At 43.3% G+C, this 71,091-nt stretch overlaps 1 protein-coding gene and 4 pseudogenes across 1 annotated transcript; all 5 read right to left on the bottom strand.

Moving 5' to 3' along the window:
- LOC118239826 overlaps window positions 1–30,693 on the bottom strand; it is a 32,754-nt pseudogene extending 2,061 nt beyond the window's left edge.
- Window positions 30,694–33,097: 2,404 nt separating this feature from the next.
- On the bottom strand, window positions 33,098–34,411 carry LOC100761192 (annotated as a pseudogene).
- Window positions 34,412–41,236: 6,825 nt separating this feature from the next.
- On the bottom strand, window positions 41,237–54,145 carry LOC113838705 (annotated as a pseudogene).
- A 2,850-nt stretch (window positions 54,146–56,995) lies between these two features.
- Window positions 56,996–58,451, bottom strand: LOC100762063 (tripartite motif-containing protein 6-like). Its single transcript, XM_035453913.1, is given in 3 exon segments — window positions 56,996–57,389; window positions 57,729–58,382; window positions 58,384–58,451. Coding segments are annotated over 3 exon segments (1,116 nt in total).
- A 6,750-nt stretch (window positions 58,452–65,201) lies between these two features.
- Window positions 65,202–70,858, bottom strand: LOC100762361 (annotated as a pseudogene).
- Between the last annotated feature and the right edge of the window lie 233 nt (window positions 70,859–71,091).

Raw genomic sequence — 71,091 nt, 5'->3', positions numbered from 1 at the left:
AAGGCAAGGCAAGACAAGGCAAGGCAAGGCATATATTTTCTTTAGATTTGTTTGGGTAGATAGAATCTCATTTAGGCAAAACTCAAGAAATTGCAAAGCATGGATTTTTTTAGATTTGGTTGGGGAGATACAATCTCATTTTGGCAAGGCAAGGCAAGGCATTGCATGTATTATCTTTAGATTTGGTTGGCTAGATACAATCTCATTTAGGCAAGGAAACTCAAGGAATTGCAAAGCATGGATTTTCTTTAGATTTGGTTGGGGAGATACAATCTCATTTTGCAAAGGCAAGGCAAGGCAATGAAAGGAAAGGCAAGACAAGGCAAGAAAAGGCAAGGCATGTATTATATTTAGATTGGGTTGGGTAGATAGAATCTCATTTAGGCAAGGCAAGGCAAGGCAAGGCAAAGCAAGACAAGGCCAAGCAAGGCATGGATTTCCTTTAGATTTAGTTGCTGAGATAGAGTCTCATTTTGGCAAGGCAAGGCAAGTCAATGCAAGGCAAGGCAAGGCAATGCATGGATTGTTTTAGATTTGGTTGCTGAGGTAAAATCTCAATTATGCAAGGCAAGGCAAGACAAGGCAAGGCATGGATAATCTTTAGATTTGGTTGCATGATAGAATCACAATTAGGCAAGGGAAGGCAAGGCAAGACAAAGCAAGGCAAGGCATGGATTTTCTTCAGATTTGGTTGGAGTGATAGAATCTCATTGATGCGAGGCAAGGCACAGCAATTCAAAGCCTGGCAAGGCAAAACATGGATTTTCTTTAGATATGGTTTGGGAGATAGAATCTCATTTAGGTAATGCAAGACAAGGCAAGGCATGTATTTTTTTAGATTTGATTGGGGAGATACAATCTCATTTTGGCAAGGCAAGGCAAGGCAAGGAACAGCAAGGCAAGGCAAGGCATGTATTATCTTTAGATTTGTTTTGGTATATTGAATCGAATTTAGGCAAGGGAACTCTAGGAATTGCAAGGCATGTATTATCTTTAGTTTTGGTTGGGGAGACAGAATCTCATTTAGGCAAGGGTAGTCAAGGAAATTCAAGGCATAGATTTTCTTTTGATTTGGTTGGCAAGATAGAATCTCATTTTGGCAAGGCAAGGCAAAGCATGGATTTTCTTTATTTTTTTAGGTAGACAGAATCTTATTTAGGCAAGGCAAGTCAAGACAAGACAAGGCAAGGCAAGGCAAAGCATGGATTTTCTTCAGACTAGGATGGGTGATAGAGTAACATTTAAGCAAGTCAAGACAAGGCAAGGCATGGACTTTCTACAATTTTGGTTTGGATAATAGAATCTCGTTTAGGCAAGGCAAAGCAAAGCAATTCAAAGCAAAGTAAGGCAAGACATGGATTTTCTTTGGATATGGTTGGGGAAAAAGTCTCATTTAGGTTCGGCAAGGCAAGGTAAGGCATTGGAAGGCATGGATATCCTTTAGATTTATTTGTGGATGTAGAATCTCATTTAGGCAAGGCAAGGCATGGATTTTCTTTAGATTTGCTGAGGGAAATAGAATCTCATTTAGGCGAGGCTAAGCAATGCAATGCAAGGGAAGTCATGGATTTTCTTTAGATTTTGTTGGAGAGATAGAATTTCATTTAGCCAAGGCAAGGCAAGGCAAGTCAAGACAAGGCAAGACAAGGCATATATTTTCTTTCATTTGGTTGTGGACATAGAATCTCATTTAGGCAAGGGAACTCAAGGAATTGCAAAGCATGGATTTTCTTTAGATTTTTGGGGAGATGCAATCTCATTTTGGCAATACAATGCAAGGCAAGGCAAGGAAAGGCAAGTTATGGATTTTCATTAGATATGTTTGTGGAGAAAGAATCTCATTTAGGCTCGGCAAGGCAATACAAGGCAATGCATGGCAAGGCATGGATATCCTTTAGATTTGGTAGTGGACATAAAATCTCATTTAGGCAAGGCAAAGCATGAATTTTCTTTAGATTTGGTTAGAGAATTGAATCTCATTTAGGCAAGGACAAGCAATGCACAGCAAGGCAAGGCATGGATTTTCTTTAGATTTTGTTGGGGAGATAGAATATCACTTTGCCAAGGCAAGGCAAGGCGGGGCAAGACAAGGCAAGGCAAAGCATATATTTTCTTTACATTTGGTTGGGTAGATAGACTCTCATTTAGGTTAGGGAACTCAAGGAATTGCAAAACATGGATTTTCTTTAGATTTGGTTGGGGAGATACAATGTCATTTTGGCAAGGCAACGCAAGGCAAGAAAAGGAAAGGAAAGGCAATTCATGGATTATCTTTAAATTTTGTTGCGTGATACGATCACATTTAGGCAATTTAAGGCAAAGCAAGACATGGCAAGGCATGGATGTCCTTTAGATTTGGTTGGTGAGATAGAATCTCATTTAGGCTAGGCAAGGCAAGACAAAGCAAGGCAAGGTATGGATTATCTTTAGATTTGGATGCGTGAAAGAATCACATTTGGGCAAGGGAAGGCAAGGCAAGGCAAGACAAGGCAAGGCAAAGCATGGATTTTCTTCAGATTTGGTTGGGGAGATAGAATCTCATTTAGGCAAGGCAAGGCTCAGCAATTCAAAGCAAGGCAAGGCAAGACATGGATTTTTCTTTAGATATGTTTGGGGAGATAGAATCTCATTTAGGCAAAGCAAGGAAAGGCAAAGGATGGATTTTCTTTAGATTTTTTTGGGTAGATATTATCTCATTTAGGCAAGGCAAGGAAAGCAAAGCATGGATTTTCTTTAGATTTTGGGGTAGATAGAATCTCATTTAGGCAAGGCAGGGATAGGCAAGGCAATCCAAGGCAAGGCGAGGCATGTATTATCTTTAGATTTGGTTGGGTGATAGAATAACATTTACACGATGCAAGACAAGCTAAGACAAGGCAAGGCGAGGCATGTATTTTCTTCAGATTTGGCTGGGGACATAGAAACTAATTTAGGCAAGGCAAGGAAAGGCCTGGATATTATTTAGATTTAGTTGTGGAGATACAATCTCATTTAGGCAAGGGAAGTCATGGAAATTCAAGGCATAGATTTACTTTAGATTTGTTTGGGAAGATAGATTCTCATTTTGGCAAGGCAAGGCAAGGCATGTATTTTCTTCTGATTTGGTTGGGTGATCGAATAACATTTAGGCAAGGCAACATTAGGCAAGGCAAGGCAAGGCATGGATTTTATTCAATTTTGGTTAGGATGATAGAAACTCTTTTAGGGAAGGCAAGGCAAAGCAATTCAAAGCAAGGCAAGGCAAGACATGGATTTTCATTTGATATGGTTGGGGAGAAAGAATCATTCTCATTTAGGCAAGGCAAGGCAAGGCAAGGCATGGGAAGGCCTGGATATCCTTTAGAATTGGGTATGGACATAGAATCTCATTTAGGTATGGCAAGGCATGGATTTTCTTTAGATTTGGTAAGGGAAATAGAATAACATTTAGGCAAGGCAAGACAAGGCAAGACAAGGCAAGGCAAGGCATGGATTTTCATCATTTTGGTTGGGATGATAGGAAATCATTTAGGCAAGGCAAGGCAAAGCATTTCAAACAAGCCAAGGCAAGACATGGATTTTCTTTAGAAATGGTTGGGGAGAAAGAATGTCATTTAGGCATGGCAAGGCAAGGAAAGGCAAGGCAAGGCAAAGCATGGGCAATCTTTAGATTTGGTTGTGGACATAGAATATCATTTAGGCAAGGCAAGGCATGTATTTTCTTTAGATTTGGTTAGGGAAATAGAATCTCATTTAGACAAGGCTAAGCAATGCATGGCAAGGCAAAGAAAGGCATGGATTTTTTTAGATTTCATTGAGGAGATAGAATATCACTTAGCCAAGGAGAGGCAAGGCAAGTCAAGACAAGGCAAGGAAAGGCATATATTTTCTTTAGATTTGATTGGTAGATAAAATCTCATTTAGGCAAGGGAACTCATGGAATTGCAAATCATGGATTTTCTTGAGATTTGGTTGTAAAGATACAATCTCATTTTGGCAAGGCAAGGCAAGGCAAAGCAAATCTAGGAAAGGCAAAGCAAGGCAAGGCATGTATTATCTTTAGATTTGGATAGGTAGAAAGAATCTCATTTAGGCAAGGAAACTCAAGGAATTGCAAAGCATGGATTTTTCTTTATATTTCGTTGAGGAGATACAATCTCATTTTGGCAAGGCAAGGCAAAGCAAGGAAAGGCAAGTCATGGATTATCTTTAGATTTGGTAGCTGAGATAGAATCTCATTTATGCAAGGGAACTCAAGGAATTGCAAACATGGATTTTCTTTATATTTGGTTGGGGAGATACAATGTCATTTTGGCAAAGCAAGCAAATGAAACAAAAAGGCAAAGCAAGGCAAGGATTATCTTTAGATTTGGTTGCTTGAAATGATCACACTTAGGCAATGCAAGACTAGGCTTGGAAAGGCAAGGCATGGATCATCTTTAGATTTGGTTGCCTCATAGAATCACATTTAGGAAAGGGAAGGCAAGGAAAGACAAGGCAAGGCATGTATTTTCTTTAGATTTGGTTGGGTAGATAGAATCTCATTTAGGCAAGGGAAGTCAAGGCAAGGCAAAGCATGGATTTTCTTTAGATTTTTTTGGGGTAGATAGAATATCATTTAGGCAATGCAGGGATAGGCAAGGCAAGTAGGCAATGCAAGGCATGTATTATCTCTAGATTTGGTTGGGTGATAGAATAACATTTAGGAAAGGCAAGACAAGGCAAGACAAGGCAAGGCAAGGCATGGATTTTCTTCAAATTTGGTGGGGGAGATAGAAACTCTTTTAGGCAAGGCAAGACAAGGCGTGGATGTTATTTAGATTTGTTTGGGGAGATAGAATCTCATTTAGGCAAGGCAATGCAAGTCAAGGCAAGACAAGTCAAGGCAAGGCATGGATTTTCTTTATATTTGGTGGTGGAGATAGAATTTCATTTAGGCAAGGGAACGCAAGGAAATTCAAGGTATGGATTTTCTTTTTATTTTATTTCGGAAGATAGAATCTCATTTTGGCAAGGCAAGGCAAGGCAAAGCAGGGATTTTTTTAGATTTTTTGGGGTAGATAGAATCTCACTTAGGCAAGGCAGGAATAGGCAAGGCAAATAAGGCAAGGCAAGGCATGTATTATCTTTAGATTTTGTAGGGTGTTAGGATAAGATTTAGGCAAGGCAAGGCAAGGCAAGACTAGAGAAGGCAAGGCATGGTTTTTCTTTAGATTCGGTTCAGGAGATAGAATCACATTTTGGCAAGGCAAGGCACAGCAATTCAAACAAGATAAGGCAAGACATGTATTTTCTTTAGATGTGGTTGGGTAGATAGAGTCTCATTTAGGCAAGGGAAGTCAAGGCAAGGCAAAGCATGAAATTTCTTTAGATTTCGTTGGGGACATCTAATTTCATTTTAGGAAGGCAAGGCAAGGCAAAGCATGGATTTTCTTTAGATTTTTTGGGGTAGATAGAATATCATTTAGGCAATGCAGGGATAGGCAAGGCAAGTAGGCAAGCAAGGCATGTATTATCTCCAGATTTGGTTGGGAGATAGAATAACAATTAGGAAAGGCAAACAAGGCAAGGCAAGGCATGGATTTTCTTCAGATTTGTTTGGGGAGATAGAAACTCATTTAAGCAAGGCAAGGCAAGGCCTGGATGTTATTTAGATTTGTTTGGGGAGATAGAAACTGATTTAGGCAAGGAAAGGCAAGACATGGATTTTATTTAGATTTGGTTGGGGAGATAGAATCTCATTTAGGCAAAGCAAGGCAAGACAAGACAAGGCAAGTATGGATAATCTTTAGATTTGGTTGCATGATATGATCACATTTAGGCAAGGGAAGGCAAGCTAAGACAAGGCATGGATTTTCTTCAGATTTGTTTGGGGAGATAGAATCTCCTTTAGGCAAGGCAAGGCACTGCAATTCAAAGCAAGGCAAGGCAAGAAGGGGTTGTCTTTAGAGAACCTTGAGGATATAGAAAATCATTTAGGCAATGCAAGACAAGGCAAGGCATGTACTTTCTTTAGATTTGGTTGGGTTGATAGAATCTCATTTAGGCAAGTCAAGGACAGTCAAGTCAAGTCAAGGACAGTCAAAGCAAGGCATGTATTTCCTTTAGATATGGTTTGGGAGATATAATCTCATTTATGCAAGGCAAGGCAAGGCAAGACAAGTTAAGAAAAGGCAAAGCATGGATTTTCTTTAGATTTCTTTGGGGAGATAAAATCTCATATTGTCAAGGCAAGGCAGGCATGGAATATCTTTAGATTTCATTGGGGAGATAGAATCTCATTTTGTCAAGTCAAGGCAAGGCATGGATTTTCTTTAGATTTGGTTGGGTGATAGAATAAAATTTAGGCAAGGCAAGACAAGGCAAGACAAGGCAAGGCAAGAACTGGATTTTCTTCAATTTTGCATGGGATGATAGAAACTCATTTAGGCAAGGCAAGGCAAAGCAATTCAAAGGAAGGCAAGGCAAGACATGGATTTTCTTTAGATAAATGTTTGGGAGAAAGCATCTCATTTAGGCACGGCAAGGCAAGGCAAGGCAAGACAAGGCATGGTAAGGCATGGATATTCTTTAGATTTGGTTGTGGACATAGAATCTCATTTAGGCAAGGAAAGGCATTGATTTTCTTTAGATTTGGTTAGGGAAATAGAATCTCATTTTGGCAAGTCTAAGCAATGCAAGCCAAGGCAAGGGATGTATTTTCTTTAGATTTGGTTTGGGAGGTAGAATCTCATTTTGGCAAGGTACGGCAAGGCATGGCAAGGCAAGACAAGTCAAGGCATGGCTAGGCATGGATTTTCTTTAGATTTCATTGGCTAGATTGAATCTCATTTTGGAAAGGCAAGGCATGGATTTCTTTAGATTGGTTGGGTGATAGAATTAATTTTAGGCAAGGCAAGACAAGGTAAGAAAAGGCAATACAAGGCAAGGCAAGGCATGGCAAGGCATGCATATCCTTTAGATTTGGTTGTGGACATAGAATCTCATTTAGGCAATGAAAGGCATTTATTTTCTTTAGATTGCGTTCGGGGAAAAAGAATCTCATTTAGGCAAGGCTAAGCAATGAAGGTAATGCAAGGCATGGATTTTCTTTAGATTGCATTAAGGAGATAGAATCTCAATTCGGCAAGGGAACTCAAGGAATGGCAAAGCATGGATTTCCTTTAGAATTGGTTGGTGAGAAACAATCTCATTTTGGCAAAGCAAGGGAAGGCAAGGCAAGGAAAGGCAAGGCAAGGCATGGATTAGCTTTTGATTTGGTTGCATGATATGATCACATTTAGGCAAGAGAAGGCAAGCCAAGACAATGCATGAATATTGTTCAGATTGGTTGGGGGAGATAGAATCTCATTAGGCAAGCAAGGCACAGCAATTGAAAGCAAGGCAAGGAAAGACAGGGATTTTCTTTAGAGAAACTTGGGGAGATAGAATCTCATTTAGGCAATGCAAGACATGGCAAGGCATGTATTTTCTTTAGATTTGGTTGGGTAGATGGAATATCATTTAGGCAAGGGAAGTCAAGGCCAGGAAAATCATGGATTTCCTTTAGATTTGGGTGGGGAGAATTAATCTCATTTAGGCAAGGCAAGGACAGGCAAGGCAAGTCAAAGACATTCAAGGCAAGACATGTATATCCTTTAGGTATGGTTCAGGAGATAGAATCTCATTTATGCAAGGCAAGGCAGGGCAAGGCAAGATAAGGCAAGGAAAGGCAAGGCATGGATTTTCTTTAGATTTCTTTGGGGAGATAGAATCTCATTTTTTCAAGGCAAGGCAAGGCATGGATTTTCTTTAGATTTGGTTGAGTCATAGAATAACATTTAGGCAAGGAAAGACAAGGCAAGTCATGGATTTTCTTCAATTTTGTTTGGGATGACAGAAACTCATTTAGGCAAGGCAAGGCAAAGCAATTCAAAGCAAGGCAAGGCAAGACATGGATTTTCTTTAGATATAGTTGGGGAGAAAGAATCTTATTTAGACATGGCATGGCAAGGCAAGGCAAGACAAGGCAAGGCAATGCATATATTTTCTTTTGATTTGGTTGGGGAGATAGAATATCATTTTGGCAAGGGACAGCAACGCAAGGCAAGGCATGGATTTCCTTTAGATTTTGTTCGGGAGATGGAATATCATTTATGCAAGGCAAGGCAAGGCACAACAAGGCAAGACAAGGCATGAATTTCCTTTAGATTTGGTTCGGGAGATAGAATCTCAGTTAAGCAAGGCAAGACAAGGCAAGGAAAGTCATGGATTTTCTTTAGATTTCATTGGGGAGATAGAATCTCATTTTGTCAAGGCAAGGCAAGGCATGGATTTTCTTTAGATTTTGTTGCATGATAGAATATTTAAACGAGGCAAGACATGGCTAGACAAGGCAAGGCAAGGCCTGGATTTTATTTACATTTGGTTACGGAGATAGAATCTCATTTTGGCAAAGCAAGACAAGGCAAAGCAGGGATTTTCTTCAGATTTTTTTGGCATAGATAGTATCTCATTTAGGCAAACCAGGGATAGGAAAGTCAAATCAAGGCAAGGCAAGGCATGTATTATCTTTAGATTTCGTTGGGTGATAGAATAACATTTAGGCATGGCAAGACAAGGCAAGACAAGGCAAGTCAAGACATGGATTTTCTTCAGATTTGGTTGGGGAGATAGAAACTCATTTAGGCAAGGCAAGGCAAGGCCTGGATTTTATTTAGATTTAGTTGGGGAGATAGAATCACATTTAGTCAAAGCCGGCAAAGGCAAGACAAGACAAAGCTAGGCATGGATTCTCTTTAGATTTGATTGGGGAGATAGAATCTCATTTTGGCAAGGCACAGGAAGGAAAGGCAAGGCATGGATTTTCTTTAGAATTGGTTGGGTAGATAGAATCACATTTAGGCAAGGCATGTCAAGGCAAGACAAGACAAGGCAAGACCTGAACTTTCTTCAATTTTGCTTGGGATGATAGAAACTCATTTAGGCAAGGCAAGCCAAAGGTATTCAAAGAAAGGCAAGGCAAGACATGGATTTTCATTAGACAAATGTTGGGGAGAAAGTATCTCATTTAGGCACTGCAAGGCAAGACAAGACATGACAAGGCATTATAAGGCATGGGTATCCTTTAGATTTGTTGTGGATATAGAATCTCATTTAGGCCAGGAAAGGCATGGATTTTCTTTAGATTTGGTTAGGGAAATAGAATCTAATTTGGCAAGGCTAAGCAATGCAAGGCAAGGCAAGGCATGGATTTTCTTTAGATTTGGTTGGGTAGATAGAATCTCTTTTAGAAAAGGGAACACAAGGAATTGCAAAGCATGAATTTTATTTAGATTTGGTTGGATAGATAGAATCTCATTTAGGCAAGGCATGTCAAGGCAAGGCATGACAAAGCAAGGCAAGGCACAGCAAGGATTTCCTTTAGATTTGGTTGCTGAGATAGAGTCTCATTTAGGCAAGGCAAGGCTAGACAAGGCATGGCAAAGCGTGGATTTCTTTAGATTTTGTTGCTTGATAGAATCACATTTAGGCAAGGGAAGGCATAGCAAGACAAGACAAGGCAAGGCATGGATTTTCTTCAGATTTGGTTGGGGTGATATAATCTCATTTAGGCAAGGCAAGGCACAGAATTCAAAGCAAGGAAAGGCAAGAAATGGATTTTCTTTAGATATGGTTGGGGAGATAAAATCGCATTTTGGCAATGCAAGACAAGGCAAGGAATGTATTTTTTAAGATTTGGTTGGGTAGATAGAATCTCATTTAGGCAAGTGAAGTCAAGGCAAGGAAAAGCATGGATTTTCTTTAGATTTGGTAGGGGAGATAGAATCTCATTTAAGCAAGGCAAGCAAAGGAAAAGCATGGATTTTCTTTAGATTTTTTGGGGAAGATAGAATTTCATTTAGGCAAGGCAGGGATAGGCAAGGCAAGGCAAGGCATGTATTATATCTAGATTTGGTTCGGTGATAGAATAACATTTAGGGAAGGCAAGACAAGGCACGACAAGGCAAGGCATGGATTTTCTTCAGATTTGGATGAGGAGATATAAACTCATTTAGGCAAGGCAAGGCTAGGTCTGGTTTTTATTTAGATTTGGTTGGGGTGATAGAATCTCATTTAGGCAATGCAAGCAGGGCACGACAAGGCAAGGAAAGGCTTGGATTTTGTTTAGATTTGGTTGGGGAGATAGGACCTCAATTAGGCAAGGGAAGACAAGGAAATTCAAGGCAAGGATTTTCTTTAGATTTCATTAGGCAGATGGAATCTCATTTAGGCAAGGCAAGGCAAGGCAAGGCAAGGATTTTCTTTAGATTTTTGGGGGGAGATAGAATCTCATTTAGGCAAACCAGGGATAGGAAAGTCAAATCAACGCAAGGCAAGGCAAGGCATGCATTATCTTTAGATTTGGTTTGATGATAGAATAACATTTAGGCAAGGCAAGACAAGGCAATGCAAGGCATGGATTTTCTTCAGATTTGGTTGGGGAGATAGAAACTCATTTAGGCAAGGCAAGGCAAGGCTTTAATTTTATTTAGATTTGGTTGGGAAGTAGAATCTCGTTTAGACAAGGCAAGGCAAGGAAACACAAGGCAAGGCAAGGCAAGGCATGCATTTTCTTTAGATTAGGTGGGGAGATAGAATCTCATTTAGGCAAGACAAGGCAAGGAAAAGCATGGATTTTCTTTAGATTTTTTTTGGAAGATAGAATTTCATATGGGCAAGGCAGGGATAGGCAAGGCAAGACGAGGCAAGACAAGGCAAGGCAAGGCCTGGATTTTTTCCAGATTTGGTTGGGGTGATAGAAACTCATTTATGCAAGGTAAAGCAAGCAAGATAAGGCAAGGCAAGGCATGGATTTTCTTTATATTTGGTTGGCGAGATAGAATCTCATTTATGCAAGGGAAGTCAGGGAAATTCAAGCCAAGGATTTTCTTAAGATTTCATTGGGAAGATGGAATCTGATTTTGGCAGAGCAAGGCAATGCAAAGCATGTATTTTCTTTAGATTTTTTTGGGTAGATAGAATCTCATTTAGGCAAGGCAGGGATAGGAAGGGCAAATCAAGGCAAGGCAAGGCATGTATTAACTTTTGATTTGTTTGGGTGATAGAATAATAATTAGGCAAGCCAAGACAAGGCAAGGCAAGGCATGGAATTTCTTCAGATTTGGTTGGGGAGATAGAAACTCATTTAGGCAAGGCAATGCATGGCCTGGATTTTCTTCAGATTTGGTTGGGGATATAGAATCTCATTTAGGCAAGGGAAGTCAAGGAAATTCAAGGCATAGATTTTCTTTAGATTTGGTTGGGAAGATAGAATCTCATTTTGGCAAGGCAAGGCAAAGCAAAGCATGGATTTTTTTTAGATTTCTTTGAGGAGATAGAATATCACTTAGCCAAGGTAAGGCAAGGCAAGGCAAGGCAAGGCAAGGCAAGGCAAGGCAAGACATATATGTTTTTTGGATTTGGTTGGGTAGATAGATTCTCATTTAGGAAAGTGAACTCAAGGAACTGAAAAGCATGGATTTTCTTTAGATTTGGTTGGGGAGAACAATCTCTTTTTGGCAAAGCAAGGGAAGGCAAGGCAAGGATAGACAAGGGAAGGCTAAGCATGGATTATCTTTAATTTGGTTGCGTGTTATGATCACATTTAGGCAACGCAAGGCAAGGCAAGGTAAGGCAAGGCATGGATTTTCTTTAGATTTGGTGGGGAAGATACAATCTCATTTTGGCAAGGCAAGGAAGGGCAAGGAAGGAAAGGCAAGGCAAGACAAAGCATGGATTATCTTTAGATTTGGTTGGGTAATATGATCACATTTAGGCAATGAGAAACAAGGCAAGGCTTGGATTTCCTTTAGATTGGTTGCTGAGATAGAATCTCATTTAGGCAAGGCAAGACAAGGCAAAGCAAGGCAAGGCATGGATAATCTTTAGATTTGGTTGCATAATAGAATCACAGTTAGGCAAGGGATGGCAAGGCAAGACAAGGCAAGGCAAGGCATGGATTTCTTAAGATTTGGGAGGGGAGATAGAGTCTCATTTAGGCAAGGCAAGGCACAGCAATTCAAAGCAAGGCAAGGAAAGACATGGATTTTCTTTAGATATGGTAGGGGAGATAGAATCTCATTTAGGAAATGCAAGACAAGGCAAGGCATGTATTTTCTTTAGATTGGTTGGATAGATAGAATCTCATTTAGGTAAGGGAAATCAAAGAATTTCAAGGCATTGGTTTTCTTTTGATTTGGTTGGGGAGATAGAATCTCATTTAGGTAAGGCAAGGCAAGGCAAGACAAGGCAAGGCAAAGCATGGATTTTCTTTAGATTTTTTGGTAGATAGAATCTCATTTAGGCAAGGCAGAGATAGGCAAGGCAAGGCAAGGCAAGGCAAGGCATGTATTATCTTTAGATTTGGTTCGGTGATAGAATAACCTTTAGGCAAGGCAAGGCAAGGCCAGACAATGCAAGGCAAGGCATGGATTTACTTCAGATTTGGTTGGGGAGATAGAAACTCATTTAGGCAAGGCAACGCAAGGTCTGGAGTTTATTTAGATTTGGTTGAGGAGATAGAATCTCATTTAGGCTAGGCAAGGCAAGACAGGGCAAGGCAAGGCTTAGATTTTCTTGAGATTAGGTTGGAGAGATAGAATCTCACTTTGGCAAGGCATGGCAAGGCAAGGCAAGGAATGGATTTTCTTTAGATTTGGTTGGGGAGATAGAATCTGATTTTGGCATGGCAAGGATAGGCAATGCAAGGCAAGGACAGGCAAGGCAAGGCATGTATTTCCTTTAGATTTGTTTCTGCATATAGAATCTCATTTATGCAAGGCAAGGAAAGACAAGGCAAGGCAAGGCAAAGCATGGATTTTCTTTAGATTTCCTTGGGGAGATAGAATCTCATTTTGACAAGGCAAGGCATGGAATTTCTTGAGATTTGGTTTGGTGATAGATTAACATTTAGGCAAGAAAAGACAAGGCAAGGCAAGGATGGATTTTCTTCAATTTTTGTTGGGATGATTGAAACTCATTTAGGCAGGTCAAGGCATGAATTTTCTTTAGATTTGGTTAGGGAAATCGAATCACATTTAGGCAAGGCTAAGCAATGTAATGCAAGGCAAGGCATGGATTTTCTTTACATTTTGTTGTGGAGATAGAATATCACTTAGGCAGGCAAGGAAAGGAAAGGCAAGGAATGTATTATCTTTAGATTTGGTTGGGTAGATTGAATCTCATTTCAGCAAGGAACTCAAATTCAAAGCATGCATTTTCTTTATATTTGGATGGGGAGATACAATCTCATTTTAGCAAGGCAAGGCAAGGCAAGGCAAGGCATGGATTTCCTTTAGTTTTGGTTGGGTAGATAGAATCTCATTTAGGCAAGACAAGGCAAGGCAAGGCAAGGGATGGATTTCCTTTAGATTTAGTTGCTGAGATAGAATCTCATTTTGGCAAGGCAAGGAAAGGCAAGGAATGGATTTCCTTTAGATTTGGTTGCTGAGATAGAATCTCATGTAGGCAAGGCAAGGCAAGGCAAGGCAAGGCAAGTCATGGGTTTCCTTTAGATTGGGTTGGCTGGATAGAATAACATTTAGGCAAGGAAACTCAAGGAAATGCAAAGCATGGATTTTTCTTTAGATTTGGTTGGGGAGATAAAATCTCATTTTGGCCAGGCAAGGCAAGGCAAGGCAAGGCATGAATTTCCTTTAGATTTGGTTGCTGAGATAGAATCTCATTTAGGCAAGGCAAGGCAAGACAAGGCAAGGCAAGCCATGGATTTTCTTGAAATTTGCTTACGTGATAGAATCACATTTAGGCAAGGGTAGGCAATGCAAGACAAGGCAAGCAAAGTATGCATTTTCTTCAGATTTGGTTGGGGAAATAGAATCTCATTTATGCAAGGCAAGGCACAGCAATTCAAAGCAAAGCAAGGAAAGACATGGATTTTCTATAGATATGGTTGGGAAGATAGTTTCTCATTTAGGCAATGCAAGACAAGGCAAGGCATGTATTTTCTTTGGATTTGGTTGGGGAGATAGAATCTCATTTAGGCAAGGGATGTCAAGGAAAATCAAGGTATGGATTTTTTTAGATGTTGGTAGGGAGATAGAATCTCATTTTGGCAAGGCAACAAAAGGCAAGTCAAGGCATGGATATTCTTTAGATTAGTTGGCAAGATAGAATCTCATTTAGGCAAGGCTAGTAAAGGCAAGGCAAGGCCAGCCAAGGCAAGGCAAGGCATGGATTTTCTTTAGATTTGGTTGGTGAGAAACAATCTCATTTAGGCACAGCAAAGCAAGTCAAGGCAAGGCAAGTCATGTCAAAGCATGGATATCCTGTACATTTGCTTGTGGAAATAGAAACTCATTTAGGCAAGGAAAGGCATGGATTTTCTTTAGATTTGGTTAGGGAAATAGATTCTCATTTATGCAAGGCTAAGCAATGGAAGGCAAGGCAAGGCATGGATTTATTGCAGATTTCGTTGGGGAGATGGAATATCAATTAGCCAAGGCAAAGCAAGGCAAGGCAAGACAAGGCAAGGCAAGGCAAGTCATGGATTTTCTTCAGATTTGGTTGGGGAGATATAATATCATTTTGGCAAGGCAAGGGAAGGCAAAGCCAGAAAAGGCAAGGCAAGGCAAGGCATGCATTATATTTAGATTTGGTTGGGTAGACAGAATCTCATTTAGGCAAGGCAAGTCCAGCAATTGAAAGCAAGACAAAGCAAATCATGTATTTTATTTAGATATGGTTGGGAGATAGAATCTCATTTTGTCAAGGCACGGCAAGACAAGGCAAGGCATGGATTTTCTTCAGACTAGGTTGGGTGATAGAATGACAATTAGGCAAGGCAAGACAAGTCAAGAATAGGCAAGGAAATGCATTGCAAGGCATGTATATCCTTTAGAATTGGATGTGGGCATAAAATCTCATTTAGGCTATGCAAGGCATGGACTTTCTTTAGATTTGGATAGGGAAAAAGAATCCCATTTAGACAAGGCAATGCAATGCAAGGCAATGGAAGGCATGGATTTTCTTTAGATTTGTTTGGGGAGAAGAATATCACTTAGCCAAGGCAGGCGAGGCAAGGCAAGACAAGGCAAGGCAAGGCATATATTTTTTAGATTTGTTTGGGCAGATAGAATCTCATTTAGGCAAGGGAACTCAAGGAATTGCAAAGCATGGATTTTCTTTAGATATGGTTGGGTTGATACAATCTCATTTTGGCAAGGCAAGGCAAAGCAAGGAAAGGAAAGGCAAGGCAAGTCATGTATAATGTTTAGATTTGGTTGGGTAGATAGAATCTCATTTTGGCAAGGCTAAGAAATGCAAGGCATGGATTTTCTTCAGATTTTGTTGGGGAGATAGAATCTCATTTAAGCAAGGCAAGGAACAGCATTTCAAAGCAAAGCAAGGCATGACATGGATTTTCTTTAGATATGGTTGGGGAGATAGAATCTCATTTAGGCAATGCAAGACAAGGCATGGCATGTATTTTCTTTAGATTTGGTTTTTTAGATAGAATCTCATTTAGACAAGGGAAGTCAAGGAAATTCAAGGCATCGATTTTCTTTAGATTTGGTTGGGTGTTAGAATAACATTATGGCAAGGAAAGACAAGGCAAGACAAGGCAAGGCAAGGCATGGATTTCCTTTAGGTTTTGTTCAGGAGTTAGAATATCATTTATGCAAGGCAAGGCAAGGCACGGCAAGGCAAGACAAGGCATGGATTTCCTTTAGATTTGGTTTGGGAGATAGAATCTCAGTTATGCAAGGCAAGACAAGGCAAGTAAGGCAACGATTTTCTTTATATTTCATTTGGGAGATAGAATATCACTTAGCCAAGGCAAGGAAATGAAAGACAAGGCAAGGCAAGGCTAGGAATATATTTTCTTTAGATTTGGTTGGGTAGATAGAATCTCATTTAAGCAGTGTAACTATGGAATTCCAAAGCATGGATTTTCGTTTGATTTGGTTGGGGAGATACAATCTCATATGGTAAGGCAAGGCAAGGCAAAGCAAGGAAAGGAAAGGCAAGGCAAGGCATGTATTATCTTTAGATTTGGTTGGGTAGATAGAATCTCATTTAGGCAAGGAAACTCAAGGAATTGCAAAGCATGGATTTTCTTTAGATTTCGTTGGGGAGAAACAATCTCATTTAGGCAAGGCAAGGCAAGGCAAGACATGAGAAGGCAAGGCTTGGATTTTCTTTCGATTTGGTTGGGGAGATAGAATCTAATTTCGGCAAGGCGAGAATAGGAAAGGCAAGGCAAGGACAGTCAAGACAAGGCATGGATTTTCTTTAGATTTGGTTGGGTAGATAGAATCTCATTTATGCAAGGCAAGGCTGGGGATGGATTTTCTTCATTTGATTGGGGAGATAGAATCTCATTTGGGCAAGGCAAGGCACAGCAATTCAAAGTAAGCCAAGGCAAGGCATGTATTTTCTTTAGATTTCGTTGGGGAGATAGAATCTCAATTTGGCAAGGCAAGGAAAGGCAAAGCATGGATTTTCTATAGATTTTTTTAAGTAGATAGAATCTCACTTAGGCAAGGCAGGGATAGGCAAAGCAAGTCAAGACAAGGCAAGGCCTTTATTATCTTTAGATTTGGTTGTGTGATAAAATAACATACAGGCAAGGCAAGACAAGGCAAGGCAAGGAATGGAGTTACTTCAGATTTGGTTGGGGAGATAGAAACTTATTTAGGCAAGGCATGGCAAGGCCTGGATTTTATTTAGAATTGGTTGGGGAGATAGAATCTCATTTTGGCATGGCAAGGACAGTCAAGGCAAGGCATGTATTTCCTTTAGATTGTTTGGGAGATAGAATCTCATTTATGCAAGGCAAGGCAAGGCAAGGCAAGGCAAGGCATGGATTTTCTTTAGATTTGGTTGGGGAGATAGAATCTCATTTTGGCATGGCAAGGACATTCAAGGCAAGGCATGTATTTCCTTTAGATTGTTTTGGGAGATAGAATCTCATTTTGGCAAGGCAAGGCAAGGCGTGGATTTTCTATAGATTTGGTTGGGTGAGAGATTAACATTTAAGCAAGGCAATGAAAGGCAAGTCAAGGCATGGCAAGGCAAGGCAAGCCATGGACTTTCATTAGATTTGGTTGGGGAGAATGAATCTCATTTAGGCAAGGCAATGCAAGGCAAGACAAGAGAAGGCAAGGCATGGATTTTCTTTCGATTTGGTGGGGGAGATAGAATCTCGTTTAGGCAAGGCAAGAATAGGCAAGGCAAGGCAAGGACAGTCAAGACAAGGCATGGATTTTCTTTAGATTTGGTTGGGGAGATATAATCTCATTTTGGCAAGGCAAGGCAAGGCTTAGATTTTCCAAAGGTATGGTTGGGTGGTAAATTAAAATTTTGGCAAGGAAAGACAAGGCAAGACATGGCAAGGCAAGGAATGCATTTTGTTCAATTTTGGTTGGGATGATAGAAACTCATTTAGGCATAGCAAGGCAAAGCAATTCAAAGCAAAACAAGGCTGGACATGGATTTTCTTTAGATATAGTTGGGGAGTAAGAATCTCATTTAGGCAAGACTAGACAAGGCAAGGCATGGCATGGCAAGGCGTGGATTTTCTTTAGATTTCATTGGGAGGATACAATATCACTTAGCCAAGTAAAGGCAAGGCAAGGCAAGGCAAGGCAAGTATATATTTTTTGTAGATTTGGTTGTGTAGATATAAATTTTTTTAGGCAAGGGAACTCAAGGAATTGCAAAGTTTTGATATTATTTAGATTTGGTAGGGGAGATACAATCTCCTTTTGGCAGTGCAAGCCAAGGCACGGCAAGGAAAGGCAAGGAAAGGCAAGGCATGAATTATCTTTAGATTTGGTTGGGTAGATAGAATCTCATTTAGGCAAGGGAACTCAAGGAATTGCAAAGCATGGATTTTCTTTAGATTTGGTTGGGGAAATATAATCTCATTTTGCAAGGCAAGGCACAGCAAGGAAAGGAAAGGCAAGGCAGGGAAAGGCAGTGCAAGGCATGGATTATCTTTAGATTTGGTTGTGTGATAGAATCACATGTAGGCATGGGAAGGCAAGGCAAGACAGGGCAAGGCATGGATTATCTTTAGATTTGGTTGTGTGATAGAATCACATTTAGGCATGGGAAGGCAAGGCAAGACAGGGAAAGGCATGGCATGGATTTTTTTCCCATTTGATTAGGGAGATAGAATCCCATTTAGGCAAGGCAAGGCACAGCAATTCAAAGTAAGAAAAGGCAAGGCATGTATTTTCTTTAGATTTGGTTGGGGAGGTAGAATGTCATTTAGGCAATGCAAGACAAGGCAAGGCATGTATCTTTAGATTAGCTTGTGTAGATGGAATCAATTTGGCAAGGCAAGGAAAGGCAAAGCATGGATTTTCTATAGATTTTTTTTTAAGTATATAGAATCTCATTTATGTAAGGCAGGGATAAGCAAGGCAAGTCAAGCCAAGGCAAGGCTTTTATTATCTTTAGATTTGGTTGTGTGATAAAATAACATTCAGGCAAGGCAAGACAAGGCAAGACAAGGCAAGGCAAGGCATGGAGTTACTTCAGATTTGGTTGGGGAGATAGAAACTCATTCAGGCAAGGCATGGCAAGGCCTGGATTTTATTTAGATTTGGTTGGGGAGATAGAAGTACATTTAGCCAAGGCAAGGACGGCAAGACAAGGCAAGGCAAGGATTGGATTTTCTTTAGATTTGGTTGGGGAGATAGAATCTCATTTTGGCATGGCAAGGACAGTCAAGGCAAGGCATGTATTTCCTTTAGATTGTTTTGGGAGATAGAATCTCATTTATGCAAGGCAAGTCAAGGCAAGACAAGGCAAGGCAAGGCAAGCCATGGATTTTCTATAGATTGGGTTGGGTGATAGATTAACATTTAAGCAAGGCAATGAAAGGCAAGTCAAGGCATGGCAAGGCAAGGCAAGCCATGGATTTTAATTAGTTGGGGAGAATGAATCTCATTTAGACAAGGCAATGGATAAAAGCATGGAATCATGGATTAATGTTAGTGTTAGGGTTAGAGCTAGGGCTTGGGTTAGCGATTGGCTTATGGTTAGGGTTAGGGTTAATGTTAGGGTTAGGGTTAGGACAGAGATTGAGTGTTACTTTCATCTTGGTTAGGGTTAGGGTTAGGGTTAGGATTAGGATTAGGTTCAGTGTTCGGGTTAAGTTTAGGTTTAGTGTAAGGGTTAGCATTAGGGTTAGGGTTGGGTTTAGCCTTAGTTTTAGTGTTAGGCTTAGGGTTAGGGTTAGGTTTAGGCTTAGGCTTAGGGTTAGGCTTATGGTTAGGGTTAGGGTAAGAGTTAAAGTTAGGGTTAGGGTTAGGGTTAGGTTCAGGGTTAGGTTAAGTGTTAGGGTTAGGGGTGTGTTTAGGGTTAGGGTTAGGTTCAGTGTTAGGTTAGGTGTTAGGGTTAGGGTTAGGGATAGGATTAGGGTTAGAGTTAGGGTTTGGCTTATGGTTAAGTGTTAGGGTTAGGGTTAGTGTTAGTGTTAGGTTCAGTGTTAGGTTAAGGGTTAAGGTTAGGCTTATGATTAGGGTTATGGTTAGGGTTAGCGTTAGGTTCAGGGTTAGTTTAAGTGTTAGGGTTAGGTTTAAGGTTAGGCTTAGGTTTTGGTTTAGGGTTAGGGTTAGGGTTATGGTTAGGATTTCTGTTAGGTCTAGGTTAGGGTTTGGGTTAGAGTTAGGGTTAGGTTTACCATTAGGTTCACGGTTAGGTTAAGGGTTTGGGTTAGGGTTAGGATTAGGTTTAGGGTTAGGGTTAGGGTTATGGTTTGGTTTAGGGTTGTGGTTAGGGTTGGGGTTAGGGTTAGGGTTAGGTTCAGGGTTAGCATCAGGGTTAGTATTAGGGTTAGGGTTAGGGTTAGGGTTAGGTTAGGTTAGGTTAGAGTTAGTGTTAAAGTTAGGTTAGGGGTAGGTTCAGGGTTAGGTTAAGGGTTAGGGTTAGGTTTAGGTTAAGGTTTAGGTTTGGGTTTGGTTTAGGGTTAGGTTTAGTGTTAGGGATATGGTTATGGTTAGGGTTAGGGTTTGGTTCAGTGTAAGGTTAAGGGTTACCGTTAAGGATAGGGTTAGGGTTAGGTTTAGGGTTAGGTGAAGGGTTAGGGTTAGGGTTAGGATTAGGGTTAGGTTCATGGATAGGTTCAAGGTTAGGTTAAGGGTTGGGTTTAGGCTTATGGTTAGGTTAGGGTTATGGTTAGGGTTAGGTTTAGGGTTAGGTTCAGGGTTAGGTTAAGTGTTAGGTTTAGGGCTAGGGTTAGGTTTGGGGTTAGGGTTAGGGTTTGGCTTATGGTTAGGGTTAGGGTTAGGGTTAGGGTTAGGGTTAGGATTAGGGTCAGGGTTAAGTTTAGGGTTAGGGTTAGGGTTAGGGTTAGGGTTATTGTTTGGGTTAGGTTTAGTGTTAGGGTTAGGTTTAGGTTCATGGTTACGTTAAGGGTTAGGGTTAGACTTATGGTTGGGGTTAGTGTTAGGTTTAGCGTTCTGGTTAGGGTTAGGGTTAGGTTCGGTGTTAGGTTAAGGGTTTAGGTTAGGGTTCAGGTTAGGGTTAGGGTTAGGGTTTTGCTTATGTTTAGGCTTATGTTTAGGGTTAGGTGAAGGGTTAGGGTTAGGGTTAGAGTTAGGGTTAGGGTTAGTGTTTGGGTTAGTGTTAGGTTAGGGTTATTGTTAGGGTTAGATTTTGTGTTAGGGTTAGGTTTAGGTTTAGGGTTAGGGTTTGGTTTAGGGTTAGTTTAAGGGCTAAGGTTTGGCTTATGGTTAGGAATAGTGTTAGGTTTACGGTTAGGGTTAGGCATGGGGTTAGGGTTAAGTTCAGGGTTATGTTATGTGTTAGGGTTAGGGTTAGGGTTTGGGTTAGCGTTAGGGTTAGTGTTATGGTTCGGTTTAGGTTTAGGATTAGGTTTAGGGTTAGGGTTAGTTTCAGGGTTGGGTTAAGTGTTAGGGTTAGGGTTAGCGTTAGGTTTAGGGTTAGGGTTAGTGTTAGGCTTATGGTTGGTTCAGGGTTAGGTTTAGGGTTCTGGTTAGGGTTAGGTTCAGGTTTAGGTTAAGTGTTAGGGTTAGGGTTAGGGTTAGGCTTATGGTTAGGGTTAGGTTTAGGGTTAGGTTTGGGTTTAGGGTTAGGGTTAGGTTCTGTGTTAGGTTATGGGTTAGGGTTTGGCTTATGATTAGGGTTAGGGTTAGGGTTAGGGTTAGGGTTAGGGTTAGGGTTTGGCTTATGGTTAGGATTAGGTTTAGGGTTAGGTTTGGGTTTAGGGTTAGGGTTAGGTTCTGTGTTAGGTTATGGGTTAGGGTTTGGCTTATGATTAGGGTTAGGGTTAGGGTTAGGGTTAGGGTTAGGGTTTGGCTTATGGTTAGGATTAGGTTTAGGGTTAGGTTTGGGTTTAGGGTTAGGGTTAGGTTCTGTGTTAGGTTATGGGTTAGGGTTTGGCTTATGATTAGGCTTAGGGTTAGGGTTAGGGTTAGGGTTTGGTTAGGGTTAGGTTCAGGGTTAGGTCAAGTGTTAAGGTTAGGGTTAGGGTTGGGGTTAGTTTTAGGGGTGGGGTTAGGGTTAGGGTTAGGGTTAGTGTTCGGTTAGGGTTAGGGTTTTGGTTTGTTTGGTTTATGGTTAGCGTTAGGGTTAGTGTTAGGGTTAGGCTTATGTTTGTGTTTAGGGTTAGGTTTAGGGTTCTGGTTAGGGTTAGGTTTAGGTTCAGGGTTAGGTAAAGCGTTAGGGTTAGAGTTAGGGTTAGCATTTGGGTTTGGCTTTTGGTTAGGGTTAGGTTGAGGGTTAGGTTCAGGGTTATGGTTAGGGTTAGTGTTAGGGTTAGAGTTAGGTTCAGGATTAGCTTAAGTTTTAGGCTTAAGCTTAAGGTTATGTTTAGTGTTAAGGTTAGGTTCAGGGTTAGGTTAAGGTTTAGGGTTAGGGTTAGGGTTGGGTTTAGGGTATGGCTTATGTTCATGATTAGGTTTAGGGTAGGGATAGGTTTAGGTTTAGGTTTAGGGTTAGGGTTAGGTTCAGGGTTAGGTTAAGGGTTAGGTTTAGGCTTATGGTTAGGTATAGTGTTAGGGTTAGGGTTAGGGTTAGGTTAGGGCTAGGGTTGGGTTCAGGATTATGTTAAGTGTTAGGCTTAGTGTTAGGGTTAGGTTTAGGGTTAGGGTTAGGTTAGGGTAAGGGTTAGGATTAGAGTTAGGGTTAGAATTTGGTTTAGGCTTAGGGTTAGGTATAGGTTTAGGTTCAGGGTTTGTGTCAGGATTAGAGTTAGGGTTAAGGTTATAGTTAGGAATAGGGTTAGGGTTAGGTTCAGGGTTAGTGTCAGGGTTAGCGTTAGAGTCAGCGTCAGGGTTAAGGTTAGGTTTAGCATTAGGGTTAGCTTCAGGGTAAGTTTTAGGGTTAGGGTTAGAGTAAGGTTTAGGGTTAGGATTAGGTTAAGGTTAGGTTCAGGGTCAGGTTAAGGGTTAGGGTTAGGGTTATGGTTAGGGTTAGGGTTTGGTTTAGGGTTAGGGTTAGTGTTACGGTTAGGGTTAGGATTAATGTTAGGTTCAGTGTTAGGTTCAGGGTTAGCGTCAGGGTTAGGGTTAGGGTTAGATTTAGGGTTAGGGTTAGGTTCAGCGTTAGGGTTAGGTTCAGGTTAAGTGTTAGGTTTAGGGTTAGGGTTAGGGTTAGGATTAGGGTTAGGGATGGGGTTAGGATTAGAGTTAATGTTAGGGTTAGGTTCAGGCTTAGGGTTTGTGAGCCAGAATACAACAGGGACCTACAGAACAGTTCCAGGACTTCTTACAAAGGTTACCTAGGGCAGTAGAATTACAGGTAACAGATCCAGAATCAAGACAATCAATTATATATACTATAGCTTATGAAAATGCAAACCCTATATGCAAAAGAATACTTTTGCCTTTAAAGATCAGATCAGCTCCGCTAGAAGAATGGGTTTTGTATGCAGCCAACATTGACTATAATGTGCAAGATACTGGAGCTTGGGTAGGAGAAGCCATTTCCAAAGGTTTAAAATGGCAAAGGAAATTCAAAGGTCTAGAATTGAGGATGTAAGGGCTTGGCAAAGAGAAGCACCTTACAGAGGTCAACATAGATACCAAGAGGCTAGAGGTTACTACTACTATGAACCAGAAACTTGGGTAGGAAGAGCCTTCCCCTGGAGACCACGAAGGCTCTAGGAACCTAGATGTTTCAACTGTGGTAAAACTTGACATACTAAGAGAAACTGTAGACAAATGAATTCTAACAATACCTCATATGGAAGCCACTGCCTTCTGGATTGTGTAGAAGATGTGGTAAGGGCAGACCCTGGACCAATGAATGTAGATCGACCAGGGACATACAAGGAAACCCCTTAAGGTCGTGAAACCCCGAGGGGTGGCCTCAAGAAGTCCCCCACATCGAGAAAGGTCAGGTCATTCCCAATAGCAGTGGAAAACAATCTCTCACAGGAACAATAGATAGTTCTTTCCCTATTGTGAAAAATGATACTGTTCTAGATGGTAGTTTGAATAGTGATGAAGAATCGTGTGAATGGACAAAATGAGAAGCTTGCATATTTTGGCAAGCTTCTATTAATGATAAAAGGCCTCAGTTGAAAGTGAAAATTAATAATAAAGTTATTTCTGGCTTAGTGGACACTGGGGCGGATGTAACTATTATTACTCAAAAATCTTGGCCTCAGAAATGGCCTCTTAGAGAGGCAAATGTACAATTTTTAGGAATTGGAACTCTATCTAGAGTTCGACAGACTGTTAACTCAGTGGTCTGCATTGGACCGGAAGGACAGAAAGGGATACTGAAACCATATGTGGCAGATATAGCTATAAATCTCTGGGGTCATGATCTCTTACAGCAATGGAATACTCAGATTAATATTCCTCCAGTGTCAGATAAAAATTATGTACAATCTTTAGATAGTAGAAAAGATCTGGTAAGACACTATGGAAAACGGTTACCAACCATCCATGCTGTACAGAAACTAGGTACAAATGATGGACTTTCAGAGGAGCCAAAGGCCCTGCCATTGAAGTGGCTTACAGATGAACCAGTTTAGGTAGGACAATGGCCTATGACCTCTGAGAAGCTAGAGGCTTTAGAAAAGTTAGTACAGGAACAGCTAGACGATGGACATATAGAGGAATCTACCAGTCCTTGGAATTCTCCTGTATTTGTCATCAAAAAGAAGTCAGGTAAGTGGAGAAAGCAGACAGACCTGAGAGCTATAAATAAGGTAATTCAACCAATGGGCTCTCTGCAACCTGGAATGCCATTACCTTCCTTAATGCCTAAAGGATGGCCTATCATAGTCATTGATCTAAAAGACTGTTTTTTCACAATACCTTTACAGGAAAATGATAGAGAAAAATTTGCATTTACTGTACCAACTCTTAATAATTCACAGCCAGTTAGGAGATATCAGTGGAGGGTTTTGCCACAAGGAATGCTAAATAGCCCTACTTTGTGTCAACACTTTGTACATCAACCTTTGGGAATAATTCATAAGAAATTTTCACAATCTCTTGTTTATCATTACATGGATGACATTCTTTTATCAGATTCTAATAAGGAAACTTTGGAATGTATGTTTGAAATGGTGAAGGAAGTTCTGCCTCGTTGGGGATTACAGATTGCCTCAGAAAAGATACAAAGAGGAGATTCTATTAACTATTTAGGTTACAAGATAGACTTACAAAGAATCAGACCTCAAAAGGTTCAAATTAGGAGAGATCGTTATCAAACTCTTAATTCTCTTCAGAAATTATTAGGGGAAATTTCTCAATTACAGATGATTATTGGTGTAGAAGGACATGACTTAAAGCAGTTAAAATGGCCCTAAAAGGTGATAAGGACCTAAACAGTCCTAGAATATTATCTGCTGAGGCAGAAAAAGAGTTACAATGGGTAGAAAAAAGAATATTGGATGCACATGTAGATCGGATAAACCTTAATTTAGACTGTATTCTGGTTATCTTGCCATCCAGAGAATGCCCTTCTGGAATTCTGATGCAGAGGGAAGACACTATATCGGAATGGATATTTCTGCCACATAAACAGAATAAAAAGTTAAAGACATATATAGAAAAGATTTCTGATTTGATTTTAAAGGGTAAATTAAGACTTCGTCAGCTGACTGGAAAAGATCCAGCAGAAATTATAGTACCTTTAACTAATGAAGAAATTTCTTCCTTATGGAAAGATAATGAATATTAGCAAACAGCTCTGACTGACTTTTTGGGAACAATTAGTAACAACTATCCCAAAACTGACAGAATTAAATTCATAAAAAAGACAGTCTGGATTCTTCCACATATTGTAAGACAAACTCCCATTTCTGGAGTTCTTACCTTCTACACTGATGCCAACAAATCAGGTAAGGCAGGTTATAAAGCAGGTGAGGTAAGTAAAGTAGTTTTCTACGCCCACGGCGGTCACGCCGGTGTAGCAGAAGATGCCACTAAGGTGGGCTAAGGCCGATGGGTTGGGGTCTGCGCTCCCTGGAGATGAGCCCCAGGCGGTTCTCTGGCAATCAGCTGCAATCATGATGCCCGGATGAGTCAACTCGAAGCCGCTGTCCTTGGTACCACTGCAGCCTCTTCTTCCTTGTCTTTTTGTTCTGTGCACTTCTTATATCTTGCCAGCAAACTGCGCTGATGTTAAAGGAGCATCTGAGGACATGCTGAACTCTGCCCCACCGTTTATCAAAGCCTTTGCTGAAGTGGCCAGTTCAGGGAATAGATGGGTGAATCATGAGGGAAAAAGACAACTTTGGAAAGACTTGCCTTTCCTGGAAAAGATTAGCTAGATCTAGAAAGCCCTGGTGTATATTGGATAAAGAAGAGAGAAAAGAAGTATTAGAAAACATGAAGCCAGCATTAAAATACTGGGTGACTTTATGGAAAGAATTTGATAGATTTCATGATATAGAAGAATTTTATGAGGCTTATTTTACAGGAGACTTAGACCCTGGGACCTAAAGATATCTGGGTCCTGAGAATCAGGAAATGGGTAGAGACGTGGTTGATGGTATGAGACAGATTTTAGAGAACTCTTAGATCATGGGCAATGACCGCAATCTGATGCTTAGAATAGATCATCTATAAACAATTATGCTGTTCTTTTTCTTTCTGTTGTATGATCTGATGATGTAGCCCCCTTGCCAAGTTCCCTGATTGCAATAATATATAAGCACTGCTTGAGATGAAGAAAACATTGAATATGTCTGTCTGTCATTTCCTCGCCGATTCCTGATTTCTCCTTGAGCCTTCTCCCTTGTTCTCCCTCGGTCGATGGTCTCCACGAGAGACGGTCCATGGCAGTAGTTCAAAGTCCATATACATCTGTACAGAAGGCAGAATTATATGCAATTCTCATGGTACTTATGGATTTCACAGAACCTCTTAATATAGTTACTGATTCTCAATATGCAGAGAGAGTTGTGTTACACATTGAGACTGCAGAATTTGTTCCTGATAATACAGAATTAACTTCTCTGTTTTTACAATTACAGGAAACTATCAGCAACAGAATTAATCCTATATACCTTACACATATCAGATCCCATACGGGTCTGCCTGGCCCACTAGCACAAGGCAATGATGAGATTGATCGTTTATTAATTGGAAGTGTGCTAGAAGCCTCAGAATTTCATAAGAAACATGTAAATAGCAAAGGTTTGAAAAAGGACTTCTCCATCTCTTGGCAACAAGCCAAGGAGATAGTGAAAAACTGTCCTACTTGTTCCTTTTATAATCAAACTCCATTGCCAGCAGGTTGTAATCCTAAGGGCATTCAGAGAAACGAGGTTTGACAGACTGATGTCTTTCACATTGCAGAGTTTGGAAATTTGAAATGTGTGCATCATACTATAGACACATTCTCAGGGTTCCAATGGGCTACTGCTCTTAACTCTTAAAAAGCTGATTCTATTATTACACACCTTCTAGAGGTGATGGCAGTTATGGGTATACCTGCACAAATAAAAACTGACAATGCTCCAGCATATGTCTCTACAAAATTGGAACAATTTTTCAAATATTATAACATACAGCATGTTACCGGTATACCACACAATCCTGACCTGAACTGACTGATCATTCTTCACACACTAAACAGTTCTCAGTACATCTTAGCGTGCTTGTATGTGCTTGTGATGAAGTCTCCAGAGATTATGTAGTCATTAGGTCAGCCTTCATGATCTATTTAACTGTATGTTACATTTGGGAGGTGGTTAACAATAGGAGGGGCCTGTCCAGAGGAGCAGGGTTCTAAAGGTATGCCCTTGCAGTATCCTGCCCGGGGCTCTTCCTCTGCTCATTTCTGTTTTCTCTGACCACCATCGGGTAAACTGCTCCTCTCTGAGGATATTCTGAACTTTGCTGGGAGTGAGTTTTCCCAGCCTAGGATTTGGAATATGAACAGAGATTAGGTAGCACCTGTCTAAGGATTCCAAGGAAGATAGGATGACAGGCGCTGCCCCAACGGCATCTTTGCCTGAATTGCTTACCCACTGTCTAATTCCTCTCCCCTGTCCTTCATAAGCCTCTATCCCCGTGAGCAGGAAGTGCTGACTTGGATAGTCAGCACCCGGGAGTGGACAATCCCTGCTCTTCAAGCCCTCTGTAGGTCCCCTAGCCTAAGGACGACTGTAGGGCTGTTCATTTGAGCCTTCTCTCATGATCATGTTCTTGGGCTCACTTCCTATCTGCTCATTATTGCAGCATAGTTCTTAGATGATCTCTTGGCAGAGTCCAAGTCTCTGAACTAGCTGCACTTCAGCCTGTTTGTGGCAATGTTATCGCTTTACATACTTGGCCTCAAGTGTTGGTGATGCCCATTCATGGAAGACTTCTTAGGCTTCCAATGATATTTCACCTTCTTGGAAAAGTCTCTAGTCTCCAGAAAAGACATGACCATTTCAATGTAACTCTGGGACTTTGGTTTGGGTCTTGTAGGGATATCTGAGTTTTTGGAAACGTGAGCTGTTCAGGTTGGCCTTCTCTAAATCAAGACTGGTTTCCACCTGACTGGTTTCTCCTTTAAAAAATTCTAAATATCCTTCTGCACTCTCTGCTCTGGGAGACTGTATTTCTCAGGAACTTGGTCAGCTCCCCAGTAGTGTTCTGAGGATGTTGTTCATATGTGAGGTGCATTTTGGGTGTGCCATACTTCTCTCTAATTCAAAAGCAGTCAAGTCCTTAAGATGAAATGGGGGCACTTCTCAAAATTCCTACTTTCCTGGGATCTTCAGCATCACCTCGCTGGGTTTGACTAATATCCTTAGGTAGTGAGAAATTCCTGAGTTAGTCCTGAAAGACCACTTAGATTTTCCCCTTTCTTAGAAAACTGAAATCCATTTCCCTACAGTCTGGATGTGTCTGGGACATTGTAACTGCGAATCTTCAATTTGAATGCCAACATTCTGGTGTTGTAATGATGACACCCACCCCTGTGTCCAGTAATCTTCAAGGACTCAGTTTCAGTCTTTGGTCATTTATAGAAGCCTACCAATATACGTTGTTTCTTCCATGAATTTTTGTTTCATCCCCCAAAGCTATTCTACCATTCACAACAGCATGATGTTTTACAAAAGGGACTGGGTTTCTTAATTGTTCTGGGGAGGGTTGTCATACACTGAGAATGACTGGACCCTATTTGACATGGGGGACTTCAAGAGCCCCCCCCAAGAGTTTCCCAATAGTAAAGGGTTGCCTAATTTGTCTCTTTTTGATCTACATTCACTGGTCCAGTGTTGGCCTTTGCTGCATCTTCTATATAATCCAGAAGGTTGGGACCTTCTATTTGGGTTATTCCCAGAAGAAGCATTATTTGTAGGGGTGCCTTGTCTACAATTTTTCTGATATCCTATTCTACCACAATTAAAACATTTAGTATTTCGATGTCTTTTCATAGCTTTTGACAATCACTTCCCTTACCCAACCTTAGTGTTATAGTCAAAGCACTCAACATTGGGTGTGTGCAGGATCCATTCTTCCATTGGTGCTGATTTGATCTTTAAGGACTCATGCACATTTTCCCATTTAAATTGGCATTTTCAAAAGCTAGAGATTGAATGAGTACTTGTCTAGCTTTTAGATCCGATACCCTACCCCTATTTTTGTACAGCTTTTATCAATCTTTGCAAAAAGTCACTGGGCCTTGTTTAAACTTAGCACATGACCCTTGTTTTCCCAAGTTCTTGAATCTGGCCACTGTGTGAATTGTGTACAGAGAGGGATGTGCATAAAGAAGCAATGTTGTGGTAGGCACTGCCTGAAGGTTGTGGGTGGTTAACTGTTTCAAACCCAAGCACCTCAGGAGTTGGAGGCCTGTGGAGTTTGGGCAGCACCTGGAGGCTGTTGTAGAGAGGCTGCAACAGGAAAATCCCAGACTTACTCAGAGGCTGCTCTGGGAGCAGAAAAGCCAGGGGCAAACAGCTACATTGTGACTTTTGTGCCTGAGTTGGATGCTAGATGTGTTTATCTAATTACCAATGAAAAATCTGGAGTGAGATAACTGGAGTAAGGACCTGTGTATGATCAGAAGTGGCAGAGAAGCCGCCAGTGACCTCCTATCTCTTCTATTCCTGCATCATAAAGGGCTGAGATCTTGTTGGCCCCGCCTTCTTACTTCCTGTCTCTGTGTCAGTTCTCCAACACCTCTATTGGTCAGCTAGTGGGTAGCTCTGCCCTGACTCAGAGCAAACTTTATTGTCAGAATGCAGTCAGAATATCACAAGAGATGTTCACTTGTGTATGTTGGAGGCAGGGGGAAACATGCCCAGCATAAATACTATGGGGTCCAGGCCGTGCTTCAGTCAGACTCCAGAGAGATCAGTGACTTTTTTTAATGAGACAGGATTTCTGTGTAGCTCTAGTTCGTCCTGTACCTTGCTCTATAGACTAGGCTGGCCTCCAATTCGGGTATCTGCCTGGCTCTGTCTCCAAAGAGCTGGGGTTAAAGGTGTGTGTACAGCCTTTCTACTTTTAAGTATATATAATTCTTTATTCGTGGAGAGATGATGGCTGGGTGTATTGAGACCAATAAATGTGGATGGATAAGGAGTCAGAGCAAGTTTGAGCAGATGTTTATTAGGAAAGTGCTCACATTAAAGAGTCAGACTTATACAACCAAGCAGGTCAGGAAACAGAGCTGCACACATGTGGGCCTCATATTTATGGTTTTGCTACATCAGTGACCATGCCCAAGTGTGCATGGTGTGAGTTACCTGTACCAACCTCCAAGTGAGCATGGCCAGCATTTTCCCTACAATTCCCCTTTTAGTCAAAAGACTAAAACTTAACACTGTAAATTATCATTAACAATCCTAAGGGTGAATAACAAGAAGATATTTAATCTACTAATGTCACATCTAAACTATATCTATTTCCAACTAACCATTGTCAACTGAAAGAGATGCCCAAGCTTGAAGACCTCCTTCCAAACCCAACCTTAAACAATAGGAAGCTAGCCCTACCTAGGTGTCAACTGTGGGAAAAGAAGCTTAGTATTCTCCATACTACTTCCTGCTGAATTGGGACAACGACAACCTCGTAGGGTCCTGGGGGAAGAAATGTTAGTGTAATGAATATCCTTGAATGGGTTATATCCAGTCCATGTCTGGTGAGAGATTCTTGACTGAAGGTCCAGGTTGACGTTTTTATCTTGATTGAAGTTCTTGTGATGATTGAAGTCCGTACCCAAGGTCCTGGCTGGAGTGTCGGTTGAAACGAAGCATGTTGGATCCAGCGTACTCAAGGAGGTGTGGCCCATTCTCCTTCCAGAGCATCTAGGGATTGCTGTCAGGCAAGTGTGCATGACTCAAACAAATATTAGCAGAGAAATGTTTGCTTGTATATGTATGCATACCGGGAAAGGCAACCATGGGAAAATAATAATTGAGAGGGTATACACCTTTGGTCACAAGGGAGTTGTTTGCAGGAAGGGGGACCATCTGGCAGATGACAGGCGACCTCTGCAACGGGGACACGGGAGCTGGCTGAGACCTGCAGAGGACGGTCTCGGGGCTTTTAACATGCTTGGATTTAGAGGAGGAAAGCCAAATCCACCTCTAAAGTCAGCATTGGTTTAATTGAATAGGGACTAGGAAATAGAAATTGAGTTCTCTGATAAGACAGCTATAAAGTTAACCATATAACACATTCCTTTGTTTGATGGTTATAACTACCTTGTTTTAAGTATTTACCCATGCAGTGTCTCTTGACTTTTGGAGATGCCTTTTTCTGTGAAGATAAAAACAAAACGCTTGCCTTTCCTTTGGGAGGCTTCTATACAGTTTGAGATCTGCCTTGGTATGTTACCTGTCATTCTTCTCATCGAGCGGTTTTTCTTTTTCGACTGGAATCTTGATTAACTTTGGTATGCAAACAAATGTCCTGGTTTCCATACAGAGGTCAATACATCTTTGAAGTATACTGGCTGATTCAGTTCAGTGTTTTTCCATCGTCCAGTGTCTTTCTGCAGGTGTTTGTCCTTTCTCATTAGCATTAACAAAGTTTAGTGTTAAGAACACACTATGTAACCTATGTCTGGGGGTTTTGTTCCCCCAGCCTGTTTGTGGAGCATTTCTTAGTGTTCTATGAGATCTACCACTGCTTGTCCTGTAGGATTGTTTGGTATGCTATTTACGTGTGTTATAATATTTGAAAAACTGTTCCAATTTAGTGGAGACATATGCTGGAGCACTGTCAGTTTTTTTAATAACAAAGGAAATTCTTTATTGTAAACAAGGTATAAAGTACAACAAAAAATATTGTGCAAATTGGAACTCATGATTCTTTATAATTTTTTTTAAGAAATCTTTTTCAAGGGTTCAAGTTTGCATGTCAGAAACCTACATCCAAGGTACAGAAACCGTTTAAAGGGGATGGTACAGTGACAGGTTTTCACTATATATTTTGAACAATTTACCTTTACTACCGAGTGTATTATCCACTTTACAACAGAACAGAAATACTGTTAGCCAAAGTCATTGTTCTAGGCTGGTGGTAGAGGGCCTGCAGAACACAGGCAAGGCCCTGGACTCGATCTCCAGGACTGTGGGTGTGAGTGACACATTGTGACACAATGAGTTTCAAGGGTGCTCAAACCCTGTGGTGAAGCACATAACTGCATTGTGAACATTGTTTTCAAGTTGGAAGTGAATGTCCTAGTAACAATTTTCTACCTATCTATCACCACACCCTGAAAAACTCCTATAAATAGAGAGGAAACTGTTGTCTATAATGGTCATTAACTTCCTCGTTTGAAAAAGCACACAGTGTGTCTTTGATATGAGCATCCTTTACCGATGACAGAAAGCCATCTTTCTCAAGGAGTTATCTCAAATTTCTGATATCACCTCTTTACAATACATATTTTCACCTTCAGATTTTTTCTAAACAAAGTGCAGAGTATCTTAAGTCTACAGAAAACATATTGGCATATAATTTTCAAATCTACACAAAAAACTGCAGGCAAACTAAATCTAAAGTAGAGTGAAATGCCTAAGTGTTGTTTAAAACTTTCAAAACAAAAATGAAAAAAAAAAACAAAACAAAAACAAACCCCCTGTTTTAGCTGCACTTCCAAGCAATTAAATTAATGAGGGTTCCAGTTCTTTTGCCCGTCCCCCTTAACAATGTACAGCTGTTCAACTGTAAAATACCAACAATAGTGGAAACTGATACTTGTTGATAGACTTAATAACTACATCCACAGCTGACTGGGAAGATGAGGAGTAACAAACAAGATAACTGGAGGAGAAGATGGCATCCCTGCAGAACACAAACCCACTTTTTAGCTCCATCCGTCTCTGTCTGTACCGAAATTTCCAGCCTCTAGCTCCTCGAAACCAATGCTTTAACAGAATCACAGCGCAGAGCTGACCTCAAGTATAAACAGCAGAAACAAAGTACCCAGTGTGGACATGACTGCAGGTCTGTGCTGACCTCACCTCAAACCTTCACAACCATCCAAGGAAGAAAACCTGCCTTCCTGTGACCTGCCTGTGGCTGAAGCACTTGTCATCTAACCCAGGCTGGCCTTCCCGTCAGCCCGGGGCTTCTGCAGTAGCCCCGCTGGAGGACCACAGAGCTGCAGAAGCATTTGTGACACCACCGCTGACTCCTGACTGACCAAAGTTAGTTCTGACTCTTCCTCATCCGTGGCCCGTCAGTCACTGTGCAGAAGCTGGGCTTGGAGGCAGAGCCAGATCATTTAACTTGCTCACTTCCATTTGCCAGTTTGGGAGCTTCTTGGCTGACAGGTGACGCCGGGCGTGCTTGGTCAAATGGTCGCTCCTCATAAACCGCCGGTCGCACATAGGACAGGCAAATTTCTTCTCGCCTGTTTGGGTTCGCCGGTGTCTGGACAGTTCATCAGAGCGAGCAAACCTCCTTTCCCAGCCTTTCCAGCTACAGCTGAAGGGCTTTTCTCCTGTGTGTGTTCTCACGTGGGCCTTCAGGTGAGAACTTTTAAAGTCAGTCTTGCCACATCCCGGGTGGCTACGGACGTGACTCCTCACTCTGGATGAATCACTCTGGGGAGTCACTCTTGCTGCCGAAGGAGGGAATCGGGGCGCGGGGGCGATGGGGGACAGTCTGGTGCCGTTGGGGCTTACCGCCAGAGGTTTGGGGCTCTGCACGACGGGCTGGGACACGACGAACGTGACGGTGCCCTTGGGCACCTGAGTGCCCATGAACAACACTGGTGGGCAGACAGCTGGCGGCTGGCTGGGTGGAGTGCGGGGGACAACTGTGGTCACAAGGGAGTTGTTTGCAGGAAGGGGGACCATCTGGCAGATGACAGGCGACCTCTGCAACGGGGACACGGGAGCTGGCTGAGACCTGCAGAGGACGGTCTCGGGGCAGCACCTGCCTTCCCGTCACCGTCTGCTGCCGCCGCATCCTGCTCACATGTGGATCTGTTCGGTGACACGGCTGCACAGGGTATGCTCTTCCTCGAAGCCTCGGTACTTAGGTGGGTCCTTCTTGGGAAAGAATTGTCCTGGGAGTTGAGGATGCTAGCTGCTTTCACAGGACGGGATCGGTGGTTACACAGCGGGGCATCAGCCGTGTGGGGCATGACACTTGTTGCTTGAGCCTGAGGGAGGGGAGGGGCAGCTACTGGGCCTGTGTCCTTCTCTTTGATGGAAGCCTGGGTAGCATCGGAGAATGGTTTGAAGTGGCCGGTAGATGGCGCTGGAGCCATCACAGTTGACACTTGAGAGTGGTCAAGGTCAGAGGGGCTGTAAGGTGGAGTCAAACAAAACACGGGGATTGTGTGAGGTCGGGTGTCCCTGGAAGCAAGCTCTCCTCCTTGAGGTGTCAGACACTGGAGTGCCCGGCCTGTTCTCAAGGTATTTCTTGAATCCAGATTTCCAGACGCAGCTCAAAGGCATGAGCGCTTCCACAGCTTCAAAATCGCTTTTCTCCGTCTTGTTCCAAGTATGCACACCCGCTTTTAGCTTTTCAGACATGATTTCCATTTTCTCCTCCTCAATGAGGCTGGCGGGTGAATCACCGGGCCCCGCCCTGCCATTGGCCAGCCGGTAATGTGAACAAAGCATGATCAGCCGCTGCTCCGGCCGGGGCAGGAGACGTGAACGGGGGATTGCACTGTCAGTTTTTATTTGTGCAGGTATAGCAATAATGCAGGTATATCCATTCTGTTATTACACACCTCTAGTAGGTGTGTAATAACAGAATCGGCTTTTTCAGAGTTAAGAGCAGTAGCCCATTGAAAACCTGAAAATTTTGTCTATAGTATGATACACATATCTTAAATTTCCAAATTCTTCAAAGTGAAAAACCTCCATCTGCCAAACCCTATTTCTCAGAATGCCCTTAGGGTTACAGCCTGCTGGCAACGGAGCTTGATTATAGAAAGAACAGATAGGACAGTTTCTCATTATCTACTTGGCTTGTTGCCAAGTGAAGTCTTTTTTTTTCAAACCTTTGCTATTTACATGTTATGAAATTCTGAGGCTTCTGGAAACTTCCTATTAATAAGCAATCAATTTCATCATTGACATGTGCTAGTGGGCCTGGCAGACCCATACGGGATCTGATTTGAGTTGTATATAAAGGATTAGTTCTGTTCCTGATGGTGTCCTGCAATTGCATAAACACTGAATTTAATTCTGTATTATCAGGGACAAATTCTGCAGTGTGTAAGATGACTCTCTCTGCATATTGAGAATCGGTAACGATATTAAGAGGCTCTGTAAAATCCATTAGTAGCATAAGAATTGTGTATAATTCTGCTTTCTGTACAGAAGTATATGGACTTTGAACTGCTTTACTTCCTCTCCTGATTTATAACCTGCCTTACCTGATTTGTTAGTATCAGTGTAGAAGGTAAGGACTCCAGAAATAGGAGTTTGTCTTACAATACGTGGAAGTATCCAGATTGTCTTTTTTACGAATTTAATTCTTTCAGTTTTGAGATAATTGTTCCTAATTGTTCCCCAAAAGTCAGTAAGAGCTATCTGCCAGTATTCATTGTCCTTCCATAAGGAGGAAATTTCCTCATTAATTAAAGGTACTATAATTTCTGCTTGATCTTTTCCAGTCAGTTGACAGTCTTAATTTGCCCTTTAGAATCAAATCGGAAATCTTTTCTATGTAGTTCTTCAGCATTTTATTCTGTTTATGTGGCAGAAATAATCCATTCTAATGTTGCCTCTGCATCAGAATCCCTGAAGGGTATTCTCTGAGTGGTAAAATAACAAGAATACAGTCTAGGTTAGGATCCATACGGTCTACATGTGCATCCAGTATTGTCCTTTCCACCCATTGTAATACATGATAATATTCATGGATTGTTTAAGCCCTTGGCCCCTTTCAGGGCCATTTTTAAATGTTTTAAGTCCTGTCCTTCCATACCTATTATTGTCTGTGGTTGAGAAATTTCCCCTAATAGTTTCTGAAGACAATTAAGGGTTTGATAGTGATCTCTCCTAATTTGTACCTTTTGAGGTCTGATTCTTTTGTAAGTCTATCTTGTAACGTAAATAATCTCCTCTTTGTATCTCTTCCTGGGGCAATCTAATCCCCAATGAGGTAGAACCTCCTTGACTGTTTCCAACATTCATTCTAATGTTTGTTAGAATCTGATAAGTTATCATCCATATAATAAAGACTGGATTGTGGAAATTTCTTAAGAATTATCTCAAGGTTTTTTTTACCAAGTGCTGGCACAAAGTGGGACTATTTAACATTCCCTGTGGCAAAACCTTCCACTGACATCTCTTAACTGGCTAGGAATTAAGAGTTAATACAGTAAACACAAATTTTTCTCTATCATTTTCTTGTAACGGTATTGCGAAAACAATCTTTCAGATAAATGACTATGATTAGCCTTCCCATAGATATCAAGGAAGGCTAAGGCATTTCGGGCTATAGACAGCCCATAGGTTGAATTACTTTATTGATGGCTCTCAGGTCTGTCAGCATTCTCCACTTAACTGACATCTTTTTGATAACAAATCAGAATTCCAAGAGCTGGTAGATCCTTCTATATGCCCAGCCTCTTGTTGTTCCTGCATTAACTATTCTAAAGCCTCTAGCTTCTCAGAGGTTGTAGGCCATTGTCCTTCCCAGACAGGTTCATATGTAAGCCACTTCAAGGGGGACCTTTGGTTCCTCTGAAGGTTTATCATTTGTATTTTCTATACAGCCTGGATGGTTGGTATCCTTTTTACACAGTGCCTTATATTTTGTCTACCATCTAGAGGTTGTATACGATTTGCATCTGGTACTGGAGGAATGTTAATCTGGGTATTCCATTGTTGTAAAAAACCATGATCCCAGAGATTTATAGCTATGTCTGCTACATACAGCTTTAACCTTCGTCTCTATCCTTCTGGTCTCTGTCCCTCTGGTGTAACTCTAGATAGACTTCCAATCCCTAGAAATTGTACATTCACGTCTCTTAGAGGCCATCTCTGAGGCCAGGGCTTTTGGGCTATAATAGTTCCGGCAGCCCCAGTGTCCACCAAACTGGTAATAACTTTATTATTACTGATCCTTTTATATATATGTTTGCCAAATTATGCATTTTCATCTCCTCCAGTCATGTTTGATTGCTCATCACTAGCCTAACTACCATCTAGAGTAGTATCATTTTTTACAGTAGGCAGTGTACTCCCCTCAAGGAGTTTCCCGATTGTAACAGGTTTCCTTGAATGTCTCTGGTCAATCTGCATTCATCGGTCCACTGCCTGCCCTTACCACATCCTCTACATAACTCAGAAGGCAGAGGCCTTCTATAACGAGACATGGTTGGAATTTCCTTGCCTACAATTCCTGAGTATGTCTTATTCTGCCACATTTAAAACGTCTAGGTTTTTGGTGCCTTCTTGGCCCTCTGGATTGCCCTTCCTACCCAAGGTCCTGTTTCATTACAGTGATAGCATCTGGTCTCTTGGTGTGCCTATTTTGACCTCTGGAAGTTAATTCTCCTTTCCCAAGCTCCTGCATCATTTAACCTCTTGGTCTGAAAAAAAAAAGAACCTTATGAGATTTCCCCTCCAACCCAAGCTCCTGTATGTTGGACATTATAGTCTGGATTAGCTGTATGCAAAACCCCTTCTTCCAGTCTTCCAGTGCTGCTGACCTGATCTGATCTTTAAAGGCGAAAGTATTCTTTTGCATATTGGGTTTGCATTTTTCATACGCTAGAGAGTATGATTTTTCTAGGTTCTGGATATGCTACCTGTAACTCCACTGTCCTGGATAGTCTTTGTAAAACATTTTGAAACTGTTCTAGGTTTCTTTTTCCTGGTTCATGATTCTTTTCCCAGGCATTTAAGGCTGCTGTCCTGCATAGGGAGAATACATGCTAATCATATTCTGTGGGTCAGCATAAAGACCCTCACCAAGATTCTTATCTAAGGGAGCTACATAACCTTTTGTTATGCCTTGAAGCTTGAGGGCTTTTGCTGCCTCCCTCCACAGAATCTGAGACGAATCTTCAAGCACAGCTGATACTAGGCATTCTCAACCAGTGGGTGTCACCCTATTGAAGGTTGCCTATGAATTTAATAATTCACATAAGGACTATGGAGACATATGAAACAAGGGAGTTCTTAAATCCCTTAAGGTCTTTCAATTGTATGGGTTCCCACTGATATGGCATCTGGCCATTTGAATGCTTTTTGGACAGCATTTTTTATCTCATAGTTGCTGGAAACACCATGGGTATATGCATAACAAACTTAGGAAATTTTTCCTGATGTGTTTTTTTGCATTAAATAAATATCTTATTAAAAACACTCAGGAATTAAATTAATTAAAAAGCAGTATCAGTAATGATATAATAAACAGCTTTCAATAGCCTGCATAACATTACAATACAAACAGTATTTATAACCATCTCAGGGTTTATAAACAAACCCAAGATCTCATGAATGAAACTAAGTTAAAAAAAAATAGAAAAATGCACACTGAAGTTCATTATCTTAGTGACAAACTGCAAAAGATTTTCCTAACAAGTTAAGCACTACCTTGTAAAGTGAACTATACATCACTGTGTGTCAATCAAGATGAAAAATTCATTCAAGTAATGTTGACGCCATGCAGAAGCACTTTCAAGTATGGCTCTGTAGTCAACCTATTCCTCGAGAAGCAGATTGCCGATCTGCTTTCCATTTGATCTGAGGTTGGGTGTCATTTAATTGCCTCTCTTCCTACACAACCCATCCTCTCAAAACCACACTTCGTCCTCCTATTGGCCAGCAGTTTGACAAATGACAGTGGGAGACATGTAAAGCAAACCTTCCTTATGGATGGCCGGCTCAAAACTGCCAAACACACCCACAGGATCTTGATGTTGTAGATTCAACATGGTGTGGAAACCATTAAACCATGGCTCTGTGTGCAAAGCAGACATTCGGAAAGTTCTAATGACAAAGTGAGACCAATAAATTACAAAGGTCTCCGAGACTCATCACAAAGCTATTTATTTGAAAAACTAGTAAGCAACACAGTATTTAGGCCACAATGTAACATAGAGTCCTATTGCACAGCACACCGCCAGATTCCAGGACTGTTTGCAGACACTCGTTGATATGAACCTGAAATCACTTCTAGATCAAAACCATTTTCAGATTTGGCTAACAGTCCCGTGACCTTTTACTTCACAATTTTCCCTTTATCAGGTCAGTGCACTCTATCTTAAACTTGTTACTTAAAAAAAAAATCATCAACTTTCCAAACGTTAAAAATGCTTTTCTTTATAATTAAAAGTCGACAGGTTTACAAAATTATTTTCAGTTATCAGTACATGTACAAGCAAAATGGGAGGGACTCGAGATAAAGACTTAAACCCCTGAAAAGAGAATATTAACTGGCAACTTTACATAAACACAGATGACAGGTTAGCATAAGGAGAACGAGCTGAATATCCCTGAATTTTCAGAACAAAAGTTTTGAAATTCAAGTTATACTTGCTAAGAAAGTATTGAAAACGGTATGCTTTAATAAAACTTTGTAAAAATGGTGGTATACAATGCTATAAGCTTTCACTTAGTTCAGTATCCCATTGCCAAACTAGTGTTGAGGTATATGACAAGTAGGAACATCACTCAAACTTTTAATCAATTCTTAGCTCATTAGCATCTATTTGTAGCAGTCTGAGTAGCGCCATCATGTGAATTTTTCTTCAATCTCCTACATATACATATGTATATATTTAATTCTTACAGTACTAAAATACTAAAGCATTGCATTGAAAAGTTTTACAATTTAATTTACTATACAACTGTCATATTTTTACAAATTTATGATTTAAAATCCCCACGGCAAACCGGCTGCCTATTTTGTTTAGGGTTTTTGCTCTGTTTTATCACTGACGGATTGCTTAACCCTGACTGCTCATCTTATGCAGGCGTCAGTCCACTCCAGCTTCCTGGTTAGGAGACTTAAGCAAAGCAATGACATTGAAATGCATGAGTAACCCAAAGGCAGCCTGCTGTGCTGACCATACAGATGCACGAGACAGTGTGGGCCTAGGTGGACAAGCTGGCTTTGCTGGGTCTGTGGCAATCCACTAGTTATTGCCTGCAGTTAACAGTGAATCTTCAGCTGTACCCACAGACGCCAATGAACTTGTCATACTGTTTGTAGTATAGCATGTAAGATGAACACCAGAAAGCATGTATTTTGTGGACTAACACATCCATTCAGCTTCCGTTTGGATTTCACAGGCCGTGTCAACAACGAATACTGCTCACCAGTAGATACATGGCTAAAAGCAAATGTTTTAAAAAGCTTTCCTTTAAAAAAAAAAAAAAAAAAAAAAAAAAAAAAAAAAAAAACTTTTAATCTTAAATGAAAGTAAACTTAAATCATCTCAGTACCTTAGCATTGTTAAACTTGCCAAAGCTTAGGTAGGCAAAGTGCTTCTAAAACACCTCTTAAAATATTGCAGTATGCATGTATTTGCACATATAAAAATGTGTATATGAACACATTATGTTTATAGTCCTACAAGGACATCACTGGATGAGCAGAGTCCAGAGGCCTTTAAAATGCCCATGTTTTAAAAACTAAGCTGTATAAGAATAAGACAGAAATGTAAGTGAAAGGTACCCCCAGCTCTTCAAGGCCACTCACTGCACTGGTCGCATGATAAAAAGGCATTAACTTTTTGGCTACTAAAGACACTATTTTTGTAACACCATTTCATGTCTACCCAAAATTTCAGTGTTTTGCCATTATTCACTAAAGCTTCCTGTCACTACTTTTGATAAGTTAATATTAAGGTTAGAGTGCAAACTGCATGTAAAAAGCCATAATTCCAGTATTCAGTAATCAGATCAGCACCAGATGACTCCTGCAACTGCATGACTACAGTACTGTGTCCCATGGCTATGCAAACTTGGTATTAGAAGTGGTCACATGTGTGGAGTGGCCAGGGAGCATCTCACACACATATGACCTCAGCCAATGAGAGAACCAGTTGTTTTGAAAATAGAAACTGTGGAGCACTTGCTTTCCACCTTCCCTTTGCATAGGATGCTTTGGTCTTTTTCCTGAATGCCACCAGTGACCACTTGGGAAGTCAGCAGAGATTAAGTGCAATGGTAAAATTAATCCCTATTTTGCTGGTGAGTTGACACCCTCCCCAAACACACATGTACACACACATGTACACACACACATGTACACACACACATGTATACACACACACACACACACACACACACACACACAGCATTTGTCGTGGATGCTGTGACCTTTCCCAACTGCCCATGCCATGAGAACTATACTACTGACAGGTTGTTCTTGGTGGCCTGGCATAAAGGACAGCATCATGCATATCTGTTGCAAGGCCTGGTGACCTGAGTGAAGGCGTATGGAGATGTAGTCACCGTGCAGTCTGTGGTCACGGACCCTGTGTTCTCAGCAAGAGACTGGATGAAGCCCAGGTAACTGGGCTCAGAAAGTTCCTGCAGCTCTATGGGCTCACGTTTTACCCTTTTGCCATTGCTTTTCTGAGACACATGGTCTGATCCATACTTTTCACACTCTTCCTCTTTCTCTCAGGCCTTTTCAGCCATTTTGGCTTCCCAGAGAGCCAAGCCATGTTTTGTCTCATTAAAGTTCTTATGCTGGCAAAATACAAGTGAGATCCTGGTGGGCTGACCCCAGTCAGGATTATTTATTCGGGTTATGGCATGAACGCTTTGTTATGGCATTGAGAGCGCTTTGCACTCTCAATGAGAATGGATCTGTGAGTTGGAGCCACAGCCACCCCTCCAGTGTTAGCATCCAGAAAGCTCTGCTTACCGTCTGACCAAACCTCCTCATTGTCCTCCACAGAAGAAGCTGCACCCTGGCCTGCTGCCCCAGGCTGCTTCTCCTGACTGTCCTCAGACTGTGTAACAGAATTTGGGCAGGAGCAGTGCTATCATGATTAAGCCTTGATAGCCCATTAGCTGTGAGAGAGAGCGTGTTCTCCTTGTTGTGGAAGGCCTGACTGGAGCTGGCCGTCATGCCTGAAACTGCAGGCAGGTAGCTGTGGATAGTGTGAGAAGGTGGATGGTGCTTGCTGTTTCTGGAGTCTGTGTTTGCTTTGCTCATGCTGTATGGTAATCTGGAGGCAGCTCCGATGAAACGGCCATCCATCCCAGGGGTGGGATAAGGAGGAAACCTTGATAGGTGATGTCCATTTGGTTTTATGGTACAGTCGCTGAAGGCATCCCTAAGTACTTAGAGGTTTGGAGACGGTCCCTCTAAGTGTGGTAAAGAGTGTGGATGGGGGCTAGGCTCATCTTGGTGAGGTGGTTCTGGCTTGGATATCTATACAGATCCCTGGGCTGAGACTGGAGGAAGTAAGAACCTAAGAAGAGAGTGTGCGGTTGTCCATGGACACGTTCCCATTGTCCTCCTATGCTGCATATTGGTTATTCTGGTTGAAAAACCCAGGGTTAAGGGCTCATAGGGTCAGAACTCAAATATGAACCTGCAGCTTGAGATGAGGTGGATAAAGGTTTGCATGATTGGTACTTCCATACATCTCTGAAGTGTGTGAAGAACTTGGAAAAGGATTAAGTAGATTGGAACATCTCATGCATGGGTTGGTGGAGTAAGAGCCAATGGACTCAGATTGAGAGTTACTGGGCAAGATATGCTGTGGCTGTGTCTGAGGTGGCTGTGCCTGTGGCTGGTGTGGCTGCTGTACTTGGTGACGGTTCCTCTGGAGTGGCTAGGGCTGCTGTGTATGACAGATCCTGAAGGCCACAATTGTTCTGGCAGATGTCTCTTTTGGCTTACAGTTTCTATCTGCTTTGTTCATGAGGAAGACTTGTCCTTTTCATTCTTATTTGAGCAGTTCTCAGGGGAGAAAGCTTTTTCAGCTGCAGCTCTCTTGGCCTCGTTTTCTTTGTCGACAACTCTTGACCGGCTCTGCTAACATCCTCACTTTCCTCCGAAAAAAATTCCGGACCTGAATGGACCTGTTTGGTATCTTCTCCTCCTGACCTTCAGCACTCCAAACTCATCCACAGGAGAGATTCTGTACATTGGTAACACGTGCAGCTGCTCATCCTTAGGTTCTCCTCCAATGTCTCGATTGTCCTCTCTAGTGAGGGTGTGCACCAATGTGCTGCCGTTTGCCATGTTGTGCAGGTCTCTGTGGGCGTGAGCACAAAAGTCCACACATGCAGTGACCCTGAGAATGGTCAGCCTTCCTTCAGACCCAAACGGCACTCTGGAGCTCGGTGTTCACATTCCATCTGATATTGTATGCATCAGGCGCACACTTCTTGTCTATTGGAGCAATTAAAGTAGACGGGTTTTGCAAATGAGATTCTAGTTTCTCTTCCTCTTTTGGATCATCTCCAAGTAGCTTAAATTTCCTTGGGTTCTAGCTTCTGGCATACTTACATCCATTATAGTACATGCTCCAAGAACAACCAAAAGAAAAGGAGGCACCACAGGTTTCTGGATCCAAGCCCTGACAAGCACAGGTTCTCTCTACATTCAGGGCACAGCATCAAAGAGAGGGGGCACCGTATTTACTCAGGGCCTCTCTAAGATCTGAGCAGAGTTGGTCAGCCAAGGTCTTGGGATTCCTTCCCATACTGTGAGAACCACAATCACAGCAACATCACAGCTATGGCCAGCTCGCTCTCGAACCAAACACAGGAACTTCTCAAGGCTCCCTTTTCGAATCTCCCATTTGGCAATAGGGCATCCCTGAGAACTTTTGCCTTCTTTACCAGGGATGACTTTCAATCCTAAGAACTTCACCCTTGTGTCCAAACCTTTCTTCCATGAGTGTTCTAGTAGCTGCCACATTAGGACCAGCTCCTAGATGGGTATAAAAGCGACCTTCATCTTTTTCATTTACTTGTTCCACACATCTGCATGATGCGATATCATATTGAGTCTTGATGAGAGTATCCAATAAATTTTTCTAGCGAGTTTTAGGAGTTTGGAAGGTAAGTCCAAAAAAATTGGTGAGCAGAGCCAGCTGTCCTTTTGGTTGCTGTTTTTTCTGCAGCTGGGATGTGGCTCTCAGGATCTGCAGCGTGAACATTAGTAGATAACACCGTGATGGCCCCTGATTTCTCCACTCTCATTGGTTCCTTTTGAGAGAGTCAGGGACTTGTGGTTAAAGAATGAGTTGAGCTGAAACTGCTTCAGATGCTGCTTCGAGGTCTCAAAGATGCTCTCCGGCTGCCATCATCACAGCTCAGTGGGGAAACGTATTGCTTTATCCTTCTGGACCGATTTTCTTGGGGTGCCGGCATGGGGTGTTTCCAGGAAGAGGGTTTGGACCCAGGCTCAGTCTTGATTGGCCTGTGCATCTGATGATGACAAGTGTCGGCCTGGGACTGCTGTGTTTGCTGCTGCTCTTGGCAAGAGGAGCCACCTAGGGCGGCATGCTTCTGAGTGTCCCTCTGAGGAGGGGTCTGCATCTGATTTCCTCCTGGCTTGGGGACAGGGAGTGCCTTTGCTTGATTAGACACCGAGTACCTCTGCTGAGCTACTTCAGCTAGTCTTGCTGCCTGCTGCCCAGATGACAAATTCTGGCTTCTGCCTTTAAATCCCTGCAGAGCCACAGCTTGTGGAGGCTTCTGTTCTTGGAGGGAGAAACACCTGTCATGATGAACATCCTGATTTGGGTTCACATCACTTGGAAAATATGGCATGTTCTGCAGGCTCAGTCTTATTTCCCTCAGAGTTCAGGATATAGAGTTTGTTGAGTCTCAGGAACTGGGTGTGTATCATTTGAACAGGAATCTGTGATTTGCTGGGATTTGATTGGAAGATATTCAGGTAAGAGTAATTCTTACTACTCACATTCTGTACTGGCTCTAACGGCCTTTGGCTACTGTGAGTTTAGAAATTACTTGATTTTGAATACTGGTTTTCACCACTATAGCATTCTTCCACTTTAATCCAGCCAGAGCATGGTCCTTCTCCTTGCTTCTCATTGCTACCTTAGAGATGAGAAAAGGTCTGGGGCATTTGTTCTTTATTCTTCCTCTGTAATTGCTGCTGATCGCAGTTGTGAGGGAAATTGGAGTTCTGGGATACTTGTGTTTGGGCTGCCTGCTTAGCAGGCTTATGTAGTAAAAAGGTTGAGAATGGTTCGGTCACTGTGGCCTGTTGCTTCAAGTGCTTATTAGTAAAGGGATCCACTCTTTGCTGGAAATGAAACCGAGGAACACTTGGTGCTTGCCCGTGGGTGTCAGGAGAGGGGTCTGCCTTGGAGATGCACCCCTGGTATGAAGTTTGTTGGAACTGTAGATGTTGGTCCCCCATACCTGGTGAGTGGCCTTGATTCATCTCCGTTTGGTATGTTTGTGACTTCTGCTCAGGTGGAACTGTGTTTTTCCCTTGAGTCAGCCCTGAGCTTTGTATTGGGAAGACTGAGGAAAGGGAGGTTCTGGTTGTTGGCTTAGCTCCTCGTTGTTGGAGAGTGAGAGGGCCACCCTTGAGTGGAGAAAATACACAGGAGCTGACCTGTGCTGTGTCTTTAATGCTTTATGCTCCTGATCGGGGAACTGACTATTGCTCTGCTCTGAGATTTTCTTAAAGCACCTGCTCTCACTGCAAAATTCAGGAAACTGACTCCTGAGTGGAGATTGGACCCACAGGACACAGCTTATCCAAATCCAAAGGGACTAAGAGCTGAGTGATGTTTCAGGGGTGAACTGTCAGGCTCAGCATATGTCCCAACCCAGCACTTGTAGTTTTGGGTCAACATAGGACTCCAGGGCTGGGCCAGGTACCAGATCTTGGTTCCCTTGAGGGGACTGGTTTCAGAGGTCTCAGCCTTCTTTAAGTGGAGGGGAGTGGCTCAGGATAATGGGCTGGGGCAAGTGTAAACATCAGATCTGTGAAATTAGAAGCAGCCTGTGTGGATTCATCAGCCCCTCAGCCTGGTGACAGGAACTTAGATGATCCTGAAGGTCGTGTTTGAGGGCTAAGGGTTCAGAGTTAAAGTCATGGACATGTACGAAGCATAAGCTGCCTAAGAATAGACAGAAGTCTGTCCTGTGTTTTCCTCACTCCATCCTCATTGGGGAAGATCTTCTGTTCATTTTTATCTCTCTAGGTTAATGAATAAAACACTGATTAGCTAGGTAGCAAGTGACATAGCTGGGCAGAATCAGAATATAAAAAGGGACAAGCAGGAAATTGCTCTCTTCTGTCTATTCTCTCTCTACAGTCGTGCTGAGCAGTCAACATGTAGGATGCTAGAGGAGTAATCGGTCCCTGGACCTTTCCTCGGTAAAAGACCATGTGGAAGACATAGATTATTAGAAATGGGTTAACTAATTGGAGCTAGCCAGATAAGAAGTCATAGCCAACAGACTCATACTTAATATAATTTTATATTTTCATTTGGGGTTGATGTGGCTATGGTTCCAGGCAGGCGGGAAGAGCTCACATTACAGCGTCTGGTAGCCGCAGATGGCTGACAAGATGGAGTTCAACTGATGCCTGCCTTTTTCTGCCTCCAAAACTGAACTTGAGGCTGGTGTGGGGGACTTAATTATGTCTTTGTTTCACAGTGTCTTGAAGGGGAGGGACTTTCACCCTCCTGTTTCTCTACTTTTGTTCAAGTAGTGAGTAATTTCAATGTTTTCTATGGGGTGATTTTAAAAAGAAGATTTTTTAAAGTTCTCAACTTTCATTTGTGCATGGAAAATCTTCAAGTTGCAAAGGAAATTAGGGGGAGTATAACAGTATTTCTTTGGTTTTCTTTTTTGAGATATGAGGCTCATCTGGCCTTTATTGAACATAGTGCAGTTGGGGGTGTCTAAAAGTTAGGCCAGCCAACCCTACGATAGCTCATCTGACTGGGTTGTGTTCGAAAGATCCCAGGGAAAGTGAAGCTAAGTAGCCAAGACCCCTAGTTTCCCCAATTGTGTTCCTTCGTGCATTGTCTGCCTACTGCCTGGGGAGAAGCAAGGTGCTCTGAACACTGAGATGCCATGCTTGAAGAAACACGGACATTTGGCAGACCCTCCTGCCGTGGACTTAATTGAAACCATGGGAGTCGCAAGTTGAAACTAGCAATGCAGAAGCATGGCCCAATGGGCCCCCATCCGGAGACTACAAATTAATGATCGGGGTGGCAGGAATGAGACTCATTATGATTCACAACAGATCTCACAAGTGTCTGATCTCCATAGAAGATTCTAGAAGCTCTGCCCCCACCCATAGGAAGCTTTGCTCACCTTGATGCAGGAAGTTTTGTTCAGTTGGAAAGCCTCTTTAATTTTTTTTGGCCTCCCTGTCCTTCATTGCATGGGACCAAACTTCTTTCCTTAGCACTAGCTATCTGCTGCCACAGGGACTGTGACTTTGACAGCTAACCATACTGCTATTTATGATAGATCTCATGTTGTAGTAGAAATACACTACTTGGGAATAATGGGACAGTTTAGCTACCATGGTGAGATCCTGGTTCCCAGTCTCATGTAAGGGTTCATGAGCAGCCATGATAGTCTGGAAAGTCCTAGAATAGAAGTGAAGGAGTATAGACTTCCTAGAGACTGAGACATTAGTTCTAGACAGGGTGGGTGACTGAAACCACTGCCAATGTTTCATCTGGATTCTGTGGCAGAGCTTGTCAGTGCTGTTAGTCAGGCTGCCCTGGTATCTTCTGTGACTGGATTGGGGAGAAGCATTCTCATGGTAATTCTTCCCCAGGCAGCAAACACAGACTCCCTTTCTGAAGTTATAACCTCAACTATGCCATTCTCCTCTCTTTTGAAATTTCATTGTGTGGTTTCTTTGGCCATCTTGGTGGCTCCTTTGATGGCCATCTCGGGTTTCTTAGAAATCGGCTTCATTTTGGCTTCACGAGATGTTTGGGGAATAGGACATTCTTGTTCTGAATATGCATTTTGCTGGAGTCTCGAATAGACTTCAACTTTCTTGCCGTCTGTACTCATGATAGCAGCACCATTTCTAAAGTGTGTTCTGGGTCACCTCAGTTAAATAGGAGGAAGGATGTATGGCAGGAGTGGGTGGTGTTTTAGCGTGGATACTGAGGATATGATCCTTAGAAGATGCCATGGGGAGTGGAGGAACTGGTGGCTTTTGGTCTATGGTTGAAGAGACAACTGATTCTGGTGGTAGTGTTATGGTGACTTCCTCCTCGAGAGCTTGGAGCAGTGTTGAAATTACTCCCTCCTCATTGAATTCTTTGGGAAATTCAGTAAACGCTTAAATGAACTTGGCTGTCCAAACAGCTGATGTTTATGCTGGAGGAACCTCTATCCAGAGCCATGGAGAGGCATCTGCAGGATACAATGAATGGGGGAATTCAACTTCTTATTGGAGACAGGACCCCAGTAGCGGTGTGCTCTAGGAGGGCAGGAAACTAGTTTCCTAATGGGACAGGGCTCGTGTTGTAGAAATACTTCTTGGGAATAATGGGAGTGTTTAGCTACCATGCTGAAATCCTGGTTCCCAATCTGCTTGTATGTGTTCAAGAGGGGTCATTTGATTGCCTGCAGGAAGTCCTCCAAGAGAAGTGGCGGTGTGTAGACTGTTCAGATCATGCGGCTCTCTCTCTTCATGGCTCTTAAGAAATGAGGATTCTCATGTGACCAAGAACCTGAATTCCCCCAAAATCTGTGAGAGTCATTTTAACTTTCCAGATTCGTAAAACAGGAAGGGAGTGTCTCCATGATTCACAGGACTCATTGATCCATGTTAAATAGACCCCTGAAGGTTGTCAGTGAATTTAGTACAAGTATTGCTTTGTTTTCCAATGCTTTGGATACTAGAAAGTGGCTGTTCTTCACCCCCGAAGCAGATCATCTCACCCTGCATACCTGCTAGGGGTCCCTAAAAATCATTTGGTCCTGACATCCTAGTTAGACATTCTTTGATCTGTCTAATGTGGCTGTTTTTAAGCACTTTAAGAAGTTTGTCATGTGAGCTGTCCAGTGCCAGTATCAGGTCATCTGTGTGTCCACATAGCTATGAGTGTCCTTTGCTTTGAGCATTTCTTCCATTGAGAACACCATAGAGCCTGTGACAAGAGGGTAAATACAATTAAATGCCACAAGTGGAAAGAGGGAGAGGAGAGCCAGGGCCATGTGTGTAGGAAGGAATTTGTTTCCACTCAGGGCACATGGGACTTGATGCATTCATCTTTGTTGATGCCTTCAAACTCACTTCTTACATGCTGCTTTTGAGACCTTTTTCTTTAAGGGCTGATGTATAGGTATATGTTTAGTTTCATGCAGTTTGAGGTCAGGTGCTCTGACCTTTGTAGCCACCTGTCCATCCCTGTTGTAGGAGCCTTAGTATGTAGGCATGATCACAGCCAACACTGACAACTCCCTAACACTCTCCTCTGGGAGCGGGACTCAACAGACTAACCTTCCAATCATGCTTATTGTCAATGACCAGGGCATATCTTGAAGTTATCAAGTCCTCCAAGTGTGCCATCTAAGACCGCTCATTCCAGAGACTGCCCTGGGATCCTTCCTATTGCAACTTCTTGCTACAGAAGCACCTCATATACTTAGGTCATCTTATGTACTTGCCAAGAAGCCAATATGCTTCAAGACAACACTATTAACACTTGTGTGGCAGGTATGTAGTGAAATGACCATCTCCTAATGAGAGTTTGCCTTCTTTGTCCATACATCTCATTGCCACTAACTTGGTCATCTTAAATGGCTCCTCGGGGACTCAGGTGAGTAAAAAATGTGGACCATATGCTGTGGTTAAAGCAAGTCATATGTGACAAAGAAAGCCCAAGAATTCCCTTGAGCTGCGTAGGTGCTGAATGAAACCTACTTGCTCTCACTTGTCCATGTTTTCATCCCTGTGTTCCTGACTTCAGTGACCTCTGCTGGGATTCATGCTCATTTTGCAATGGCCTAGCTGGACCATGCCCTGTTAGTGCCCCATCAGTGGAGGAGCATCAGGGACATGTGTGCAAATCGAGCACTTTAGGGGTAGAATTGACTCTGGCTCCATTCCACTCTATCTGGGTTGTATTCTGACTCATCCCAATGTGGATGCTTGTAGCTTGTCTGGATGGCTTTGATCAGGGTCCTGTCTTTCACATGGGCAGTCTCCACGAATGAGATGGGGAGATAGCCTAAGGATCTTGTCACCAGGGTCCCTGCTGAAGGGCTTCTGTTTTGCTGTATCTCTGGCCTGGGTGTTTCATTTTGATTCTACACCAGTGGCTGTGAAGCACACAGAATCCTACTTCTGTACTAAGATTGTGGCAGGGCCCAAATTCCTGGTTACCTGTTCTTGATCTTCATGATACTAATTCCTAAGATGGAGTCTATGTCCCTTGCTGTCCCACTGAAACTTGATTGGAAAATGGTGGCCTTAAACACTCAGATTTGAATGCAGCCTGATTCCTGCCTTTAAGGTTGTGCTCTACCGTGACCAGATAAGAATCAAAAATATGTGTGTTAATATCACAGTACTTTAACAACCTCTTCTTGTGTCATTTCAAACACTTTGACAAGATAGCCCAGGTGTGAATTCACACAACTATCCTCCTACAAGCTCCTCAACACACATTAGGCAGAAGGTATTTAGCCACAATAGTCCAGCCACACTGGACTAACATAAACTGTCTCAAAACTTATATATTTAGCATATTGCAAATACCAATAAAATTAGAATTACTCCCTGAAGATATTTCTATCTCTGAAGATATTTCTAACTCTGACCATAACACTCTGGGGACAAAATTGTAAATGGAGACACCTTTTTATGACCACTACCTGGCCTAAATTACACAAAAGCTTATGAATACAAAATGATCAGGCCTATAGCTTAGGCTTATTACTAATCAGTTCTAACAACTTAAATTAACTCATGTCTATTAGTGTATATTTTGCTCCTTGTTTTACTTGTCCTCTAACATTGTGCTTCTTGGGGAATGTTTACGTTCTCTGGATTTCCAGTTTGGCTTTACCAATAGCCGTATACTGCCTTGCTATCACCCAAATTGGCTTCTTTATCAACAAGTGAGTAATACATATTCAGTGTACTGAAGATTGCCCCACAGCACAAACGTAGGCAGCTGACTCGAACATTCCTGGCCAGTGTGGGCTGCATGAAGTTAGACACCATCTTAAAAGATAACCAAAGCAGATGAGGTGATGACACCATGTAATCCCTGCAATGTGGGACAAGGTTCAGGGGTATCACGCTTGAGACAGGCTGCTCTGAAAACAATGAAATTGTGTCTCAATCTGTACAAATTAAGTTAGCAAGTGAGGAAAACATTGCATCCCAGAAGTGAAAGCTACTCCCATCTGTGAAACCCATGCCAAGATCTGGGGAAACACTTGGCAATGGCATCTGTAGGAAATATACCAGTGTCCTGCCTCTCCACTGCTGCTCCTTAAAAAAAAAGCCACAGGCTTTGTCAGTAACTTTGAAATGCCCCTCAGGAGCCTGAATAGCCAGGTAGGGAATCCAGCCAGGCAAGCTGAGGCAAAGGAGGCAACATCCCCAGAAAGCTGGTTGGAGCTAATGCATTCAGAAGGACTCCACACCAGAAGTGGACTTTCATCTGCAGGCACCAGTTCTCCCAGCCCAATAGACACAGCATGTCCTGACCTCAGGCCTACAAAGCCACCACTTCATTGCTGTAGGCAGGTCTTGACCCCGATCAAGAAAGTCAAATAATGCAGAGTGGGAAGGGCTCAGTGACATCAGGGTCTAGAGAGGTCTCAAATGCATGGAGGTCTTCCCTGAAGAGCTGGTCATGGATGACAGCTGAGCCTGAACATTCTATGGCTGGGATTGGGTTGACTGGTGATTTCCTTGGGCTTCCAGCTGCCTGGCTTAGGGTCGTTCTGCTTTGAAAAGTCAGGTGGTCTGGCTTCAGACACCAGGTCACCAGAGGGTCCCTCATGCCCCATTCCCTCTTAATCTTCCTGGGAACCAGGATTTAAGTTGTTACAGAACCTTTGTGAGCTGGGACCAACTGGCCTGCAGCAAGAGCCACACCAGATGTGGACAGCAATGTGTCTTCATCTGGAGAGAATCAAATGGGCTTGGGGAATGGGAGCCGTGGATGGTCATTAAGGCTCTTGCATTGAGGAGTATCTTCCACTAGGGTGTTTTAGACCTCCTTCCCTGAAATCCGCTTAGAGCCTAATTTTATAGACACAGAATCCCTGGCAATCTAGACATCTCTGACTCACAAAGTAGACCTCCTCTTTTGGCTCTGTTATAGCCAGTAGTATTTCCATGAGATGAGAACAATGTTGGGCAAATATGTCTGGCATGACATTACCGATGCCATCATAGACTTCTTCAGGAGCAGGGTATACCTCCCGGGCCAGATGTATCAGTTGGCAGTGTGCTGCAGCAGCTTCTTCAGACTGGACAGAGATAGGAAGTTCTTCACAAAATTCACCTCAACCAGATGAGAACACTGGCTCAGGGCAGGGAGAAGGACACCAATGTGGAAGTCCATGAGCACATACACTGCAGACATTAAAATTGAGGGGTTGTATCTGTCGGTCTCTCTAGCAGCATTCCTAGAAGTGGTTGACTTAAATTTAAAAAGCTGACACCAGTCAGGTCCAGATGTGTGAGCTGATGGATGCTTAGATCCTGGGAAAGATACCTCATGTCTGATTCTGATAGCACACAGTGCATGGTTGGAAGGGTATCTAAGGGACTCCTCAATGACCTGAGTACTTGGTCCAGTCTTTAATTCAGGAAGAAAACCCATTCAAATAGATATGCTGAAGCTTGATGAGTTGGGAGACCTGGGAAATGATCTTTCATCTCTTGGTTGCTAATCCATGGAGATGGAGTTTCTGAAGGTTCTCATCTTGCCCTTGTAAGCATTACAAGGGATCTCATGTCCCAGGGAACAATCGCCTCCAGTATAGATCTTGGCTCTAATCTCTCCAGCAGCTTTAGGGGGTTAAAGGCAGGGATGGCCCAAATCTCCAGCTTTTTGCAGTTAACCTGCAGAACATCTTTTCTCTTTTTGGCCCATCAGTGGAAATACTCTGGGCATTTACCGAGATGCCTGGACTTGAGGAAAAGGTTCATCATCACAGTCACAACCTGCTTTCCCTGTCCTATTGGATAACCCACCACTGGTTGGGTCTCACTAACGACATCTGGGGAGCAGACATGATCCTCTATTCCAGCCCATGCATTCCAGAAGTTATGTTGGGCATCCCAAAGATCCAGCACTTCTAGTTTGCAATTCCTAGGTCGATCATTTTGCTTAATCAGCAAATCAAGGCCACCCATCACAGCTTTCAAGATCACCAGATCGGGAATCTTCATCAGGGCTCCCACAGGAAGGCATTGCTGAAGGGCCAGGGTGCCTCCATCGCTGTCAGGATGTCTGTCTGTTTGCCATCGAAGGCGCCTTTGAACAGTGTTGGGAAGAGTTCCATGGGTACTTTCTTCAGAGCAGATATAACCAGAGCTTCATCTTTCAGCAGACTTCTCTTTGCCAGCGGCTGGAGTGGATGGGGAGCTCCTCCTGAACTTCATATACACCGGAGCTCAGGCTCAGGCTGAAAGGACTGATCCATGTAGGTCCTCTTCACCATACCTCAAACTGCTGCCTCTTTCATGCCTGTCTTCAGTGTGGCAGTGGAAGAATGCCTGATGCTCTCCTTTGCTTATTTTTGAAGCATAGTTCTGAGATCTCTTGGCAGAGGTCCAAGCCTCTGAACTAGCTGCACTTTAGCCTGTTTCCAGCAATGTTCATGCTTTATACTTGGCCTCAAGTCTTGGTAATGTCCATTCATGGAAGACTTCTTAGGCTTTCAGTGATATTTCACCTTCTTGGAAAAGTCTCCAGTCTCCAGAAATGTAGTGACTATTTTCCATGTACCTCTGGGTCTTTGGTTTGGATTTTGTAGGGACATCTGAATTCTTGGAAACCTGATCTGTTCAGGTTGGTCTTACCTAAATCAAGATGTGTTTCCACATGTCTGGTTTCTCATTTGGAAAATTGTAAATATCTTTCTGAACTCTCTGCTTGGGGACACTATATTTCTCAGGACATTGTTCAGATCTCCAGCAGGGTTCTGAGGATGTTTTGCACATGTGAGGTGCATTTTGGGTGTTCCATACTTACCTTCATAAATGCAAAAAAATCTCCTTAAGATGAAATGGGGGCACTTCTCAAAATTCCTATTTTTCCCTACGATCTTCAGCATCACCTTGCTGGATTTGACTAATTTCCTCAGGTAGTGAGAAATTCCTGAGTTCATCCTGAAAGACAACTTAGATTTCGCCCTTTTTCTTAGAAAAGTGAAATCCATTTCCCTTCAGTCTGGATGTGTCTGGGACATTGTAACTGCGAATCTTCGATTTGAATGCCAACATTCTGGTGTTGTAATGATGGCATCCACCCCTGTGTCCAGTAATCTTCAAGTATTCAGTTTGGGTCTTTGGTCATTTATAGAGGTCTACCAATATACGTTGTTTCCCCCATGAATTTTTGGTTCATCCTCCAAAGCTATTCTACCACTCATAGCAGCATGATTTTTTTTACAAAAGGCACTGGATTTCCTAATTGTTCTGGGGAGGGTTGTCATACACTGAGAATGACTAGACCTTATTTGACATGGGGGCCTTCAAGAGCCCCCCAAGAGTTTCCCAACAGTAGAGAGTTGCCTAATTGGTCTGTTGATCTCCATTCCCTGGTCCAGTGTTGGCCTTTGCTGCATCTTCTACATAATCCAGAATGTTGGGCCCTTCTATTTGGGTTATGCCCAGAAGAATTATTTCTTTCTTGAAGTACATAGTAAGTTTTATTTAAAATGATGCATCCAAAATATCATAGCTACACAGCTGTTAGTGAGATTATTTTACGTCGCTTTTATGGAAATGCAGGGTATAGTTTACACTTGCAGTATATCTGAGAGTGCTCAAAAGCCACTAGTGGCCCTTGGCTGCAGCGTTAGCTGTCTCCCAGACATCAAGTTTTACCCTTATATCTGTAACTTTTTTTTCACAGGTGAATATGAAAGCTTGTAGCACCTCTCCACCTCTCCATAGCAGCTCACCCATCCAGAACTTCAATTTGAGCTTAAGTAGATGTTCTGGGGTGAGATGAAGAGGCAGTATCAGCCTGTAAACCTAGTTACTCGGGATGCCGGGCAAGCTTAAAGTCAGGCTGGACTTGATTGCAAGTTCAAGGCCAGCCTGGGCAAATTGGTAAGACCCTGTGTCAAAAGAACAATAACAAAAAACAAACAAAAGAAGGGTTGCCAAGTGTGGTACTCGAATGCCAGCCTGACATAAAAAGCCTTGAGTTCAATTCTGAGCCCTACAACGGAAAGGAGAGGTGTTTCAGAACATTCCTTTATACTGTGGGAAGATGTGTCACTGTGATTGACTTAATAAAGACTAAAGAGTTGAACAGCAAATAGCTAAGCAGGAAGAGGTTAGGTGGGACTTATGTGGATAGAGAGGACGTGGAGAGGGGGAAAGGCAGAGTAGCCGCAGGATGGAGAGGAAGCAGGATGGGCAATACAGAGTAAAGGTAACTTAGCCACGTAAAAGAATGTATGATATAAGAGCTAGCTAGGAACCAGCCTAAGCTAAGGCCAAACTTTCATAATAAGTCTGTGTCAATTTTTTGAACTGGTGGCCCAAAGAAAACTTAAGAAAAGGGGCTAAAGGATGGCCAGAATACATCATCATTGTGAAGTGGCTAACTATATTTCTTTGTCTTCTGACATAATAATTGGTATTGGTTGATCATTGTCCTCACCCTTACTTACTTTTCTCTCTTTTAAGCACATTTTCTATTTTCATTACTACTCTTAAATTCTTAAGATGAGCTGGGTGGTGATGGCCCACGCCTTTGATCCCAGCACTACAGGGTAGAGGCAGGCAGATCTCTGAGTTTGAGACCAGCCTGATCTACAAGAGCTAGTTCCAGGACAGTCTCCAAAGCCACAGAGAAACCCTGCCTCAAAAAAAAAAAGATGAAGGTTGAAGGTTGTGGTAGCATTTATTGTGAAAATTAAAGCTACAATCTTTTCTTGAAGCCATTAAAACTAAAGTGGTGACTGAATTTTTACTACTGTTTTAATCAACGATCAGTTCAGTTTTCTTATCTATTAAAGGATAGTTTGGATTAGGCACATAAATCATATATATGTATATATGATTTATTTCACCTTGTCCATTATTGCATTTTTGTATAACCTGACAGATACTACAAGAATGGAAAACTAGAGGCAATTTTGTTTGTAAAGATAGGCAAAAAGCAAACCTAAGCTATAAGTCAGCAAAAACAAAAGAACTGAATGTTACTCGTAATAACGATTTACTTACGAATCAGTGGTGGACTCAACAATTGAGACAACTCAATGTAGCTGGCCCAGGAGCAGAATAAAAGGGACATACAATTATCTCAATGATTATAGAGAAAAATCTATTGAACTCAATATTTAGTATAAAAACTCCTATTTAATTCATAGATAATTTCTTACATTTGGCCACAGACATCAGTTTAAAAAGTCATTAAATACTATGCTTAGCCAGTATGTTGTGAGATAGACCTATAATCAGTGTTTGGGAGCTGAGGCAGAAGCACTAAGTGTCTGTGGCCAGCCTGGGCTATTTATGGATACCATATGTTGAACACCACTAAAACAAAACCATAGCAGAAGCAGGACGATTAGGTCAGGGTCATTCTCAATTACACAGAATCCCAGGGCAGCTTGGGGTAGAGCCTGTTTCAAAACAAAATCCCAACAAATCAACAGACAACATTTTCTGGGCCTTGGTGGCGCATGCCTTTAATTCCATCACTCAGAAGGCAGAAACCGGTGGCTCTCTGTGAGTTGGAGGCCAGTCTGCTCTACAGAGTGAATTACAACACAGCTAGGGCTATACAGAGAAACCCTGTCTGGAAAAAACAAAACAAAACAAAAAAGGACCATGCTTAACAGAGAAACGTGAAAATTTTTCCCATAAGACCTGTCAAGAGTCCTCACTAGCAGAAGTGGGAGGTTATCCTGCAAGAACATAGAAAATGGAGGCTCAGAGAGGAAACTCGTATTTGAAGGAGTCTACTCATTTTCTGTGGCAGGGTGCTAGACTTCTCAAGGGCTTGGGCGACAAAGAGTCATTGGGACTACACAGCTGCAGGGATTGGAATATGGACAAAGGGCAGTAGGAAAGTAATACTTAGAGATGGAGTAGATGAGAAAGCCATGGTTTGTGACATTATAAAAGGAGACAGTGCCAGCCTCATAGTCTAAGAAAACCCCTAAGTGGTGAGGTGGCACTGTCATAGAGACGAGCAAGGAGGTGGAGTCCTCATAGGCTCTGTACTCATGCTTATGCTGCAACCCAATCACCCAGTATCCGCTCTGGGGCTGATACCTGGAGTAGGCATTCTTCTTGCCCAGATACTGGCTGAAAGAGAACATGGGTTCCACCGGGTTACTGCATACACCCAGGATCCACGCAGTCTTCTTGGTCACATCTGTTATTCTTTTGTTTAAAAAGAAGAAAAGAGAAATATTGAGACAGACATATTGACTATAAGTTTATTATAAGGCCCGGTAGAATGGGGAGACTAAGAAGAGGAACAGGGGTAAATGGCTGACCGCCATGGCCGGTCGCCATAGAGAGACAGAGCGGGGAAACAGAGAGAGGGGACACAGAGCAGGAACAGGGGGAGAGAGAGAGAGAGAGGGCAGGGGCCTATCTTTTAAAGGGGTCCTCTGCACCTGCGTGCAGACTTCTTTCCCATGGAACCTTGGGCTGACCAGGGTATTGCCTGAGTGGATTCCACCAGGTAACAGGGGCAGGCCAGCATAATGCCTGAACCTTTCAACATCCACCTCCCAGTAGCAGTTTCCTGAGAAGTGCTGAGAGCCCAGGACACTACAGTCATAATGTTCCTCCAGACAGGAAGGCTTGGACAGCTTGGCACCCACAAATCTTACCTGTCTCTGCTTTTTAGACAGTACAAGATTTAAATTAGACGTCTGTGGATTCAGACTCACGTCCACCCAGTACCTTTGGACGTTTGTCAACTCTCAAAAGACTAGAAGCATCTTTTTCAGATGCGGGGCTCGAAACAAACTTTTCAGCTTGGTGGGGAGAGCTTGAGGGTTCCTCAAGGTCCAAAACTGACTCCTTTTTGTGACATAACTCACATGCTGCAGCAGCTCCACTGTGGACCCCTGGCACCGGTGCTCCAGATCTGAGATGAGACCTTTCAGTGACTGGCTCTGATGGATCAGGTCATCCCCGCCTTCTCTATGATGCCTCAGCCCCTTCTCTTCTACTTCCAGGTTCCTCAGTTCCCTCTGCTCCTCCTGGTCCAGGTTGCTCCGCTGCTGCTTAAACTCGATCCGGATCCGGCGTCTCTCAGGCTCCACCTGATTCTTCCAGGATTCCCTCTCCTCTTGGATAAGAGCTTTTAGCCGCTCGGCTTCCTGCTGCTCCTTCCTCAGCTTCTTCAGAGACTCCTGGAATCTCCTGGTAGTCCTTGGTCACCTCCTCCGTGAGGAATGTGAGATGACCATGGTGTTCCTCAAGAAGCATTATTTCTAGGGATGCCTTGGCTACAATTTCTAAGATAGCCCTATTCTACCACAACTAAAACATTTGGTATTTCGATGTCTTTTCATACCTTTTGGAGATTGGGGGGGACCGAATATCTCTGTTATGGAATATTCTGGGTCCAAGGCTCTGGCTGCCAGTGACTCCAGGAAGCTCCAGCCCACTATTGTATTGTTAATGTCAGCAGGGCTACTCTTGTTTACCATGGCCTCAGGGTAATATGCCTCCTTATTTGCATATCTATGCACCTAAGCATCTGAATAGGCCTGCACCTGGGCAGGGAGATCAGAGGTTTGAGTAACTTGTGAGGACAGAAGTTTAGGAGTTAAGGGGCCAGCAGCCAGAGCAAGAGAGAGCAGCTAGGGAACAAAGAGAGAAATGGTTGCCTCGTGGTATTAGCAGGACGGTTAAGAGACACCAGAAAAGTTGGCTAATAAAGAAATGACTCTAGTTCAACAACATGGAACTGAGAGCTCTCTGAAGATGACAAGATGCCTGTATTTGATCTTTATCGCCGTTGGGTTGCTGGGAGCTTCCAGGTCCACACCCCCCACTCAGGCTGGACCTCATGGCTGTCGTGGGCTAAAGCTGAGACAAGTCAGGCCATGACAGGAGATCACTTCCCTTACCCAACCTTAGTGTTATAGTCAAAGCACTCAACATTGGGTGTGTACAGGATCCATTCTTCCATTGGTGCGGATTTGATCTTTAAGGACTCATGCACCTTTTCCCATTTACATTGGCATTTTCAAAAGCTAGAGATTGAACCAGTACATGTCTAGCTTTTAGATCTGATTCCCTACCCATATTTTTGTACAGCTTTCATCAATCTTTGCAAAAAGTCACTGAAAGATTCCTTTGGGGCCTTGTCTAACCTTAGTGGATGACTTATTTTCCCAAGTTCTTGAATCTGGCCACTGTGTGAATTATGTATAGAGAGGAATGTGCTTATAGAAGCAATGTTGTGGTAGGCACTACCTGAAGGTTGTGGGTGGCTAACTGTTTTGAACCCAAGCACATCAGGAGTTTGAAGCCTGTGGAGTTGGGCAGCACCTAGAGGCTGTTGTAGAGAGGCTGCAAGAGGAAAATCCCAGACTTACTCTGAGGCTGCTCTGGTGGCAGCAAAGCCAGGGGCAAGCAGCTACATTGTGACTTTTGTGCCTGAGTTGGATGCTAGATGTGTTTATCTAATTACCAATAAAAGCAATTCAAGCAGATCCTGTGGGGCCTGGGGTCCAACATCTCCCAATAGTGTTTGAGGGCTAAGGGTTCAGAGTCACAGGAGATGGACATGTATGAAGGGCAAGGTGCCAAAGGATAGACAGAACTGTCCCATGTCTCCCTAACTGCATCCTGATGGGGAAAGTCCTTCTGTGTATTTGTATCTCTTACGTTAATGAATAAACACTGACTGGCTGATTGGCTAGGAAGGAAGTGATGTAGCTGGAGAGAACCAGAATACAAGCAGGGACAAACAGGAAATCCCTCTCTTCTCTGCCAGCATGCTGGGCAGTCCGTGGAGGACACCAGAAAAGTAATAGGTCCCCGGACCACGCTTCAGTAAGACAACATGGAAATACTTAGACTACTAGAATAGGGTTAATTTAGACAAAGCTAGCCAAATAAGAAGCTGTAGCCAATGGCCAACAGAATCCTAATGTTTTGTGTGGTCATTTGTGGTTGATGTGGCTATGTGACCAGGCTGGCGGGAAGAGCTCACATTACAGCATCCTGTGTCCACAGAAAGGCTAACAGGCTGGAGCTCAACTACTGCCCTCCTGTTTCTGTCTCCAGAGCAGAACGTTAAGGCTGGTGTGTAGGACTTAGTAACATCTCCTGTTTCCATAGTGTCTTCAAGCAGGAGGGTCTTTCGCCCTCCTGTCTCTCTACTTTGGTTCAAATTGTAGGATTAATTTCAATTCTGTGCGCCTATTACAAAAACATTTGTGCATGGGAAGTCTTCCTACTTGAAGTGGATATAACGGTATTTCTTGGGTTTTATTTTCTTGGGAAATGAGGCTCATCTGGCCTTAATTGAACATAGTGCAGCTGGGGCGGGGGTAAAGGCTAGGCACATCATTGCTAAGAAAGCTCATCTGACTAGATTATGTTAGAAAGAGCCCAGGGAAGATGAAGTAGCCAAGTGTCTCCCGAGCCACAACTAGGTCTAATGGAAACTCCCCTCGTGGTGATGGCACCACGACTAAGTATCAGGCAAAAACCTGGAGATTTAGTTAAGATGTCAGATGTCCAGTTGTTTGTGCTAGGAGAATGTGTGTATGCCTCTTTTGCAGGGAGGGAGCAGCCTTATATAGAGACTTACCTCCCAGTGAAAAACCCCAGGTGTAAGAGGTCGTGTTTTTGATGCCAGTGGGGTAAGGCCAGGGCTGTAAGCCATGCCTAGAAAACCAGATGAACCTGTGAGTATTGTTTGCCAAGCAACTCAGGGAGACCCCATGGGCTGGGGCCAAACATCTCCCAGCATCTCTACCAACAGCCAGGACCCCTAGTTTCCCCAAATGGGCTTCTTCCTGGTTGGTTTGCCTACTGCCTGTGGAGAGTGGCTCGGGACTCTGAATATTGGGGGGGGGAGGTTAGTTCCCCTTTATGAAGAGGAATCTCAGACACTTTGGCAGGGCTCCAGCCAAGATCTTCACTGAACCCCCAGGAGTCACAAATTGGCAGTGCAGATACATGGTCATGATGGGGCCACATTCCAGATGTAACCACTGGTCATAGGTCTTCATCTTCAAAGCTAACGATCTGAGGGGACAGCCTAAGAATCTTAGGTTTCTTTACAGATCTCACACTGGGAGCCTTGCTCACTGAGGTAGGAAGTTGTGTTCAGTTGGAGATATTTTTAATGACTTAGTAAATGCTGCCCACCATTTCCTGGCTCCAAAGTTCTTACATGCCACTAGCTATTTGCTGCCCCAGGGACTGTGACTGGCAGGTAAAAACATACTCCTATTATGACAGAGCACACGTTACAGGACTGCTACTTGGGAATAGTGCTTAGGAACCAGGATCTCGGTATGGTAACTGACCTCCGTGTTTGGGTTCCTGTAGGCGTCATTAAGCTTGCCTGTAGGAAGTCTCCAAGAGAAGAGGAGGTGCATAGACTTCCTGGGAGACGGGTTGAGACATAGGCTCCAGATGGGAAGTGTGAAGAACCTTGCTATTCCTTCAATCTACTGAGGCAGAGGCTGTCGGTGCTGTTAGTCAGGCTGCCCTGCTGTCTTATCTCTACCTACATCTTCCAAAGTCAAATGAACATTTTTAATGCATAGCAATCTTCCCTTTTCTGTCTGATTCTCAGGCTGAGACCTCCAAATTAAGGTGAATGTGCTGACAGAGTGCTGACTCATTCCACAGTGAGACAGACTAAGAATGACAAAGCCGGGGTTAGATAAACACTCGTCAAAGATGTCCACTTCAAATTCAGTGTCCATTCATAGAATTCCTTAAGATGCCTCATGAGATGCTAGGAAATCTCTCTTTACCAGGGCATGTAACATTTTACATATTCCAGATCCCACTAGCCTTGACTCCTCCACACTCAGGGACCTGACTTTGGTCAGAGAGGAGAGTTGGGATAGTCTCTAAGTACATCATTAAAGCTAAAGGCATTAAGAGTGGTCATGAGGTCAGCAGATAGAGCTCATTCATTGGGTTGGAACATTTGGTCTAGAAAATCCCTGGTGTCGGGTTCATTCCCCTGTTATGGCTCAAAACTGTTAATACTGTTCCAGTGGATATAATGTCCTAGCCTTGGTGGATACTACACGCATAGCACACAGATAAGCATGCAGGGAAACACACATAATACAAAGGTTTTTCAAAATGGCTGCATTGAATACTGCTACAATGTATTGGAGGAAATGGCTTAAATTAAGACTTGGCCATTCAAACTGCTAGAGAGCTCTCTATGACATGAAATAGAGCAATTCAGGATTTAATCACCTGATGGCGCTCATTCAGTGAGATATTAGAATTCCAAAATTGCAGACACAGGGAGGTGTAGTGTTTGCTCCATTATTCACATGACTGACTGGTCTATGTTAAAATGAATCACCAAAGGTTGCCATTCAAGTCAGAATGGTCACTCATGTTGCTTGTGATGAAGTCTCCAGAGATTATGTAGTCATTAGGTCAGCCTTCATGATCTATTTAACTGTACGTTACATTTGGGAGGTGGTTAACAAAAGGAGGGGCCTGTCCAGAGGAGCAGGGTCCTGAAGGTATGCACTTGCAGTATCCTGCCCAGGGCTCTTCCTCTGCTCATTTCTGTTTTCTCTGACCACCATCGGGTAAACTGCTCCACTCTGAAGATATTCTGAACTTTGCTGGGAGTAAGTTTTCCCAGCCTAGGATTTGGAATATGAACAGATAGTCCTTGTGAGTCCCCCCTCTCTGGGGCTCTAATTCTCTCAATTGCCAAAATGTCCCAGCACCTTCAAAAGGTGTTGCCCCACCTAGGGTCAGTGCATTTGGATTCGGGTCCTTCAAGCATCCTGATGACCATGCATGAGGAACCAAATGGATGGCTGCTGTGTAATCCATGCTCCCAGCTGCTCTTAGAGAGAACAGCCTAGGCCTTGGTCAGAGGGGCAAGAACCTACCAATTCTTGCTTTGCTTCCTGCTCAGCTTCTGTGATTGAGGGCTCTTTGAGGGGTGCTGATGATCATTTTAATTTATTGCTTTAAATACAACTGTAAGAGGGTACAGTGAGGCCTGTACCCCACAAGCGGTGGTAACCCTGGTGGTTGCTGTTTCCCTCCCCTCTGCTACCGCTTTGTGGTCCAGGAGCTGCTATAGCCTGGGATGGGGCCATGCCTACCTCTCCTGAGGCCCTGTACCTCGTCTTCCAGCAGAGGGTTTGAGTAAGGATGGATGCTGTGGAGGACAGAGCCTAACTGGAGAGGTCCAAGCCCTATTGACACAGGTCTTTCCTTAGGCCACAAGGTTTGGGCTGGTGGCCCATTTCTATCATGCTGCCTTAATAAAGATTCCAGAATAAAACTTGCTTTGGCTCTTGCAGTCCCTGGGGCTGTGTGTAGAAGTAGGGAGGCACAAGTCAGCTGTCTCAGGTAGGGAACATTTCTTCTTAAAGGCAATGTGGCCCACTTTACCTGTGCACTTCTACAAGTTATGGTTTAAGGAGTGATCACCATGCCCCAGAGGGCTCATGGGAAAACTGGACAGTTTTATATAAAACAAGAATTTTGCTGTACTCTGGCATGGTGGCCTATTCCTGTAATCTTTGGTGGCATTCACAGGGCAGAGGAAGTTGTTCTAGTCTAGCCTGTGCTACCTGGCAAAATCTTGCTTCAAAACCCAACGGGGACCGCACTAGTGGCCCAGTAGCTGAGAGTATGGGCTACTCTTGAGAGCTAGGATTTGACCACAACCATCAGTAACTCTAGTCTCAGGATCTGATGCCATGCAGGCACAATGCTCATATACATTAAAAAACAAGCGATGGGTGGGGTAGGAATGTGTCTGGAAATGCTTTCTCTGTTCCCATCTGCAGTACTGCAGAGAGGTAAACTGGTAGAGACGTGGCAATACGGTGAGTCATTTGGCTTGGCTGAGCGAGGTGTACTTTTCTCTGTCATTTACCTCCTGTTTCCAAGATGAACTAAAAGTGTAAGCAAATGCGAATGCCTCAACAGATTGAAACTGTTTGCAGATACATAAACTGGATTGTGACAGGCATACTTTTTCAAAAGCAAAAGTGTTGTAGCAGAATGACTTGGGAGTTGTCAGCTGTGATGCAAATGGCTGGGACATGGATGTGCCCCCCTACCCCAAGATAGGGTTAGTTAGTCCTGTATAGTCTGTATACTTAGTCCTGGTTGGTCTCAAACTTAGAGATCCATGCCTGGCTGCAACTAAAATTTCATACACATTTTAAGCCATTAGAAAAAGATTGCTCTTTGTTCATCAGCTATACAAATAGGCACTTGACCCTGGTTTGTTAACCAGTCTAAAGCTCTTGTTCAGAAAACAAGGAAGAAACCTACTGGACTTCTGAGTTTGCTGTTCTCCTCCCAGAGGGAGGGCCTGCTCCTGTCGCAGTCTCCACTGAGAGCAATATGGCGACTACAACCTTTCCAGGAGAACACCAGCAGAAGCTGGTGATCTGGCAAAATAGCCCATGAACATGTCATTGGTAGGGAGTGTGTGTGTGTGTGTGTGTGTGTGTGTGTGTGTGTGTGTGTGTGTGTGTGTGTGTGTGTGTCCTCTTTGTGGAGAGGAAGGGGAGTCTAGATAGACCATTGTGAAGAACAGGGTAGGTGAGAGTTCTATGGACACTAAGAACCCACTCCTCTGAACTGGGAACAGAAAGAACCATGAATGACTCTCACCTCTAGCTACAGGGGAGGCAGGAACCTCCAGGGACTGGACCAAAACACAGAGCTTCAATAAATAACTGACCCCAGTGAACTGACACAGTAACTGGAGAGAGCAGCCCTCATACCATGAACCAGCTGGGTTGTGGGAGTGCTGACATCAGGTAACTCCAGTTAGCTTTCAGAAGTGAACAGGGACCAAAGCCTAGAATGGCAGAGAAAGCCAACCAGAATAATCCCCCTGCCCAGGACTGGAGCCACAGATGCCGTCGTAAGCCTTCAGTGCCTTGACCTAGGTCTTTAACTAGATCGTTGGTCACCAACTGGGTTCTTGGTGTCCTCCTATCTTCCCTGGACCAAGACAGTTGACTGCTGTCATTCCATGGTGACAGGAACATCTTCCACGTCTCTGGGGACTGCACTCTGGAGCTCACGTCTGACTTCCGGAGACAACTGTGGGTGGGGCTGCAGTCAAAGCAGTTCCAGGAGGGCCTCCTTCTGGTCCGTAGCCAAGTCGGCCTTGTAGCCTTGTGCCAAAGTCAGGAGGCACTGGTGCCAGAGCACAGGCAGCTGGCGCTTCTCTGTCCGGAAGCCCAGAAAATGGTAGACCAGGGCGTCTAGCACCCGGTATGGCAACGCATACTTCTTGTCTAACAGCAGGCGCAGGAAAATGCTGTTAGCACCACTGTATTCCATCTCAGCTATCTTCAGCATGGCCGCACAAGGAGGGAAGGTGGAGTTAAGGACTTGTGGAGAGACGCTGGACAAAGTGTCTCCCCAGACTGACCCTAACCTAGAGCATTCCCAAGGTGTCACCTCATCTCCTCATTATTACACTCCTGGGATTCATTCTCTTTACTGCCTGTCTACATCCATCTCACACTTCTGCCTCTGACCAGGATAGCAAACAATCCCTGCATTCAACTATAGAGAGTGTGTCTAAATGTCTCAGCACTCCACCATTTATCACACCTTTTTCCTAGGTATCCATTCATTCATGCCGTCATTCACTAAATTCATGCCGTCAACAACTATTTACTGAACACCTACTATGTGCCAGGTCTTTGGATCCTGCCCTCGAAGGCTTCTATTCTACTGGAGCAATCATATACCCGCTGGCTTAAATAGCCACAGACTCTAGGTAATCATAGCTCATTCTCCCTTCTTGCCCTCCTGCCAAAGTTCTGGCCTCTCTACTACATGACTCTCCACCGACCTCACCAACACTACCTGGAGTGCAACACAGGGATGGAGCACTTAGTGATGATGCTGCCCACGATGATGGCTTCTCGGAGGGTACATGTGCCAGACTCGCACAATGGGATCGGGATTCCTAGGCAGAGTCATATACAGGGACTTTTAGTACCCAGCAAGCCCATCATCTAAGGACCAACAGTGGAGATAGCCAGTTGCCAAGCAGAGTACTGACCCTTCCTTTCTCTCCTATTTCTGGGTTTTTACCTTTAAACCAGGCTCCAGGTTTGAACAGGGCTTTCTTGAGTGCCCTGTAGAGGTGACCGTTGAGTCGTCTGTATTGCCTGATATCATCTCGTACTCAGGGAAGCAGGACAAGGTGGTTAAAGCGCTGAGCCATCCGTTCTTTTAGGTTTGAGGCAAAAATCCTAGCAAGGTGGGAGTTTGCAAGTCACAAGAGAGTCTGGCCCTGGCCTTTTAAGTATCACCATGCATGAGAGAGGTTTTAGAGTAAGATATGGGGACATCACATCAGAGAGGGGTATGTGAAGTGGTATGTGAAAGGTTCAGGCATTATGCTGGCCTGCCTCTGCCACCTGGCGGAATCCACTCAGGAGGTACCCTGGTCAACCCAGGGTTCCATGGGAACTAAGTCTGCATGCAGGTGGTATAGAGGACCCCTTTAAAAGACAGACCCCTGCCCACTTACGCTCTCTTCTCTTCTCTTATGCTCTCTCTGCCTCTCTATGGCAAACGGCCATGATGGTCAGCCTTTAGCCCTGTTCCTCTTCTTTCTTAGTCTCTACTCTGCCAAGCCTATAATAAACTGGTTAATACGTCTTAGTCTCCTGTCTCATCTTGTACCTTTTCTTCATTTCTAATTTAAGCAAAAGAATAAAAGTATGCACACCACACCCAGGTCAGCTTAAAGAGGAGCTACTTTGCCTGCAAGTATGTCTGTGCACCATATATGTGCCTAGTACCCATCGGATTTCCTGGAGCTAGAGATGGTTGAAAGCCTCCACGTGGGTGCTGGGAATTGAACCCAGGTCTTCTAGAAGAAGTGCTCTTAACCACCGAGCCACCTCTCCAGACCTAGCATTTTTCTTTTGTTGGTTTTTCGAGACAGGGTTTCTCTGTGTGTAGTCCTGACTCTACTGGAACTCACTGTGCAGAACAGGCTGGCCTAGAACTCACAGAGATCCACCTGCCTCTGCCTCCTGAGTACTGGGATTAAAAGTGTGCCCTACCATTGCCTGGCCCCTAGTGTGTTTCAGACAGTGCTGTTGCTTAGACCCATGGCCTCTGTGCATTATTTAAGCGAGGCACCTCAAGCTTCTTTCCCAGTCCAGTTTTTGGCTGGCTACTCTCCTTTCTCCACCATGAGGGACCTGAGGTCACCGGAGAATTCTCAGAATTCTCGAGCTACTCTCTCACACCAGGGCTGTATCCTGGAAGCTATGTAGGCCCTTCCCATAGAAGTCTACCACAGGACTTTGTCCTGAAAACGCAGGTGGAGAAGTTAAGGGAGTAGTAGGAACAAGTCCAAGGGAGAGAGCCATGGGCTGGCCAATGACATGGCTGAGGGAGGAAGAGTCTACCCACCACACCCTAAACCACAAGTCAGCCACCCTGGCCCATCTACACTACCTGGTGGCTTGATACATAGCAGCTGCAGTCCAGGCCTCAGGCTCAGTGACATAGAGGATTTGTTCCCAGTTGGACAGTGCAGGGATGATCTTAAAAGCCGTGGGCAGTTTCCCACTTTGGTACTTGGATAACACCTGGAGATGAAGGAGGCAGAGCCATCAGCACCTACGGTGAGGTCCTGGCCCCGTCCCTGCGTTTTCATTCGCGGGGACGAATGAAAACTCACTTATCTTATCACTTATCTTCAGAGCAACCCAAAAAGGCTCATTTCTCAGGTGACCAGAATTTAGTGACTAGACCCTGAGCCCACTGGTTCTGCCTCAGTCCTTTTCTGTCCTGGCCACCATGGCTTACTCGTCGGGTGCCATGTGTGAGAGGCTTCCTGTTAGGATACCCCACCACACATGCCCTCACAGTCCTTACCTCTCGGACTCCTCTGTAGACCTCCAGGACCCGGGGGTCCAACTGAGGCATAGGGAAGCCCGACACCTCTGACATGACCGTCTCCACCTCTGTCTGCTTCTTGGTCAGATTCTCCATGATGATGTCAGCCAGAGTGCGCCTATGGAGACAGAGGGGACAAGGGTGAAGAACTAGGGTCACTCTCCAGGAAGCTCTAAAGTCCCCTCACCCTATTCATGAAAGGAAGGAAGGACGGACAGACAGACAGACAGACAGACAGACAGACAGACAGCCAGCCATAGTGGCACGAGCCTTTAAGGTCAACACTTGGGCAGATCTCTGTGAGGTTAAGGCCAGTGTGGTGGTCGTCATAAGGAATTCCAGGTCAGCCAGGACTACGTAGTGAGACACTGTCTCAGAGGAAAAAAGGAGCCACAAAACAGTCCCCAAACAAATCAGGAATGCTGCACAAACTAGCATGTCACCCTTGCACAGGGGTCACTCTAGTCTGTGATATTGTTCCAGTTTTAGCATAATTGCTGCTATAAGCTCCTCAAACTTGATTTTTTTCTTTTAAATTTATTATGTATAGTATTCTGCCTGCACGTATGTCCAAAGGCCAGAAGAGGGCACCAGATCTCATTACAGATGGTTGTGAGCGACCATGTGGTTGCTAGGAATTGAACTCAGGACCTCTGGAAGAGCAGACAGTGCTCTTAACTACTAAGCCATCTCTCCATCCCCTTAAACTTGATTATTATTGCTGTGTGCTCATGTGGAAGTCAGAAGACCACTCTATGGAGCTGAGTTTTCCTTCCACCTTGAAGTGAGCTCTGGGGATTGAACTCAGGTCATCAGGCTTGTGCAGGAAGCACTTCACCTGCCTGGCCATTTTGCTGCCTCACCCTTTTCAGCCTCTTTAAACAGAAGCCATCAAATGAGGATTCAAAATTACAATAGCCTGAGGCTAGAGAGACAGCTCAGTGGTTAAGAGTACTTACTGCTCTTGCAGAGGACCTGGGTTCAGTTCCCATTATCTGCACAGTGGATGTGACTCCTGTTCTCATATTCTTTGGACTTTCATGGGCACTAAGAATGCACATGACATACATACATACAGGAAAAATACCCATATTCATGAAGTAAAACAAAGAAAGAAAAATTTAACATATTACCATCATAGCAGGTTATAGTCTGCTAATGGCATCTTTAAGGTCATTGACACATACTTAAAGTTGCCCCTCAGTTGGAGATGATTAGCTCAGATGAGGCCCTGGGTTCTAGCCTCCAGGCAACATTGTTCAGACTTCCAGATCTGTGTCCTATCTGCAGAACGATGTTGGCAGAAGGCTGCCTGCTTTTTTTTTTTTCAAGACAGGGTTTCTCTGGGTAGCCCTGGTTGTCCTGGAACTAGCTCTGTAGACCAGGCTGGCCTTGAACTCAAGAGATGCAGCTGCCTCTGCCTTCAGAGTGCTGGGATTAAGGGTGTGCCACCGCTGCGTCTGATGAGCGGTGCTTTTATTCCCAGACACAGACAGAGGCCTAAAACTCAGAGGTAAACAATCCAAATAAGGTTTTAAGGCATTATTGGGGACAGGGTGAAATTTCAACCTCTAGTTTGGGTGCTTCACAGTCTCTTTCATGTGCCCCAGGTTATACCGTCTGACAGTGTTTCACAGTCCCTCCCATGGGCCATAGTTAACATGTTCTGATGGCTGTGTTCCCAAAGACCTTGCCCTGGTTCTGAAGATGCCAGCACCAAGAGCCCAGAAACTCAGAGCCCCCTTTCTACTCTCTTGTCACTTACAGCGAATCGAAGAAACCCAATCTGCTAAGTTTGTCAGAATCATGAAAGAGCAGATATGAGGTGGGCCCGGGAGCCCTCTGGGGATAGGAACATGAACCAGATTCACACTTTGTGAACTCTAGTAGAGCTGTCAGAATCCATCTGGGAGGGCTCTTCTCAACATTCTACACACTCAAGCCATAGTCCCCTCATCACTTCACATTCGTGATAAGAGATGGACTGTACCACACTCTGAAGAACTGAGAACGGCCACACGTTCATTATTCAGAATCAGAATAAACTGAATGAGGGCCCTTTGCCCTAAACTTATTTCCCCACCCCCCACCAGGCCAGATACATCTGCCCAAGAATTTGATCACAGGCAGCCTAAATACCTGCATGTTTTAGAAGCAGCAATTAAACTAAATGGGGATGAATTTGTGGTTCTCTCTGGAGGCAGTTTTACTCCTGGGGTGATATTTGGCAATGCCTGGGATAATTTTTCATTATCACTACTGGTATCTAGAGGGGATACAGCTGCAGAAGATCCTTAGGTGCTAGCTTCCACCCAGCCCAAATGCCAGGGCTGAGACCGAAAGCCCTGGATTAAAGGGAGCCTAAAGTCAGAGAGTAACATGCCAAGAACAAACTGGGTAATCCAGGAAGTTCTCCATCAGAGGGACAAAAGAGGAGCTATCTGGAGTCTGGGTCGGGCCCACTTAGAAGGTTTGGCCCAGATGGTATTCTGTAGCTGGCAATGCTCAGACCAAAAGCTGGCCAGAGAAATAGCTTGTGGGAACTTTCTACCAGGATCTACTGTCCCAACTCTTAAGTCCTACCTCATAGGAGGGTTCTTATTCATAAACATTCCAATGGCCCGTTCATCTTCAGGGTCCACAACCACCTCCTTGGTGGTCCACTCCGGTCATTTTGGCTGCCTTTTCCAGGGTGGGCCATTCCTCATCCTCATCCTCAGATCCATCCTGGGGCACTCCCAGCCCTAAAGAGGGAAGACAAATGATAAGCATGGGGTTCTGAGTCAGTCCACTTCTGCCATGGACTGCATGCCCAGGGTGCTGGAGATACACATGTGCACAAGGAAGGAACAGACAGTTACAAACTATCTTTCTGTCCCCAGAGACTTGGAATCTTGAGAGATAAAATACAACACATGAAACAGAGTGATGCTAGTAAAAAATGGTTGACACCTGTAGGGAGCCGTCCCTGCATTCT

This window comes from Cricetulus griseus, unplaced genomic scaffold, assembly GCF_003668045.3.
Source record: "Cricetulus griseus strain 17A/GY unplaced genomic scaffold, alternate assembly CriGri-PICRH-1.0 unplaced_scaffold_71, whole genome shotgun sequence".
Lineage (NCBI taxonomy): Eukaryota > Metazoa > Chordata > Mammalia > Rodentia > Cricetidae > Cricetulus > Cricetulus griseus.
The sequence above is the reverse complement of the archived record's forward strand: the minus strand, read 5'-3'. Positions and strand labels throughout refer to the sequence as shown.